The sequence below is a fragment of the Archocentrus centrarchus genome, chromosome 7, assembly GCF_007364275.1.
Source record: "Archocentrus centrarchus isolate MPI-CPG fArcCen1 chromosome 7, fArcCen1, whole genome shotgun sequence".
NCBI lineage: Eukaryota > Metazoa > Chordata > Actinopteri > Cichliformes > Cichlidae > Archocentrus > Archocentrus centrarchus.
Window position 1 is genome coordinate 7,271,444 of NC_044352.1, and position 71,818 is coordinate 7,343,261.

A 71,818-nucleotide genomic window follows, 5' to 3' on the forward strand; every position below is an offset into this window, starting at 1 on the left:
CAGCAACTGATCTTTTGAGGTATTCATAATTGGTTTTTGAGCTGATTTCTACTGATAAAAGAACAACATACAAAAATAGTAATAAAGTCAGTATAGCTAAAAATCATGCTATACTTTTAGCTATAGGGAGGAACTGTACAGCATAAAGTACATGAAGCCTCGTGTACTTTTGGGGCAGATCTATGAAAGCAGAATGACTGAGACACAACTTCAATTTCTGGAAAACACCCCCCTGCTCACATAATGATCTGTACTCGCATTTCTACAGTGCTCTTCTAGTCTTACAGACCGCTCACATGAGACTAAAAGTCACATTTTAAGCCCACTTCAAGCATTTTATCTACCTCACATCCACTGCCAATTTAGAAACACCAATTAGCCCAACATGCATGTTTTTGAGAGCATCTGTGGAGTAATCTCCACACAGAATGGCCCCTGCCAGGATTTGAACCAGGAACCTTCTAACCACCCCACCATCGTGCTGTCCAACCTTAAGTGTGTTATGACCTTAAACAGCAGAGCTTTGTATGAGCTTAGCACATTATTTTTGTCCACACATAGCTGAACTCATGCATAATTATTTATCTTCAGTAGTTCTACAGTTGCCTGAGAATATTTTGAAATGGGTTTAAAGTTGTTTTTTGCTTTGCTTTTGGATTAGGAACGTATTAACTGTGGAAAATATGCTGTTCATAAAAGCATTTAAAGATTTTTTTGGGAGTTAAACTGGTAGGTGACACATGGAAAAACCAGTGTGAGGCGTACTGGAAAGTACAGCTTGAAAGCACAGGTTTCTACAAAGATATTCCATAATCTAGTGTTTTCACAATTGTGGTGAAGATGGCTGTATAATCTTGACATAGGTTTTCAGTTTGGGCAAGATATGTAGACACGAGGCCGTTCAGTGGCACCTCGTACCCTATGAAGCGACTGCTCCCATCAGAAATGCTTTATCACAAGATGAAGATGATTGGTCAGAACAACTTTGTACTGATTGGTGTGATTCTTTGCTCTAAGGAAGGAGCGATACACCCAAAGCATGCACTCCACAGCATAGCAGAGCCATCAGAGGTCAGTGGCACCAGGTTTTTCTTTTAATTTGCCATCTGTTTGTATTATTATATGTGATTATGACTGTTGTGTTGTCAAAATTTAATAAACACAGAAATGTCATATTATCTTACATGGACAGTGTATTTAATATTATAAGGGTGAAGGCTGGTAAAATAGTCTACACATAGTACAACAGGGATTAAAAACAGTTATTCCTCATCTAAAAAATAATGATTATGTCTTGAAAACACATTGTTATTGGTACTAAATATAAAGTTCTCCATATGTGATGCAGGCTCCTAAATTAGATAATGTCAAAGGTGACATTGTACATCTATTTCCGGCACTGTGGCTTGTTGATGAGAACTGTAAAATCAGGAAACTCGAGGGAGGAAAGAAAAAAAACACTTGCTTAGGGGTGCCATGTCCTACCAATCACTCTCCCCTTCTAAAGGGGCTCCAATGGCACCTGAGGGGGAATCTCATGGCTGTCATCCCAGAAAGCCTGCCGCTCTGATGCCTGCTTACCATCTGCTCCCCATATGAGCAAAAACAGGCAATTGTCTCAGAGAAGGCACCTCAATCACGCTGCCATCAAACTATAGTTTAACATGTATTTCGGGCAGCTTTGGACATCATCCTGTTACAATCTGCAATGCTGGAAGTCCCTATTTTGCTTGTGGAGATAACAGTAAATGATTGTGTGTGCAGACAGTGTAGGTCGAGTGCGCTTGAAATGTATATCATATCCCTGCCCTGTCTCAGCATGGACTTGGCATCTGACAGTGAAAAAAGCAGAACAGTGGGGCCCTGTCAGTGTTACACTTCCTGTAAATAACCCCTTCATGCCTTTGGTTTTATCATTCTCTGCAAATGATTCCAAGCCCCTCCAGAGTGTACAAGAAATAGCATTATTTTATGGCATAGAAAAAGAAAGAGATAAAAAAGAGGAGCCAGAGAGAGAAAAAGGGAGATGGGGCTAAAAAAGGTCCTTCAGGGAACATGGTGTAAATGAAGTTCCAGGAATGACACAGCCGAGCAATGAGGCGTGGATGGAAAATATACGCTGCACATCATCGGATAGAGATGCCAGTGGAAATGGCTTCATTGAAGTGTCAGCCCTCATCCATCAATCAATCATCCGCAAGAAACAATAACGCTGTGGCGATGGGGCAGCTTTTATGGGGCTTACTCATGGGTATCGGAAACAGCACTTAAGTGTAGTTCTGACACTGGGAGAAAAACAGAGATGAGGTGCTCTGCTTATTCCACATGCAGGTAGAGCAGATAAGAGGGGAGGGAGGGTCTAAGTATACAGTGCCCCTGTGGCAGTGGAGCTTGGACAAAGGAGTTTTTATCTCCATAGCAGTGGAGAATTTTTTTCTTCTCTTTTGTATACGCACTTTGTCCTTACTATCAGAGTTATTTTGAATTTACTGAAACTAAAACAGTACTTAAGGCTCTACAGTCATGCTAGCGGCTCTCTGAAACTATATTTAATCCCGGTGGTGGCTCACAGTGACAATGATAACATTTTTAATTTTTAGCGGACATGTTCAACATCTTAGATTCCTGTGCTAACATGATAAATTTTACTCATGAGCACCAAACACAAAGAACATTAATCCCTATATTAATCCCTATAAATAGATATCTGTGAATGGAGATCGAGAATCCGGAGGCAAGGGACAAGATTTTTGATAGTGGAAGCTTTCTGGTTTCTGTTAGCAGCCTGACTGTAGTCTGGATTTTACCGACCAATTACATTAACAGGCTTTGCTTACATGCAGGGACATGGTCCATATATGGCAAGCAAAAGATGCAATCTCAAATCCATTGTCTAACTACAATATTTTTTAGTAGCCATTTTTTAAATTTATCTGCATGCAAAAACAATGACCAGCATACTTGAACTGAATATCCATTATCCACTACCTGCCTCTATCAGAAGTCCTAAAGCATCAGACCAGCTGATGTGTTTCCAGAAAGGTCAAAAACTTTGAGTGCAAATGAATCCCCACAGATCTTTGCATTCAAATATCCAACTTTACAGCAGAAATAAGCACATTTAAAGCCTGGTACAGAAAATGATTTTGGTCAGTGCTCAACTGCAGGTAAAGATGTAATTAAAGAAAGAGCAAACTACACTTTTATTACTGTAACTTAAAAAAAAACCTATACTAATCCTGTAACAATATAAATAAAAATACAGTGAAAAAAACAAAACAAAAAACTTTATTGTAATTTCATTTACAGCAAAAAATTATTGCTGCAAATTCATCTATAGTAACTTTACTGTAAATTCAATTACAGCAACATTTCTTTTGCTGCAAAATGAAGTTACTGTAATCACTTTTTACAGTAACTCATTGCCATCCAGCTGCCAGTAAATTACTGTCATGCAATTATTTGACACAAATGTGACTTGTGTGATTAATTATGGTAACAGCTCATCTAAGACATTTGTACTCCAGATTTGGTCAGTGAAATTCTAATGATCTTATTTGTATTAGTACTTAGCACTAATTAGTAGGCATCTGTGCCTGTGTGGTGAAAGCATACAGTCTATGGATGCACCTTACTGACTGACTTAGAATGTATTTAGGGCCACTGGAGCCCCAGATATGACCACTTGTGCCTCCAAAAATCATGCTGTTTGCCTGCCTTTAAAAAACAACGTGACATAAAGCCAGAATGCTAATGTTTAAACTTCTAAACAACCAATAGGCAATGTCACAGTAATTACATCCATCTTTTATATACAGTCTGTGTTCCCAGATTGGCGCTGTTGTTAATTTTGCAGGTATTTTTGCCCAAGTACTCCACAAATGTTGGCCTGCTGATGGCACTAGATCAAAAGTAAAGGGATCACTGAAGTCAGCAGGATTTAGGGGACCATGAATGTTTTCACAAAATCTGTTGTTAAAATGTTTCTGTCGGGGCTAAAACGGTCAATTCTCTGACATTGCCACCCACTAAGTGAGGTAAAGAAGATCTGTAAAAAAAAATCTGTTTTGCAAATTTCGGCTTCATTTCATCGCTCCTTTAGACAGCATATTTCTTGGTTTTAGTAAACAGGTGTTCGGTTCATCATGCTTGTAAGGTCATCTGCTTTAGTATTGCATGCAGGGCTACATCTAGCCAACAAAAATCCTCATCATTATTTTACTTATAAATAACATCAACAGACCACAGGCATTGAAAACAGAGCTCCCATTTTTCAAGCCTACATGTTCAGAAAATAAACAAAAATGCTAAATGGTCCAACAGTCGCTTTTCCTGTACGTGAGCCTTTTGATTTCCCCAACCCAACTCTCTTGATGGCTTCCCTGCAACATGAAACATGACACATCATCCATTATTCTGTACATGTGCCTTGCTATCTCAGCCCGCTCCATATGGCCCCTGTTGTCTCTAGACACCCAAATCCCTTTCCTTAGGCCAGGGGCTGTTTTTGTGGGAACCATTACATTGCTCCTCTTCCTCAGAGGAATGGGGTGACGATGATGAGCAATCACAGCAAGACCAGACTTTCAGCCTGAAATTCTGACAGGATACTCAACAATTGACCGTATCTGCTTTGTTGGCCCAATTGCTAATTCATGCAAGTTGACAATCTGGAGGCAACAATTATGAGTGATGAAAGGACTGAAAATAAGAGGAGAGAGCACTTAAGGGGGATAAAAACATGAAGTTGACTTTGCAAGAATGGAGAGAGGTAGGAAATCTGATAGCCAAACTACTCGAGAGAAAGAGGTTTAAATTGCTAAGCACATCCTCAGTCACAGATGAATGTATCCAAGTCTTAAACATCACCTCTTGTAAAGCCAAACACTCTGAACAGATGAATGAGGAGCAATGCAAGCATAAAATGCCATTTGTGTCTTGACTTGTGCAATAAAATGGCTGCTGTGGGAATCCTTATCACAAAAGCCTAATGTGATGAAAAAGGGCCTTGATAAGAAGACATGTTTTATGCCAAAGAATTATGAAAAAAAGCAATCCCAGGTGAATTTGCCTGAAACATGCGTATTTTCTTGGGTCTACATCTGTGCATAACTGGCAGAATCACGGTATTGCTGGATTAAATAATAGTCTATGCTCTAATCACTTCACCGAAATCTCTTTTCTATAACTAAACTGAGTGAATCATTGTGTTCTTAATCTATAACTGTTCCTCTGCTAAATTGTTTTATCAAAACAACATTATTTTAGGCCTTTAGACCTTTTTTTCATAACACTGCATCATCGCATCTTTAATTTAGACCATACAAAGGGCGCAGTATCATAAAAGGAAGCGGCGGCAAAAAAACATAAAAACATATGGAACGGTGAAGCCAGAAATTCTGGCAGAAAAGCTCAAACGTTTCTCGAGGGCTCCAAATCACAAAGAAACAATACAGAATAGGAAGTAAACAGGAGGAAAATTCAACATGTATCTCTGCCTATTAAAGGAGCTTTTGACATGAAAACCCTCACAGCATTCTGGACACGGGGATCGAGTGTAACGGGATGGATGTCATAAGCTGTTGTCGACTTGCGTTCTCTGCCAAGCGTTTGCACTAAGTTTGCCACAGTGTGAGGGAATATGAGGGTGATGCTAAGTGAAATGCTCATTTTGCGTTTGTGATTACCAAGGCCCATGGGCGATATGCACTAATGTGAGCTAATGCAATAGATTACACAGTGCTGGCCCAGGGGAACAGACAGCAAACAGATGTGGTCTACTCAAAAGGGGAGGAGGGGGGCAAAAAAAACAAAAAAAAAAAAAATCAAAGTTTAAAGTGTTCAATGTGCTGAAGATTGTCCCTTGCAATTTGTTGTTTACAGAATGAAAAGCAGAGATGGGTTTTGTCTGTCTTCTCCTTTTATAGGTGTGCAACACTAGTGTGCTGATGTCTCTGCAGAGGCAGAAGCTACTGCCTAACTTCTCTCAAACTCGAGCTTTATTTTATTATTTTTTTAGGGACCTGATGTTCAGGGAATATAATCCTGCTGCACTGCTGTTTGAAGCAGTCAATTACAATCGATATGTCACAGCAGGTGTGTTGTCTTTGACAACTAATGTGCAACACCTGTGTGACATCATCAATTATGGGTGTAGCCATACGCATGGCATACTTGTCCTCTGTTTAGCTTTAAACTCGACAGGTTTAAAGCTAAAGGAGTGCATGCATTTTTGTTCAATTATTTTGTTGTGTGTAACTGTTTAAAATGATACCATGTCATCTATATTGAGGACTTTTCAGGTTGAAGCCTTATATAATTATGTAATTGACACTATGAATATATGAATTCTATTTTCAGTCTAGTCAGGGGGTAAAATTTTATTAAAGGTACCTGCACTACAAAGGTGTTCTGCTCAGACTGAACCCGAATCTATAATCTTGACTTTGTAAATACTGCTCTCTAGTGGTCAATTTAGGTCATTGATTGAAAATGGGAGTATATGTGCCACACAATCTGCTGTCAAATACAAATATTAAACACATTTTTACCAGTGACAAATATTCCAATGAGATATTGTTTGCTTATGTTGTAATGGAGGTGTGTCATCAATACTTGCTACCTATATTTGGAGATTCTGGAAGAGCAATAGCCTGAAATGGTAATCGAGTTACTGAAATATTACAGTCCACTGATGATATAACTAGATGATGAGAACGTAAAGCAGTTATTACTGAATTCATCTTTGTCTGCGCTTTTCAGATCCAGAGGTAATCAGGTATTAAAGCTGTCACCGTAATTTTGTTTTTTCTGCACCTTATAAATTATTCTAAAACCCATTGTCCTCATATGGGGACATCCTTTAAAAATAGTTCCTATACTTATCAAGTCCAGCTGATCCCAAATAGCTAGGAGAAATTAAAAATGCATCCCAAAGAAGAGCTGCGGTCTCAGGGAGGTTAAGAAAGGCCAGCAGTTCTTTATGGCACAGCTTGAATAAAGTGCCCAAATACATGAGAATTTGCATATTTCTGAGAAAACCAAGAGTATTTCATTCATTTGAAAGCAAGTGCTGTACAACTTCCTCAGGCCTTACTCCAACGAACATCAAGTATTTCTAATCAAACTGCCCTACACCACATTTACAATTAAGCATCATTTTTGTTACTTTTTCAACATAAATACCTTCTTTGAAATTTGAAGAATAACTACAGCCAGCAGAAACTACTGGGGTTTGCTATTGCTATATCTATGAATGTTAAAAATGGGCTTATTATGTTAAGTAGTAAAAATTGCTGGCTCAATAAATGACTGCAAAGCTTCTCAGACTACATCTAAAATCGGTTTTCTGTTCAGGGGGCTGCGGGCCCATCGAAGAAGAGACAAATATTCAGTGTTCTTCGCCTCTCACTTTATTGTTGAAATGTGTCATCACAAATTGCAAAACAATACTTTACATAAGCACACAAGTAATGTGAGCACCAAACAAAAAGGAAATAAAGAGAAATAATTTAACCAAGGCTTTTCAGAATGGCAAAAATTATGCCAAACACTACCCAGCGTGTAAAATGTAATTAACCTGAGACTTTTTTTTTTTTGTTCAGCAGAGTTAATTGAAGCATCAATCAACATCGCTGCTTTTGTCATTTTTTTTTCTCCCCCAAACTGCACAATCGTGACACCTTAAAAGGCTCCTTGATGTCCAGGTGGCAGTGACTGCTGCCACCTGGACACAAGAAACACCTTCGAGACTTTGCATAGCGAAAGCAAACTCCTGAATGTGCAAGTGACTAAATGTGCAGTAATGGACTAGCACTGCAAGTCCATTTCATACACATCCAAAAACAAATAAATGCCACAAAAATTCGATACATTTTACAGCTGGCGGATGTGAGGCACCACTTAAGCACCTTTAAGTTTTTCAAGAAAGGAAAAAAAAAACAACCCCCCAAAACAACACTTTTTTTTTTCTGTGTTTAAAAATCATCTTGTAAATACTAAAGTTTATCAAATTAATCAACAAGCCAAATTGGGACACGGCTAATCAGTAGCAGTAGTTCAGTGTCACCAAATAAGCTTGTGTTTCTTGTGGCGTTTTACAGTTTACAAATGTCACGGGTCACATGTCTGTGACCCACAACTACTCCTCCTCCTCCTCATCAAAACACGGGTCTCTGGTCGAACTGGGTATTATAGGCTCAGCTAACATGATAGCTTCAACAGCTTTACAAAAAGAAGCCCTTAGAGCGCAACATGAGGTAGAACGCTTAAAACACACAGCAGGGCTCGCTACTGTGGCCTGTTTGTAAACAACTGGGCCGAAGCCATCAAGTTCTCCGACAGACCCCCCCCCCCCCCCCCCCCTCCTCCAGTGCAGCGGTTTAACAGAGCAGCATTTTTTTCTTTCCACATAGGTTTTTCTTAGGTTTTTAGCTTCACAGTTTTATGTAGAGATACTTTTATTCTATCCCACACACAACTTTTACAGCTAAGACAGATACTGGAATATTAGTGTGGGTCAAACACAGATTTATTAACAAAAAGAAATATCAGTGCACACCAATGGAATAATATATACAAATAAGAGATTATCTGCACCTCTCTGAAATCTTAACCCTGAAATGTCTATGTAACACAGATGTTTTTCTGTTGAAAAAAAAACAAAAACACATTAAATTAAGGGAGCATAGACACACTGTGAGCACACATTACCCCTCTTTCTAAATATGTACACTAAACAATGTTTCTAGAAGTTCTCCAAAAATAAGGCAGCAGCACTGTTTATGTCAAGGACAGAAAAAAACCCTTGAAATTCTCAATTATATCAAATTCAATGTTATTTTCAGAAATTCTTATCTGGCTTTTGTGTTTTTTTTCATGAAATTGATCAACCTTTAAGCACTTTTGTCAGTGCCCCCCCCACAGCGCTGGCTGGGGAACAGGCCTGAAATGTCTCTCCTCGGCAGGGTGGGCAGACTGGGCAAATGTTGGTACAGCATTGTTCTGCTCCCTGAGAAAAAAAACAAAAGCTAACATTAACTCTTAAAACTATGAGAATATGCAGATACAAAGTAGCCCGATTTTAATAAAAACATGAACATGTCACGTCACTGGAAGCAGCAAGCCTAATGCATACCTGCTCCTGGGTTGGCCAGTCCTGCATGACTGGGATTTACTGGATTGCTGTGGTAGAGAGATGCCAGGTCATGGGGTGGATAGGAGCGGAGAAGGTTCATCATGCTCCACTCAGATTCCAAACTGCCTCCAATAGCCATAGGTGGATTCTTTGCTGGAACCAAAATCTCAGGAGCCGTGGGTGGACCTGACATTTGCTTTGTAGGTTTCGCAGTTCTTTTAATAAACAGCCCGTTAGATCCATCTGCTGGCGGTCCTCTAAATGCAGCCTTCTCGACAGCCTCGGCTTCCCTGTTTATAGACACAGAGAACTTCAATCGCTTGCTGGATGGTTCACCGAAGTCCATCTGGGGGAGGCTTCCAAATCGGCTGGACAGGCACAGCCTAGCTGCATCTGAGTGCCAGAGGGCACCACTTCGTACTGGGTAGCTTCGATCACCAATGCCCACTCTGTCCATGACATACTTGTTGCCTGTGCTGGTTTTTCTCATGAGTTCTGTATACCTGGAGGACTCCTGACTGGGACGTGACTCAGTGCTCTGTCTGTAACGCTGCATCTCCTGGACATCTTGTATGGGGGGAAGGACAGGGGACGGCTTAGGAGCAGGAGGTGTGTTAACAGGCGTTTTTTCTTGAGGTTTTGCAGGTTGTGGGGGTGGAGACTTGGTTCGACGAGGGAATCTCCTCTCAAACATCGGAACTGGGGTAACATCTTTGCCATTGAGCGCAGGGGGGCAGCCTGTATGGCGACTTTCAGTTATATTCCTTCCAAACCCATTCTTTTTAGTAACGTGTGACTTGTCTTTGTGAGTCAGCTTTTTATGCATAATCAAAACCTCTGGGTAGATGGTTTTATAAGCACAAAATGAGCAGGCAGTTGGAACAATACCATTACTTGGCTCAGCACTGGCAGGTGTGGAGACGGAGACTTTTATGGACAGATTTAATGGGGCCTCACACTTCTCTTCTTGTGTCTCCTCCCATTTTTTCTTCAGGTTAACAGGTGCAGAGCACTTGCCGAGCGCATCGTCTTTCGGAGAGCAAGAAGGCGTTGCATTTGCTTGGACGAGTGTCTTGCCAAGCTTGCAATCTCCACTGTCCAGTCCACTCTCTGCTGGTCCACTGATGCACATTCTGGCTGCAGGCACACAGGATTTCTTTGGGGCAGGATTTTCAGCATCATTAACATTTTTTTTATCGCTAGGCGAGGGCACCGAAGGCACAGGTCTGCTGGGGATCTCCACGTAAGGCTTGTCCTTGTGGCGTCGATCCAGGTGATATTTTAGTGAAGTTTTCTGGGCTGCAGCGTACTCACAGTACGCACACTTGAATGGTTTCTCACCTGAAATAAATAGTTTTGCATAAATATAAGTCAGGGTTTAAGATCAGCTGAATATAATTGAGATCATTTATAATCCTAAGTTGGGAACTTACCTGTGTGAGTCCTCAAATGAACTGTGAGGTAGTAGCTTGATCTGAAGGATTTGCCACAGTAACTGCATTCTTTTGATCTGCCATTTGATCGATCAAATGCGTCTTCACCTTTAAGGAAAAAAACAAACAAACAAAACATTTAATGCAATACACAAAGGAAAGAATAAAAATGACAAAATGCATGTTATCATCCCTCCCTGCAGCAGAGGGAGCTCTTGGTAACAATTCATCACCGTTGAGTCTGATTGTATACAGACAAACAGACTTACCCAAACCCAAATTCTCCTCTAAGCCCTCCTCGGAGCCTTCCTCTGCATGTTCCAGTGAGCCTGCTCTTGAGAGCTTCCCATCAACAGAAGAGGTTGGACTTTCTTCACCCCCTCTCTCACGCTTGTGGACCCTGGAGTGGAGAACTAGCTGGTGATAGGTCCTGAAGTTTCTTTGACATTCCTCACAAGTGGTTGGCCTTTGTTTATCTTTATCTTTCTGAACTGGAGACCTTCGCTGTGGGTCTGGGATTTTTACAGCGGCCTTTTGCTGAGACCGGAGCTCTCTCCCAACTTCTTTCACAGCCTTGTCTCCTTGGCCCCCAGTCCAAATATTATTCAACTCCTCCTTCTCAGAGCCAGATTCGTCATTGTCCGTGCTGAATTCCTGGCCTACATCTTTTGTATTATTAGGCCCAATTGCAATCTTGCCCTTTGTAGCGAGCTGCCAGGCCTGATATGTGTTGACAGGATCTAGCTGGGGAATCCATTTTGATGATCTCACAGGTTTCAAATCCCTCCCTGGAGGGCGAGGCTGAAGGTTTAGGAACTGAAGAAACGTGTCCTGTTTGGCAGAGGGTTCATTAGCATCATTCATCTTCTCATTGTTTTTATCTTTTCCATGCTGTGTCTCTCGATTGTGTATTTTACTGTGTTCAACCAAACTATCGTGGTCAGGGAAGAAAAACCCACAAACCATGCACATTTCATAAGCAGTGACTATAGTCTCTGAAGGAGGCTCTTGGATGATACCGTTGACTGTAGCCGGGGTCTCTGGGTCTTGCTGGGCCTTGTTCTTTGCACTTGCTTTTGCATGCATCTTCACGTGGTTCTTGAGGAACCAGGGCTCTCTAAACCGACGCCCACAAACATCGCAACCGTAAGTAAAGTAGTCCTTGTGCTTTCTCATGTGGGCCTCCAGCTCGCTGGCATCTTGGGATATCTGACCACACAGGATACAGCTGTAAACCTTGTTTTTTTCAGCAGGAAGACTGCTTTGTTTGGCCCGGGGTCTCTCTCCTGGGATCCTGAATTCTGCTTCAACCCTAAGCACAGTCGGTTCAGAGAAAGTTGTGGGGTGCTGCGCTAACACGTGGGGGCCGAGATCATCCTGATGAGTGAAAGTTTCATCACAGAACATACAGTACAGCAGCGCACTTCCTTCAGGTTGCAGCACAGTCTTTTCTGGGTAGGTGGTGTGCGGTGTCATGCTAGAACCCAGCCCTGGGATGCATGCATCTTTACTAATAAGAATATCTTGGGCAAGCCCATCTGGGCTATTTACAAATGGCAGCAACGAATGAGTCGGCATTTTCCTGTGATCTTTTACAAGCTGTCCAGAATATTGGGAGCCTGAAAAGAAGGGAAGAATGTCTTTAGGCGTTGGTCAAAAAATTAAAAAAGGATCAGTTAGCAGAAACACCTAACTTATCATAAAATCAGTTTAAAATACACTACAGAGAGACTTGCCTTTCCTTACACTGAAACAGGAAATGTATCTTTTTTAGCAATCAACTACACAGACTAGTCATTTCCTCTAAGTGAAGGCCATTTCTGCTCACAGACATTATTTTTACTTAATTCTTAGAATTTATGTCTTAAGTTAGTATGCTTAATAGGATTAATATTAAAGTACAACACGCTTAATGGTTATCCTATAGAATTAAGTTTTATATATAAAGTACCAGTACTCTTTTGTACACTAATCCCATCTAAAAATTAGTGTTCAAATATAAACTATAATTCAATACAATCATGGATTACCTGAGCACCAGCAACATAAAAAGCAACACACCTGCAAAAGTCCAAGAATTTTAAGTTGTTAAACTATTTAAAAAAAACCAAAAAACTCCTCTTTTCCTCAAAAATCCCAGCATATCCTTCTCTTGAGGCACCAGTGACAAAGACACTGCGGTTTTCTCAGCATAGTGCTTTCAGCATGTATACTAAACTGCTTATATTGGGAAAGGCTCAAACCGCTTGGCTCCTTGATCGGTGGAGAAGTGGAAAAACTGGTTCAGCAAGGACAAAATGCTCAAGGCCCATACAAAATGCTAATGAAGCCTATGGCACCAGCAGTACCTAAAGCTGTCTGCTGTAGCATCACAGGCCCTCCTCCTTTTCACACCATCTTTAACTGTTACCTTTAAATCAAGCACTCAGTATTGTGTTACAATAAACAAAAATGATTAAAGGGGAAGTCCCAACTGTAGGTTTCAATTCATTCAAGCCGATGACAAATGGTTTTCTTTTCAGTTTTACGCAATACATACACATTATTTTTGAGTATATCAACGTTATTCATAATAGCCAATTTGCCTGCAATTAGTTTGCTGTGTGGTACTTTTTTGTTTGTTTTTTTGTCTTAGGCCAGGTGAGCACAGGAAACTCTTAATGACCCTGTGGGATTTTCTTAAGTACACACATGCTTCGGGAGGAAAGCGTTAACGTTAGCCACCTCGTTATTCAAGAAAGCAAAGCAAAGCTCCGGTTAGGACGTAGTTTCAGCCCCGCGGCGGTGCTCGAAGTTAACAGTTAAGAAGTCAAAGCTAACGTCAGTAAAGTCGGTGCATTTAACAGTGCGGCTATTACGTTTCTATATGTGCATCATAAGCCGAGCACGAGGACTTCGTTACTCATTTTGGAAACGCTCAGATCAATTATCGGTCTCATCCGCGCTGTTCATTGAGACTGACTGGATCTAAAAATCAATACATCCAAGCCAACAACCCCGTTCCGAGTGGCGACAACGTTTATTTCATGACAACACACTGCTACAATGAGAACATTATCGACCTGATTTTTTTTTTGTGTGTGTGTGTGTGTGTATACTTACGCTGTCCCCCTACGGTTTGCTTTCAACGCCCCTCTCAAAAGTTTACTCAGCGTAACTAAGTGGCACAACAACAACAGCAAAAGAAAAAACGCTTTAAACGATTTATTGCGAGCCACGACAACAGGCTGCGGTCAGTCTAACGACAGCGACGTTAGCAGACAACACTTTCTGCCGTCTCGACTTCGACCAAACTGCAGAAACTCACCAAACAATACCTACCAACTGAGAATTTCCGGATTAATAATGATACTGATACTACAAGCGACTCAATTCATTGAGCTCGGGAGTTTGCTCGAGTTGCTTCTTCATTTCACGGAACGCGCTGCCGCTGGTGGACACCTCACCTATTCAATTGTTTGAGTGTGAATCATATTTGTTCGACTTGGCGAGTCCTCCCTGCTGCAGCTGTTGAAATCCGAGGCGCGCTCTCTCAACTTTTTTTTTCTCAAGGGGAAGATGTAGCGCGTGCACGGCAGCCCCCCCCTCCCCCTCCCCAAAAACACACACACACACACACACATACAAAAAGAGCAGTCACGTGTTCACGTATAACCGAAAGGGATTAGTACACATAATCATCTTATCCAATACACGCCAATAAAAGATAAAGGGAATATTTGTATTTGATTGTTATAGCCTGCTAAGAGCTACTTACAAGTTGTCACATGTGAGACCCCCCCCCCCATTATTATATATATAAGCTGCCCCATTTGTGTTTAAAAATCACCAATATTACTGTTGTATTGGCTTACAGTGAAGTGCATTATTATAGGTTGTGTTTTGAGCAGTCATGCGTCTAAAGCTGCTTCCAGCTTACACAGAGTAAGAGTTATAGTGTGCTGAACATAACGCACTTTGATGTGTAATCCTGCTTCTTTTTTTTTTTTAAAGTTACCTAAAAGTGCAGCCAGTCAGCGCGTCACGCATCAGTTACCATGTGGAGAGGGGGGAGGGGTGCCTCAAACTTGTTGCAGTTACATGAGTTTTTTTTTTTTTCTTTTTCTTCTTTTGCAGAAGCAGGTTGGTTGAGTCATTAGAAATTTCAAGTTCTTCCTATTTGGCGACACAAAAGCTCACTTCTATATCCAATCTGAGCTGCTGCCACCCAAAGCCATACCTCTGACAAAGTCAGGAGGTGGCGCGTGTAAATGTGTGTTTGATACTCCAGAGAATGGAAGGAAAAGTCTTAACTTATGAGTCCATATTATAACACTGCCAATGATAATAGCAAATCACCAAACATTTAGGTCACTGTTGGATTGTGTAATCACCTAAGAATAATAGACTGGTATTTGTGAGATAAAGACCTTCACCTACAGTAGCCCCCACACCTTCATATGTAAAAACACCCCCTCCTCCACTCCACTCAAAGCAGAGACACTGACGACCACTTAATCAGTCAGTGAAGATATTCAGCTGTCCTCAGTGTACACTCATTATGCAGACCCACACTGCCTCCCCCCCCCTGAATGGCAGCAATGTCTGGAAGAAAACAAAACTTTATCAGTAACCACTCCCAGTTAAGAAACAGTGAACAAAGACTGGAGTACTGCGTTTGCCTAAGCTATGGCTCTCACATGAGCCGAGGCTTGGCTGTAAACACCCTGCTGTTTCACCTATACTAGAAGTTGCTGTTAAGCATTTGCTGCTATCAAACAGGCTGAACCAATGCAGCGCTCATAGTGTAATGAGAATACAGGCAGGTTTTTGAGCCTATCGAGCATACTTAATAAAATATTTGGCGCAGATAACAAATGTGATAACTGTGTACATTCCAAGGGTACGAGTGAATTGTATCTATTCCTCAAGCATTTCTTTTTATTTTGCCTTATTAAATGTTTAAAACTGAGTATATCCCATATGTGTTTTGCATTAGTAAAACTCACTTACATAATGCTGCCTACCCTCAGTTAAAACATTTTCCCCCCTTTGCAATGCTATGATTCACTTATAGGTACTTGTGCCCCCCCCATTACGAACAAGACTAGTATGTTAATCAAAGACACCACATGTGACACATCGAGGCCTCCCGGTCATTTCCTATTGTTCAGCAGCCACAAAGCCTCTGTGAAAAGTCTGCAGCAGCAGTGTCATTCCTCAGGATGATGAAATTGCCAAAAGATGTTGAAGCCAATCACAGGAAATGCCTTTTATCTGAAGGCAGTGGTGGTTTTTGTCTAATCCTACAAATATATCTTTAGCTGGGTGGAACTTTTATCACTGATTTATTATGATAATTTAAATAGCATTCATCATCTGCAGTGGCAATGACAGCAACAAGTGGCCAAGCATTGTTTACTTTTAGCTGATTTAATTAACTCTGTGCTATTGTGTGACATTATGCTAATAGACTTTTGTTTTTGAAGTCATTATCTCAGATAGTTTCTTTCTTAAAGCATTTAGCTAAAAGCAGTTAAATCTAATTAAAGGAGTGGTATCTGTGAACAACTGAATGCTTTAGAGAATTATGATGTGTGGGCAGACATTGTAGCAGGAGTCGGATCAATGACTTGGGGGGCTTGTTTTTTTTGTCTTGACGTATCAGGGGCAGCTGACCGCATTGTTCTCCTTCAGATTCTTTCATAATCCTGGTGTCGCTTCTGAAAGGCACTGATAATATGTAAGCGTCTTTATCACCCTTAGCCGAGGAACGTTTATTCACTTCTGCCAGCTGTTGTGCTCAGTTGATTGTAGGAGCTGCATCAGTGGCCAAACTGAAATTTTCAGAGTTCATTTTAGAAACAGTTCCCGTCTTTCCTGTGTAGAAACTGTAGAAACTGAGTGAAGGAAGCTTCTCTTTGTTCTGCTGCTAGTACCCTGCTGCCTGCATGACCCCTTTTGACATCATTCCCCCCCCCCCCCTTGACCTTTCTTTGTTCCACTTTGACCTCTCAATGAAGTACATAAATTACAGTTGCATATAGTAAACAAAAGACACAAAGGATATACAATATTTGCTGCTTAACTGTACAGGAGAATTATACCTACACGAACAAATTAGACAGTAATAGTGACAAATGTATTTGCAAACATGACAGTGTTTGGATAAATCCTGTGCTGTTCATTAAGTAATGTGTCTCTCTTGCTATGAGTTATAATGATGGGTGTCACATTGATCTCTTGAGATCTAATTATCTCTTCTATAAAAGTGGTAGGTTTTGATTACCACATCTAAAATTGAGACTGATTTGTTCCATTTATAAAACTAAGCAAAACCAGCCTAGCAGCCAGTACTTAGACCATTCATAATATTTGCATTTATTCCCAATTTTCTAGCAAGTTAAACACATAACATGTAAACAGTATCTTTTATTATCTCTGCTGCTGCAGTATTGTACAGTTGCTCTGTTTCTGCTGACTTGTGACAAGGTTTGATGTACAAGTACTGATACAGAAACTAAAGTATTTTGTCTCAGTGTATGCCCACTAAATGTTGTTCTTAAGCTGCCCGTTTATCTTCATGATGATAGTATAGAATAAAAGTATAAAAGCATAAAATAATTTTCCACTGATAAAACTGAAACAAACCAAAAAATGCACAAGCAAGCATCTGCATTACAAAAGCTCCCTAACAGATGTACGCATGTGTTGACCCTACAGGCACCACAAAGACATAATACATTTTGAGTTCCTGCTTGCTTTTTTCCTCATAGGTAAAACACTTCTGTTAGTTTGTCAAGGAATCAGAACCGGTTTTTCATTAGCACCCAGAATAGTTTTAACCTCACGTTTCCTCATAGAGCAAGCCTACGAGTATTACTAGCAAGCACTGCCGTGATGCACATTAGTGCTGACAGCAGGTCTCCTGTCAGGCCTCTCTTCCCACTATCCCCTTGTTTCACCCCCTCGGAGCTCGGTGCATTCACACAGTCACATGCATTGTCCTAGGATGAACTGCAGCAACATGGTGGCTGAGAAGATCTGCTGCAGTGTGTACAGTCTATGCATTGTTAAATGCACACTTAAAACTGTACATGCATTAATAAGCCTTTTAATTTGTTCCCGTACGTGATTGTGCAAAAAAAAAAAAAAGAAAAGGGAATGGCTCACCCTCATGACGTGCAATCACTTTCACAACTGTGTGGAAAAAAAGATTTCCTTCAACTCTCAATCCCAGAACACTGCGTGTAGGGACATGCAGCTGTTATCATCATCTTCACTGTTATTTTTCAAGCCTCTAAATGCAAAAAAGGCCGAATGTATTTCTGGATAACTGCACGCGGAAGTTTAAAACATCTGGAGCTGTTGGCACAGTCAGAAAGTTTGTCTTGATTTCCAGTTAAATTGTGTAAGAGCATTTTTAGTAATATAGGACAGACATGTCAGTAATTTTGCTATTTCTTCACTTCTGTCTCACTAAAACTCAGTCAAAATTCCTCACTACAAGAGTCATCAACACTACACTTTCTTTGCTAATGAAAACGAGCTCTTCACACATAAACAAAACTGCCTGCGAAGTCGTCACAGTGTATCTTAATTGAGACATTCCTCCGGGGAAAGGAGAGACAATGGAGCACATGTCTTAAGCTGTGCAAGCAGCAGTACCTCACTTTTTCTCCCTCAGTGCCATGGCAATTACTTTGATGCACAATTTAAAATGATCACACCTATTATAGACAGTAATACAAGAATAGTGTGCCTCATTGATAACAAAGGAGCAGTGTGAGTTATGCCTTCGGGGGGCTGCGACTCATCACTTAATGGTGGGTGAATAGTGGTTCTCAGACACTTCTATCTAAAACACATCCTTCCAGAGACTGCACACTGTGCTATCAATCATGGAAATTACATCATAAACGTAGAAGATGATTTGAGGTCTTCTTTTACCTGAAATATCAAATTCCTTAGATCTTATTTTACATCTTTTATCTCTAAGGTGTGCCTCACAGAAACCAATAGTCAGCAGTAGTGTCCAACAGCCATCTGCCTGCCAGTCACAGTTACAAATACGAGCTGTACTCAGGTCAGTTTGTTGGATAGCTGGCACTTATTTGTCAGGATTACAAATACACACAGATGGACGACAAATTAAAGGAAAACAACAAAAATGCCCAGTGGAGGGATGGAACACCATTCTTCCAAAACACATTCCCTCACTAGGTTCTTTGACCACGGCAGCGGGCACAGCTGTCTAACCCTCATTCAGCCGGGGAGAGAGAGCTGTGGACTGTGAGGGCCTCAGAATGCGATTTGCATTCTTTTACATGCTTGTGGCTGGAGGTGCCATCTTGGAAGAGGCCACTCCCAACAGAAACATTTCATCACAATAAAGGGTTAGGATTGCTCCTCACATTCTTATATTGATTTGCAGCGACTCTGCCTTTTATGGGGACACGTGGACCCAAAAGAACATGTTGCACTGCAGCCATGAGATTTTTTTGTTTGTATGAAGATGAGCAAGACTTCCAGTATTTGCCTCAACACCCAGCATGGGTGTAGACGCATATGCCGCACCTTTCCTGCAAACTTATATGCATGAAAATGGGTGCTATGTCATTGCTGGCACAAGAAAAATCATCTTTTATTTTATTTTTTGCCAGACTTGCTGGGTAGTTTTTTTTTTTTTTGTAAATTGCTGCAACATAGTTCATCTTGATAACATTTCTCATTGTTATTATAGCTCTCACACACAAACACACACACACACAGACAAACACACGCACGCACATGCACGTGCACGTGCACACACAAACAACAGAACAAAACAAAAAAAACCCCCCAAACAGACAGTTGGTGATTATATTTATTGTCTTCAGGATAGCTCACGTTTCACATACACGCTACATGACGACAAACAAAAGCATGACATTAATTGCACGTACGCCTAACATGGTTTACTGATACTAGAGGACTTTTGTTAGTTGACGTGACACAAAGTGCTAAAATCAAGATAAAAGCTTCTTGGTTGTGATTTATGAGTAATGCAGAGCGTACCACGAGGACACATTTGCACAGTGACACTATTTTTTTGCTACCTCCGATGCATTTCTTTGCATTTGTTTGAGTATTTACAATCAGTTCCCCAAAGATCAGTAGAGATTGTGATGTCCCGCGTAGGGATAGCTGTTCTGGCATGTATGTCTTTGTTTTAGTCTACTTGCACAGAGTTCAAAAATCTGTAAGCACACTCTGCTATGTAAACTTAAACGCTCCTTACACCAGCTCCATTAAGAGCATTTTTATGACTTATATCTATGTACTTCATATTAACCACTGCATTACCTGAACTGCATGAATTTTCTGGTGTGAAGTGTAAAAATAGAACCTATATGACATTGACTTTTAAAGATTTAACACAAAATAGTTGCTCAAAGCAAAGCATGACACTATATATTGCATAAGCCCAGTGTGTTAGATTGCCAAACAGAGAAGTCGCATTGACTGTCTGTAGAAAATGTTTCATGCTCTCATTGCTATACTTGTCAAGACATTTATGTGACAAAAATATATGTCTAAATAACCTTGGACCACTTTCCTTTATCCTTCAGATGACCTTACCTTTAATATCATGACTTTTAAGCAGTAACAAAAAAAGCAGTCAAAGTAGCAAAGAGGGTGATGAGAGACCGAAATAAAGACTCAGTACAGGTGAGAAGGAGGGAAGGAGACTGTACACGAAAACTTAAGGGTCGGTTCTGCTTCATTTGGCTTTCTCAGCGCCCGGAGCAGCGGTCAGCGGCTCTGTCTGGACTCCGGCATCTGTAGAGTGACGTTTCTGAGTCTGCAATTCGCAGGGAGAAAATGACACATTTTGTTGCAGTATCGAAAGGACATCTTTTTATTTAAAAATGTAACTTTTATTTGTATTTAATTTTAGTCTTTAGGTTTAATTGTGTTTTTAGTTGAGGGGAATGGGAAAAACTTTCTTCCACTGATATCAAATTTATTAAACTGTATTGCTTGGAATGTGGACTCTGACTACACTGAGAAAAAAAATTAAATTAGTTACATTTAAGTAACTGTGACTGTACTAAAACCAAACTGCATTTTCCAGATGTGTTACATCACTCTGCTTGGCTTTGAGCAAGGTAGGGCCTACACCTTGAGTGTCTGCTGCCATCTAGTGGAGATAACACAAAAATACTTTGCACCATTACCCTTCAGTTGGCCCTATATGGTGCAAAAATACTTTGCACCATATAGGGCCAACTGAAGGGTAATGAATTCTAAATATACAGTGCACATTTATAATGTCAACAATATCTGGGGAAAAGTAATTTTCTTCTTACCAGATTTTTAAAGAACAGCTGGATGGAATTCCTCTTTTCCAGTTTTTTGGGCATACTGGCTGCATCATCTCCAGCTTGGGAGGCCGCGGAGGCCGGTTTGTTATCTGCAGCTTGCTCTGATGTCTTGGATGCCACTTTAGGTTCCTCCTTGGTTTTAACTGCCTGAGCCGCCTCCGTTGCCACAGGTGGGGTCGGGGTCGCCTTCTTCGGCTCAGCAGCCTGAAAGTGTCGCGGCACATAATGAAGCATTCAATTATTCCAGTCCTAGACCAGCTGGGGATTCAGTGCCTGTTACACATACCAATGGCTTATATGCTTTACTCATTAAGTGCAGATGGACTTTGAGGTGGCATATGAAGTGGCATTAAGATGTACATCTGCTGTTAGGATACAACATCATGTGCAGCATTATGAGGGATGGTGACACACGCGCAAATATAACAGCAAATGGAGAAAAATGCTTTCCGGCAAAGAAATTGTTTAGAGCATGTTTTAATACCAGACGTAATTGATGAAATTACTCTGGTTAATAATTCATCTGTTTACAAGAGGCAATGCATTTCATGTATTTACCAGTCCAGTAGTTTTCCTGAGGAGCCGAACTCCACTTGTGGAGGCTGCCTGGACTTTTGTGGTCATGTGATCTAACAGTACCTCAAATTCACATTAACCTGTTACTTGCCGTTCTGTAATTTCACCACAGTTCATACCCAGACTTTTTCAGAGGTTTTAAGATCGTATAAAGATTTAAGTGTATAGTTCCTTACTTGGGGCTTGAACAAAGAAAGGAAGGATGATTTTGAGGCAGTTTTCTTTTCTTCCTGAGCAGGTGGCGGCGGTTCTGGCTTTGCAGCTGCCTCCAGGGTGCCAGCTTTTGAGGAATCCACCTTCTTTAACCAAAACAGCAAAGAGGGAAATGAGTATCATGAATATTTACCAAAAAAAAAAAAAAAAAAAAAAAATGAAAGGGATGCTTATTGATTAAGCCAACAGAGTGAGAACAGGAGCTTCCACCTGTGACATGAAAGAGGAAGTAAAGCAGGAAAAAAAGATATCTGTGATCAGAGCGGAGAGACGGCACATAATCATAATCAGTAAGGAAGCCCAAGATGTCATGCACATAGGACAAAATCTGGAAAAAGGAAGAATGAGGAAAAAAAAGATAAATCATTGTGTCAATATTCACTTAACATTTTGAACATTTCTACCTTTAAAGAAATTAGATTAGATTAGATTAAACTTTATTAATCCCTTTGTGAGGGTTCCATCAACAACCAACTGGTTAGACATTTCGGGAAAACGTTCATTATTGAACGACGTAAGAAAAGAAGAGTGCTACAACCCCAATATCTATCCATCAAATATCAAGCCACAGCCAATAAACAGAAGTGACTGAAAGCAACTAGCCGAGCCCTGACTGAGGCATTGTATACCACTTGTCTAAATATTAATATTAAAGAAATAAAAAAAAATAATAAAAATTGTGGCTTTATGCGCTAGTAGATAGATTTGGTGCAAGTCTGTTTCCTTGTACTCCCAATTTTTCTGCTAAAGCTAAGTCAGCCATCTCATTGCTGTGGCCTTACGTCTACTGTAAAGGTCAGATAATTATTGTTATCAATAATCTCACCTATTATTTTTTTTAAAAAAGGAGTAGATTTTCCAGAACATTAAACACCACTAATTTACCTCAGTTTCTACCACTGGCTGTGGTACGGCTTCCTTTACCTACAGAACAGGGAGAGTTATTTGTCATGTCATGAATTCAATGAGTTCATTTTTGCCACGATGGGAATTGTTTAATATGAACAGCCTGCATATGATAAAATTCTTTTACAAATTGATAAATTGCAAAGAGTAAACGTGACTGTTAACTGCACGAAATGTTATATGTGCTACAATAAAACTGCAGCAACATTATCTCAGAGGCGCCTGTAGAGTGAAGAAAATTAAGACTTAATATTCCTGAGCACTTCTTGCTCATTTACCTGCACAGCTACAGCAGGCTCTTCCACCTTTGCTGCTGCCTCCTGAGGTCCGACCTTATTTTGAATCTAAGCAAACAGAAATTCACCTTTACATATAAAAGCTGCTTTGGAAGTGGTTATGTGGCATAATCAGAGGGCCAGAAGACCATTACACTACCAAACCCCAACAATGAGAAGCTTCCTTCCATTTACCTGCACTTCTACAGCAGGCTCTGGTACCTCCACTCGTGTCTCCTGCAAAGTAAAACTGTTATTATATTCTGCACAGATTCAAACTGTGAGGAACATTTTAAACCCTGTAATTAACCATACAGCATGTTTGTTATGTAACACAGGCAAGCTGGTTTGTAATTACTCAGTCATCTCAAGCAAGGCCTCGTGTGAGGTAGATTCATATTCACATTAATAAAACGTTCCCTGATTAAGCAGACTCTAGTTTACATGCTTGTTTACCACTGGCTGTACCTCTACTTGTATAGCTGGCTGTGGCACGTGACTTATTGATTGTCTGCAGGACAGCGAAGAAATTCTCACTTTTGTTAAAGCCAGCGAGTCAAATATGAACCTCAAAACACACGAAAAGTTATATTTATGAAGTGCTCAATATGTTAACATGGCAGTGAATGATAACGTATATAAAGGGGTTAAATGAATAGTTCAAATGCATTAGAAGAGTCAGAAAAGATCACTGCACTGTGATGTAAGTGTGACCCCACAGCTCCTCTGGCATGTGTCATTAGATGGTGGAGAGGCAGCTTTTTGATTGTGAGCCACCGTGATAGGACCTGAGAGCATCTGGAAATATCTTTTATAGATATTACTTATTCAGTTAAATGTATTTTTATATGATTTTGTGTTATTTTGTTGTTTTAATCTGTTTTCCTCACTTAGGTTTTGTTTATTGATTGTTGTAAATGTGATTCTTTTTCAAAAAGTTTTATGTTTTTAATTTATTTTATCTCCCATGTATTCATTTTTTTTATTGCTCTTGTTTTATTCACCTACAGTTTGTAAACTTAAGTTGCAAATTTTATCCTCTTTTCATACATAATGTTTATGTGTTCATTTTTGTGCCATCCTGTTGTAATTCTGCAGGTTGAACGTGAAAGTTTGGGTTTGATGTGTTGGTCTGTGTTGACGTATGGGACAAAATCCAGCAGTTAGTTAGCTTAGCATAAAAGTTCAACTGCAAAGAAGAAAAAAATAAACACAAGGGATGATGAGCGATCTTCAAGTACGTTCGTGTCTAAATGTAGAGCCTTTATACGTGTGACCCATAGATGGAACATGTTTTGAGGATATTTCAGCTAAAACACTCCAAAATCCACCAAAATATGTATTTCTTTTTGTAAGTTAAAGCTCTGTTTGGGACTCAAATATTAGTTTAAAACATGCATTTGTTCATTTTACTTCTATAAAAGCTAAAATAAAAAAAAAGATCAGTTGTAGTTATTTGCTGTAACTCTTTCTCTGGCCGGCAGCTAGATGTAATCACTTCCTGTCAAGCTCCCTTTCTCCCTGCTTCCACTCCTTACGCTAAAGCTCAGATAATCACCTTCTATTTTTAGCTTTATGTATTATGCAAAGACACCAGAATCTTCTTGTCTAATTCTTAGCAAATAGGAGAACCTGTTCCTCCTGAGAGAACAGGTTTCAGCAGAGGAATGATGCTACTTCACAAAACTTCCCATTAGGAAACGGTAAATTACAAGTTTCTGCCGCCTCAGGACGAATGAGCTCTCTTTCAGTTAGTAACTGATGAGCCATGGTCAGTTTGAGAATGGGATATTTTACTGTACCACTGCTGCAGTCTTGAACAAGGCTTTGACTCCACTTGCTGAAGCACCCTTGCCTTTGGAGGTCTTGACTCCTAGCAATACCTCAAATTCACATACAGCATGTTTCACACTGTGTTCCACTCTAACATGCAGCGAATGTGTGCACGAATAGCCATTCCTTAAAATAGCGACTGAATCTCATAAACTGCAGTTAAAGCTGTTTGTTTACCTTCTGGCGGAATAATTTGCTCAGAGTATCTTTGGCTGATTTTCCTTTTGAGGACTGAGGCTCCTTTGCAGCAGCTTTAGGTTCTTCTTTCGCCGACGGCTTCACAGGTTTGGCAGTTGGTTCTCCTTTGATTTCCATTTTTGGTGGTTCTGGAGGTGGGGGCGGCGGGACAGACATTCCTTTGGGTGCTGCAGGCGGTTCAGATATTTGTGCAATCTATTGAAGAAAGAAAGGGGATATTAAAGGAATGGTTTACAATGGAAAACCACTAGAATCTCTCTACACAACCCACTTTTATGTCACAGCAGTTTTGTCTGATATGATATCAGCAACAGCATTTCATTCCAGTTTCACACAGGAAGAATGCATTGCTCTGTAAAATTAGCAAATAAAGAGCCATATCTGGAATGCAAATGGACCTAACATGTGTAGAAGTTATATAAATTTAATGTGAAGTGCAAGATGGGCTATGAAACTCAAAACTCATGGGCTATATGCTCACAGTAGTGGTTGCTGCTGGTTGGGTCTCCTTCTGGGGCTATTTTGCAACAGAAAAGAAAGCAGTTAGATAAATGTTAAACTGAAGCAAACAAAGGGTGCAAAAGAATTAAAAAAAAAAAAAAAAAAAGCTTATGTACATGTCCTGGAAAAACAAACTGCCATTTAAAAATAATCATTCAGGAATACCCTTAGTTCAAGCAACAGAAACAGAACAGAAAAGGGTGTGACAGCAACTTGCCGCCGCATACCCCAAACTTTAAGACGTCTGTATTAGACAATCACAGATATGGTATGATAATAAGCAGCAGAGAGTGAGTGATGTTAAATTAAAATGAACCTCTGTTCACCTGATCTTTTGCGGCATCAGGAGTAGCTGTTTCCTTTTTGGATGTTTTAGTAGGGGCCACCTGTGCAACAAAAGGAACAAAAATGACCTGTCTTTAATTTTTGTTTTGAAATCCACAAAAAAACCACAAGAGAAAAAAAAAAAAAGTGAACTGTGTGAGCGCCGTGGAGCATGATGGTGTTATGTGTGTGTGTGTGTGTGCCAGTGAAGCAGGGCAAAAAAGCAACGTGTCAGAGGATGCAGTTGATAAAACAGAAAAATTATTATTTGGATAAAACAGAAGCCTTTCATGAATGCAGACATAGGCCTTTATGGTAAGCTGACTGAGGCCCACAGAGGTCCCTGACAGAGCACATACAGTACATGCGCTGTCATTGTGACAGCCATTGTGCTCCGGAGATGGCGTAGGCCTGCCCTCGCTCTATCTTCACAAATCTCGACTTCCAACCGCACAGGCCTCCCTTGTGAGCTCACACTATGGGATGAACAATAGGCCATCACATTCCCGCATGTTCAAAGACTTGATTAGCATGGGGCCAGGGCAGTGGTAACTCTTTAAAACGGCATGAATCCAAAAGACAGCATGATGAAGAGGAAATACAATAGCTGCTTGTTGTGAGTTTTCCATCTGGCGCTGTCATGATGGCAGATTTTTGCTCTGGATACCTTAAATGCCACATAGAGTAATATCTCCTCCACATATCACTACACAGAATTAAGAGGATTCACAAATACACTCAAAATAATGCAGCATTTTTAAATGTAAATGCTGAATGATCAGAAAAATTAGCAAACATCCCAGTCTGAGTGAGGCATAGTTAGATGTCAGATTAACTTGATTTTTGAAAAAATAAAAATAAAAAGATCAACAGATAAAGAGATAAAGGATTTGTTCTTTTGCTTTTCATGATGCCGAACAGTCTAATTTGACATGAAACTGTTAGAAATAACAAGACTATAAAAAAACCCCAACTTAAATTCCCAAATGATGGCACTTACTAGGGTTTTGAAGAAGTTCATAACTGAATTCTCTTCTGGATTTCCCTTCTCTTGGCTTTCCACGGGCTCACTGTTTCCGTTGTCAGTTTCAGGAACTTTGGCTTCCTCTGGTCTGGAGACTGGAGTCACACTCTCTGGCTCCGTTAGTGATTCAGGCTCTTGCTTTAGGTTAGCTGGGTCCTATACACCATCACAAAGAATTAGCCTTTGAGAATTATGTTAGAGCAGCGGAGCTGATATGTAAGCAGTGAGTGTCTTAATCGCAGCATTGAGACGGCAGCACAATTCCAACCATGCCTCTGCCTACTCGGGGCATTGTCAACAATCACTCTTTTATTAATGTGTGTGTCCCACCCCTCACTCATTGATATTCAACAATGTGTGAGAGTTATGCCCTGAGAAATGTCAGGAAAATCAAATACCTTGCTGTGCCCCGTATGGTGTGCGTCTATAAAATATCTGAAGTGAACCGATGTCAGTTTTAAGATCAATTTTTAGTGAATTTATTTATACATTTTTTGCTTTCCGTCTGGCAATACTGATTTATTATTTTGGCCTCATTTATTATTCCTTTGCAATTTTAAAGGGGACCTGTTGTGCTTTTCCATACTTCCTTTTCCATGCCCTTTCAGATTTTCTGTCATGAGCACCTGATTAAATGTTGCCAAAGGTTCAAATAAGGAGGTCAGCATCTATGAAGGTAATTATGAGCCAAAAGCACTTGATTTCAGACAGGTTTTTGACACTCTTGGTTCTATATGTTGTCCCTCAGTTAGGAAACCCTTAATATGGACACCTCAGTCACACAGGTGTGAGCACAGACCTTTTATTTATGAGGGGCAGCCAATCAGAAGAAAGAAGGATTAAATCAGAGGAAAGAGATTAAGAAAGTTTGCCTCAGTAGATGAACTGAGGAACTGCATTAAGGAGCCATATAATGAAATTAAGGAATACAAATATAGAGTGCATAATGAGCACAAAATGTCCCCTTTAAGTAAGTATTATTTGTCACTAAGCACAATAATATTACTCAAATCATTAATTTGAATCTTTGAATTAATATTTCAGTGTCTGATTCTTCAATTTATTGGAAGGTTTGTTGCATTTACAATTTTTTTTAAAACAGTGTCAGCCTTTGTTGACCTACAAACACAAATAATTGCACAGTCAGTTTCAATTATTATCACATACTACATGCATGCATCGCACAGGAGATCCTAATGAGGTAGATAAAAACAATGTTAGGTAAGTTTCATTAACACAATTGATGTTGACAGTAACACTGAAGACTGGTGAAACGATCGTTAAACCAGCAGGTAGGTGTTTCCAGCAGCTAAAGCTGACTGAAACCTGAGAGGTAAACATTCAATGTTTGAACTTCTGCCTGAGTTGCCTTCAGGAGAGTCTGTGCTTCACATGTTGAGTCTGTCTGGTTTGCGCTGCTTCTCGTGCTTCTCTTCAGTATTGCTCTCTGCAGAGAGACGTATTCAACTTCTTCCGGCCTGAAAGTGCTCTTGTACACTTTTGTACATTTTGCCACAGGCTCATTAAATGGCAGTTTAAGAATATTCTGAATGCTCCTCAATAGCAGCAAAATCATCACCAATGACATTTTTATTTCTAGGATTACAGATTTTTATTTGTTGGTCAGTCTTTCCCCAGCTATTCAGAAAAAAAAACAAAAAAAAACCATGGTTAGATTTTTCAGATTCAGTCCCAAGCCTCACATATAAATCACACATGACAGCATCTATCCTCGATCAGCATTCTCCTGGGTGGTTTCGGCTCAGGTAGTATTCTCAGTGAATTCTTGTTAGACTGAAACACAAGGCTCCGAATCTTCTGTGGTGTCCTTCAGTTGTTAGTTCCTCAGCATTTCTGAAAAACAAGCTCCAACAACTCAGTCTTGCGTGTTCTTCGCCTCACTGGTAGCATCTTCGTAATAAGGGCTTGGGTTCTCTTCTGCAGTTTCCTCTGAGATTACAGGGGTTTGTTCAGGTGTGTGACGGCTTTAAGCATCTTTAGATACTTCACTTTTTCCCTCTTCTCTGTCGCTTTCTTCCGCAGGTTTTTCAGAACTTGCAGCCTCTTCCTCTCCTTTAGCAGATGATTCTCGGACAGCTGCGTCTTCCTCAGCACCGCCTGCCGCTGTTTTAGCTTCATCTGAGAAAACCTCGTCATTCATTTCTCCAGAAACTGGCTCATCTGAAGGGGAAAGACTTTCTCCTCGCTCTCCAGAGAGGGGCACAAAAACTGTCGCTATAATTTCCTCTTCTTTCACTATGCTGTTGTTATCCAGTTCAGGCTCCTGAGGATCGGTAGCTCTGGGTTCAAATTCTTGAGCCAGTAGATCAATTGCTGCCTCTGGTATTTCTTCAAGTGTTTCTGGTTCCATCTCAGTTATCATACCTTCTTCAACCTCAGCATTGTATTCAGTAATAATGATCTCGGGAATAAACTGTGGCTTGATTTTAATCACTTGAGATTTTAAAATAACTTCAGGCACCTCTGTATGTATGTATTCAGAAGGAGCTTCCACAATATTCGATTCTGCTTTGGGGCAACTATCGCACTCTTCTGCTGACTCATTGGTGGTTACGGGGCTGATATTTTCTTGCTCACTTATTGGTGGCACATCTTCAACTGCAGCAGCATCATCAGGAGGGACTTCCTCATGATCTGGTTCCGCCTTAAATAGATTTTCAGTCTGAAAAGGGAAAGCAGCTTCTTTTACAGGTTTGTCTTTATTTGCAGCTGCTGAGTTTGGCTTCTCGTGAACAACCTCAGAGATTGTTTCCGTCACTCCAGTCACCGCCTCTTTGTCTAGGGAGGTAATGTCATTTGCTTCCCCGGCCTCAGGAGTGACAGCATTAGACTCAGGTTCAGCGGTTTCAATCAGCACTACATCAGCTGACTTGTCTCCAGCTCCTTTGCTGTTGTCTTCAGTAATTGCTTTACCTACTCCCAGCTCTGACGCAAGCACAGCGCAGTCAGAGGCAACTGCCAAAACTGCTTCAACACAACTTGCCACCGCTTTTGGAATGGTGAAAGTGAACTCCTTTGACAGATATTTCTCTCTCTTTTGTCCCTCTGACACAGTGTCATCATTTGAGTTGGAGTTCTCAGGCCCCAAATTTTCTGCAGCTTCCACCGGCTCTGCTCCAAACTTTGAGGTTTCATCTTTTAAAGGGTCTCTAACGACCTCCTCGGCTTTGACAGCGGCGCGTTCACTCAGTGAATCTTCCTCAGTTGTCGCTGTCTCCATCAGTTCCTCTGCAGTGTTGGCGGTCGCGACGTCACCTTCATCCATTTGTGTTGAAATATCTGCTTCAAGTTTTTGCTCTATTTGCATTGACAGTTCAACTTTTCCAGGTTTATTTCCTTCCTGATGATCAGTGTGAACCACAGTGGCAGCGTCTTCTTCATTTGAATCCTAAATTATGAAAATCAATATACAGCTTGTGTTTATTTCCGGGAAACAGATGATAACTGCGTGGTTGACTGAGTCATCAGAAATGAGGTTCATGTAGTATAACAGGTGTAAATACTAACATTGTGAATCCTTTTTTATTTGTTTTTGTTTGTTTGCATATATTGTTATTGTTAAATTGCATGGTGTATTGGATTAAGTTACATTGCAGAGATATTGGGTGGCACTAAAAATATATATACTGTGACAGCCCCATCTCAGTGCTCTCTGAATTTTGTGTCATGTCTGCATCACTGAGGCCCACGCCCACTAATCTTTGTCAAAGACAAATAACTTGTGACATGTATACTTTCTGTTTTATTAAAAAAGGTTGTATGTTGTGGGCTTTACGCGAATGTTACTCAAACAGAAAATGCAAATGCACTCCTACTTACTCCGGTCTGAGTGGCACACTAATGTTAGTTGCAGAATAACAGAACAACACATTTGGTGTTTTGACTCAAAACGCATCACAGCGTCTATGCTCGTTCTAATAAAGGAAGATGGGTGGCTCAATTATTATTATTTTTTTGTTTTTTAACAAAGTATTGCATGCAAGTATTGCGTCTTCTCTGTTTATTATTATTGTCGTTGTTTTTGAGCAGCAACGGAGCTCTATGAGACAACGTGATCTATCTAAAGTACGGTTAACAGGGTCAAATTAGCCATAGCTAGATTTGTCATAATGTATCCATTTTTAAACCTAAGCTAAAGACTTTTTTCACATTGCTTTTAACTGACATGCCACCACTACTATTAATTTTTTTTAACTGCACTGCATGCATTATACATACCTGCAGACATTCTTGCATATATTAGAAAATCCCTTTAAATTGCCTCCCTGTGCTAAATATGCTATGCAAAGTAACTTGCCTCGCCTCGTCTCTTCACAAGTTTATTGACAAATCAAAAACACAACTAGACTCATCTGATAAGAATAAACAGAAAAGGTGCCTTCACCTGCTGTGGATCAGTGGGAGGAACACTTACATCTGTTTGATCTTCACTCGGAGTCTCCTTTCCTTTTTCTTCAGCATTCTCGACTTCACCTTTTTTCTTTTTGAATAGTTTGCCGAAATTACGACGACCTTTTTCTCCTTTGCTTTTCTTGATCTCTTCCTTCTGGACGTTGGTGTCGGGGGTTTCCGAAACGGTCTCAGAACCATCAGGCTGACACTCTGCTTCGACTGTCGCAGTTGGTTCTATTGCCAAGTTTAAAGAGTGGACCTCACCATTTTGGCAGACTGTAGTTTCACTCTTACCTGAAGAAAAAAAAGTGACAGAATAAACAAAATGACAGGTACACGCAATCTTGAAATACAGGAATGAAACTGTTATTGATCCCAGACTGACTGGAAATTGCTAAGTGTTGAACGCACCTGCTTTATGTTCTTTATTTGATTCTTTGTATGATTAAAAGTGCTGCTGATTGGCACTTTAACCCCTTAAAGGTCCTTTTTGTAATTACCATCTGCAGATTTTAATTAACCTTTTCACCACCAGGGAGCAGCATTTTACCTGTGGGTGTGTTGAGATGTTTTCACACATGTGCTGCTTTTGTTTTTTAGTTACTTTGTTTCCTCAAGATACTTTCCCTTTTGCCAGGCTGTCATTGTAAATAAAAACAAATTACTTGCTTTGTTAAACAGAGGTTACATGGACTTATTGTGCCACCTTGTGGTACAAATTGTTATTACATTAAAATGCAGCCCAGCCCTAATTTCTGTCACGGTCCTTGGGTCATTTTTGGGTCATTTCCTTATTCATTTTGGGTTTTGAGAAATGGTTTATGTTCCTAATTTCTGTTAATAGCACTTTGTGCCTTGATATTACAGTTATTATTGAGTTTGTTACCCTGCCTCCTCAGTGTTATCCATGTATTGTCAAGTCTCCATCTGTGATGTTCCCCCTGTTAGTCTATGTGTTTATACATCACTCTGCATTTAATCATTGGTTATTATTCACCCTTGGCTCTCCTCCACAGCATGTCTTTTGTCCTGCCTCCCTGAGCCTGGTTCTGCCGGAGGTTTCATCCTTTTAAAAGGGAGTTTTTCCTTCCCACTGTCTCCAAGTGCTGCTCATAGGGGGTCGTTTTGACTCTTGGGTTTTCCCTGTAATTATTTTATAGTCTTTACCTTACAGTATAAAGCACCTTGAGGTGATTGTTTGATTTGGTGCCATATAAATAAAGTTGAATTGAACTGAATTGAATTGCCTGTTTTATTTTTGGTCGCTTCTGCCCCATGTGTGTACTGTTCAGCTTTACTTTGCACGGTCTTTTTTCCCCAGTGAGTTTCAGCTGTGTTCCCAGGTGTTTCCTCTCTGCCTCAGTCACCACTATGTGTATTTACACATGGTGTCTTCCTCTTTGTCTTCGTCAGAGTGTCTGTTTCCCTCGCCCCGGTGTCTCATATCAACCTATCCTGTTACATTCCTTAGTGTTTCCTGTGCCTCCGTTCCCTTTTCCTTACGTAATAGTTTACTTTTCTTTTGGTCTTTGTTTCATTGGATTTGTGTTTTGCTTCATGAACATTTTGCTTAATAAATGACTCGCCTTCTGTTTAATCTCACCTGCCTTGCTTTCTGCATTCTTGGTCCTGTATTCCTCACACTCCACAGGGTCAACTCAATTTGTAGATGCGGACAAATTCCATTTCAGTTGATATCTCTTCAACACATTTTGAACTGAGGTGTATCACAGTCACAGCATTAGTTAATTTAGGAACTATTAATTAATTGTTATGTTTAAAAGTATTTTTAAACACATTAAATGCCTTTAGGAACACAAAAAGACTCAACAAAGTATTCTTCAAGGCCAGTAATGTTTTGGGTGTGGCGCTTGACCCTGACAGTGGTGGCAGAAAGGAGAATGCTGTTGAAGTGGCAGACAATCCTTCACACCCTGTCCATATCACCATTGTCATATCTTGAATATACTGTATATAGTACTGTTAAATTTAGAATCTTTATTTAACATATTGTACCTTGAAAGGAGTGCCATATTTTTAAATATAGGCTTCATATTTTTCTAGCTCCATATTTATTTTTTAATTGAGCATCTGTAACAAATGACTTTCTTCCCTGGGATCAATAAAGTATTCTGATTCTGAAGCTATTCCTTGAAACTGTCTTGACAAACGTCCCCAAAATAAGTCAGTAACAGCTGCTATAGGTCAAAATGAACTCCTTTGGGCTCTATGGATGAATTTTGAAACATAATGAGTATCATTTAGTTTTAAAAACATCAAACACTGACAATTTTACTTCAACATTATAAAAAAAACATGCAAATAATAGCCATAAAAGTCAGCAGCAGTGATGTTACTGAAGCTGTTCAAAAATAATGTGCTGAAAATTTACATGTCAGTGGCAGAATGTTATTTCGCACATCAACATTAGTCGGTAAGTGTCATGGGAATCCCACGGTATTTTTTGTTATTGTGAAGACACAAACCGCCACACCTTGACAAGTCAAATACTTGCGCCCTGTCAATTCCTGAGACAACGCCTGCAGTTTACAGTGGAGGACTCAGACATCGTGCAACTGGGAGTCACTGTGTTTGCAGAGCATTGAGAGTCCCGAGGACTAATCATTACTAATCAACATGGAAAAACAGTTAGCTTTTCTCTGTGAAAGACAAACATAAAATATAACAATATAAAACAAGATATTGTAAAAGACATCAGTCTGACAGTAACAAAAAGTTCATCCTTCTGTATGATTGCTTGTGTGACACCACCACTGTAGGTCATTATCATGGATTACTTGCATGTTATTATCTTAAGAGAAATAAAAATAAATAAGTAAATAAAACTCACCACCGATCTCCAGTCCACCAGGTGTGATTTCTACAGAGATGCCATTCACTGTTCCATTTTCATGCTTTTCAGGAATCGTTCCATTCTGTGAAGAAAATAATAACGAATAATGTCAGTGATGCACTTTGTAGTTTACAAGGTGGGTTATATTTTAAGAGAAGCACAGATTTTCTCTGCACTTGTCACCAGTGCATGCTAGAATTTTGGAGAGTGTGCAGCTTGTGATTGATGCTCACATCATTTTAAAAATGTACAGCTTTTAGCGTGTCAGGTCCGCTGTGTAATTTGCATTGTTTTACCTGGTCTAGCTGTTCTTTGCTGATGGACTGTTCGTTTCCCATCTTTTCACTGGTCAGGACTTACAGGTTGAAATAGAATGAAATGAAACAAAGATGATATGCAAATAATGGTTAGCATCTAGGCTTTTGCAATAAAAAATTTTACTATTGTCTTAACTTCAGTGAAATGTCTTACCCTGTCGCTTGATTTCCTCCTTTAGAAAACAGCGTCTACCTGAGATGGACCCGCTCCTCTTGCTCAGTTATGTATGTAGACAGTTGTTAACTGGCTACTTTATGTGTGTTTTAAAATGGGTGGGTCTGTTCTCGAGTTAGCAGTTGGATTTCCTCAGCAAAAATAGCTCGCTGTTCGCCCAGTGGAGTATTGATGCTCTTTAGGAAAAAGATATGATTAACTCATGGTAATCTCCTTCTGGCAGCCTGAAAATACCCTGACAAGATCATAATGAGGTGACACTTTATCCAAGCCCACTGTGATAAGGCGGTCCAACACAGTTTTGTTGACCAATGTGGCAGAGACCTAACAGGATGTATATTAAGGATATTGTTCTGGCATGTATCCACGCTGACAGAACTAAAAGAACTCTGTTTGCACTGGTTAATTTGATTTGAAGAGAAAACTTTAAGCATTTTACACAGATTTTTTTTTTTAAATGATTCACTTTATTGATAAAAATGAATCTAATCACACGTATGTGTTGCAACATATCTGTTGAGCTCTTTTGGTATTTGTTTTTTTTTTTTTTTTTTGTTCGTCAAGGCTGACAAAGAGCTCTGTGATAAAAATATGTCAAAATTTCTGTCTTTAAGGGTTTCCACACAATGATAGTCAGATAGTCTTGTCTGTTTACCACTCAGGGATCGAAGATGAACTCATCTTTTTCTTTGTTGGTTTTGTCAGTAACTGGGTCATGATAATGCTGACAAAGGTTTTGGGTTTTTTTTCTATTTGACTTCTGGAAGAAGTCAAATGTTAAACAAACCAGCATCTCTTTATATAAGTCAATCAAAGTATGTGAATGTGTTTTATCACAAACAAGCATGCTTTAAAAAAAAAAAAAAATGAAAACAATGGCTCGACTGTATCCTATAGACTGCGCACTGAGGTGGGAGTTGGATTCCCCTGTTTGGAGTGTGCATGTATGACTTCATGCAAAGCCTGCAGCTGAGGGGCCTCGAGCAAACTCTTCACAATGTACCAGCCCACTAGTTTTCCTAGTGGCACATCCAGACTTGATAGACTCTTGATTCTCAGACTGTAAAAATGACATATTTGTATTTTTTCAGCTCAGATGGTGCTACAAACTACAAATAGTGTGTTATAAGTGAGTCTAAATCAACTTGGATTAATGGTGTGCTAGCCTTACAGTGTATTCATTAAATATTTGAATTTGGGTGCAGTACTGTGTGCTATACAAATATTTACAGAACAGCAGTTCCGGTTGATACAATAACTAGTTTGCCATATTGTAAGCACATTTATACATTTATTGAGATAATTACTTGTTACAATAGACCAAAATGACTGAAAAAAAATATTTAAAATACATTTAAATTTAGTTTTTAGATGTAAGTGTAGGGGAGAATGTGTTGCCACATATCTGGCTTTATTTAACTGAACTTGAAATAAAGTAAGCAAACAAATCACACACACGAAAGCTCAAAAAAGAAAAAAAAAAACAATTTGTAAGAATAAAATATATTTTGTTGTCAACGCGTAGGTTCAAACTCTAGATGGGTCCCCGATAGGGGGCAGTGTGGGGATATTTATTCCGCTGAGCGACAGGCGAAGAAGCGAAGATGGCAGCGACCATGAAATCATCCGTGGTAAGGGAAATGTTTCTTTGTAAAGCTCCATTAGTGTTTCGCATTTGAGTTACTGCCTCGCTGTCTTAACCAGACATGCAAGAAGAAAGTGGCGTTGTGTAGGTCTGCGGGTAAGAAGCCACAATGCCTCGTGGTGGTGGTGGTATTGGAAAGCGGCGTCACACCCTCGTGCAGCTGCCGTAAAGCGACAGCTGGCTAAATTAGCTCGATTTACGCTGTGATTATGTAGCCGTTATTCCCGAGAGCCTAAAAGCTGTATGGTGAAACCAACCAGGACAATAACCGAACGAGGGCTGTGATAGCTGCAGGTGATGGGAAGAACGCTACTTAGCAAACATAATAAAAGTCGGCCTTTTGTTAACTGGCTAAGTTAAGCGACGAATGCTGCTGTATCTTAACTTCTTATATTAAAGAGAAATAGATTTGCAGTGTCTGTACCAGAGAACGATTGGTACCCTGCTCGGTCTTATTAAAATGATATTTGAATATTGTTGACCGACCAGCAGCACATTAGGGTCACCACATCACAGCAAACTTGGATGTGGAGCAAAGGGTTTGTTTGTGCGGGACAATGTGGACCATTGGCTGTATTTAAACTGCTGTAAATTACATCTTTGGCCTATAATATGTGGAACATGACAAACATTTAATTAATGATATCAAGTCATTTTGAGCCAGAAACAACATTCCTGTCACAAGGTAGAAGCTGCAATCTTTTTTTGGCAAAATTACTTTTATTTTACATTCCACGGTATTTTGCATGTCACGGAGGGGACAATGAAACTTATAATTGCTGTATCATTTGTAGTAATAAAGGTTAATAGACTATTTATAAGGGAGAACACCCCAACACCTATATGTACAAGAAGTTTCAGGACAGTGTACCAATTATATTAGAATATATTCAGGTTTCAGTGGCGTGTCATGGAGGGCACCAAGAATATCAAAAATTATGAGATGCACAAGTTATTACATATTCCCATGAGATGAGTTAGAAATTTCAATTTACAGTTACATTATTTTACTAATATGTTAATACATTAATCTTATACATTAATTACTTTTATTCAATGTGGGCATACCTTTTGCTAATAACACTTTTATACTTTTTTTACACTTACTTTAGTAATGCTTAAATTACAAAGCTTTTACTTATCATTTAGCAGTTTTAAAGTCTGTTATTTCCCTTGTTTGAGTGCTTTTTAAAACCACAGCATAGAGGCTACAAATTCAAACTACTATGCAACCTTTCAACACACCTTTAACCTAAATATCTAAAATGCTATGATGTAGCCTAAAATGGACACTTGCTGCTTATCCAACACTTTTTGGCCTTGACTGTTTGCTATTTTATCAGATTAAGGTGCCGTGGCTGCCAGATTTTGGGAAGTATGCAAATACCAATAAATATTGATACTAATCAATTGCCATTGCTCATCATTCTCATGTAATAAAGCTAACGTTACCTCCATCACCTCAAAGTCCCTGTACAGTATTATCCTAATGTTACAACCTGCTTATGTACACTTTCTCGCTCACTCTGTCCCTCTGTTTCCCTTTCAAAAGCCTGCATCTCTGGCTGCTCCTCTCCCTGTCCGCTGCTGCTGTTTTCACCTACAGCCTGCCGTTGCTGGAGCATTGCTGTTACAGAGGCTACAGCAGCAAACACGTCTGTGATCTTTACACATTTTGTAGCATCTATAGTGACACTCTTCTATTTCTTTGCACGTAACTTATCCGCACCCCCTTTCTGCCGCTTTGGTTTCTCCATGTTGCCTCTCCTTTAAGACACGCGCTCAACACTGAAACTAGCGGGAGTTACAGTTGAACTTTCACATCATGTCTAATGCTTGGGCTGACAAAGCAAAATCAAGCTAGTCATTTGGTTGCTGAGGAATGGGTGAAAGGGTGGTGAAAGACAGACAGTGATATTGAATTTTGCCTGTGATGGGCCCCTCTGTCTTGTTGTGGACAGGAACCTTTGTTTTTGGAGTGGCACATATTTGTTTAGCATCTTACACCTGAAAATGCCTTTTTAATATAAATCGTTTTATAAAACTGTATAAATTTGTATATAAGTTTTTAAGTTTAAGTTGTAAAACATTCATTAAACATGTTTGTGGTTTTCACAGAAAAAAAAAATCAAACTTTTTTTCCTACAATGTTATTACAGTATGTCAAAATGGGGAAAAGTGTGATTGTGCTGAAAGCAGTGATATCAAACACGACCTGTAAAAAAATGTCTTTTTAAAGACCAAGATGGCTGCTGAAATTCCAACAAATATAAAATCAAAGTTCTATAAAGATATTTGAAGTGGCCAAAAAGGACTGATGATTGATGATACTTGAGATACAATAACACAGTCATAAAGATACTTGCAAAACAGGCCATTTCTTAATTTTATAAATAAGCCCTTCATAAATGCTGTTTACCAATATAAGCAAAGATATTACACATCAAAAATGCAGAGAAACATCGTGAATCACTTCTTAGCAGACGATCACTTTCAGCTGTTGTTCTTTGGGTTGAGCAGTTGGAACATTTCTTTTAAGCCACACTTGACAACTCTTGTATTGGAGGATGTCACTTGGGTACAAGCAGGTTTGACCTCCGTGAGAATGAACAAAAGTTAATAAGGGGCTGACTCGTCTGTCCACGATCTCAACAGGTTGGTCTGGTCAGAACCGATGGCTCAGTCCTAAATGAATCCACTGTCCACTAGGTGGTAGTTGTCCACTTGTTTATTTAACAGCAGTCTTAATCCACGAATATACATCCATACAGTGATTGTGAAGAGTGAGGAGTAAGATGGAGTGACATTGGCTGATTTGATGCTGGTTGAGGGTAATACTGATACTCTGTAATCCTCAACATGTAATGGACCACGGCTGAGTAGATGGTCTTTTATAAAACTTAAAAAATTTATTAATCCCCCAAAAGGAAATTGCAGTGTTGCAGCAGCAAAATCATACACACAACCATACAAAACACACTAGGGCTGCAACTGACGATTACTTTCATAATCGATTAATCAATCGATAAATAGGATTAAAAAAAAAAAAAAATTCCACCTCTTTACTTAGAAATGGAATATTTGGACTTATAGCAAATAAGCACAAAAACAGGTTGCTTCTTGAATTCTCAGAAATGGAACATTTCATCTGTGATGTAATGCCAGGAAACCCCAAGGCAGCTTCATACCTGTCCATATATCAACAGTGAGTTTGTGATAATTGCAGTCTTCATGTCCTTGAAAGTCTATTCATATTTTCTCTCCATGAGCTTTGTAAAATGTGTCCTTGAGTGAAGTGTAACCTGGATTAAAGGTGCAGATCGCTTCAGTGAAGCGTTTGTCTTCCACCATCGACAGAGGCCTCGTGTCAGTGATGATTATGTTGAGGATGATTTCAGTCAGGACAGCTGCTCGCTGTGGTGTGCGTGTCTTTCCCATCATGAAACCTGTCACTTTTTTTTTTTTTTTTTTTTTTTTTTAAGGAATGAGATACAGTATCTTTATAGCACAATAAGTTGTGCGACACAACAAATTGATAATGAAATTTGTTGCCAACACTTTGAATCATCGATTTTTGGACATTTGTTGTTGTAGCCCTAAAACGCACCACAAATAACTTTTCTTTCTTTTAGTTTTCACCGTATTGGCAGTTTTCTTCACATCTAATGGCTAAAAGCCAGCCTTGAGGAAACCCATGTGAGGTTAATAAATGGCAGATTTGGAACAACATTAACTTTGGAAAATATACTGCTGACTGATACTTGAAACTCTAAGTGTAATGAATTGACAGTTCTGTCAAAGCAGTGCAAATAGGATTATCATGAACTAAAAACTCAATTCTTTTTTTTTCCATCCATCCATCCACACATCCTGTTAAGGGTTACAGGGGGGCTGAGGTCTATCCCAGCTGTCATAGGGCAAGAGGCAGGGTACACCCTGTACAGGTCGCCAGTCTGTTGCAGGTCTAACACAGAGAGACAGACAACCATTCACACCTATGGGGAATTTAGTGACCAATTAACCTAACCTAATACTGCATGTTTTTGGACTGTGGGAGGAAACCCACACAGACATGGGGCACATACACACATAAAGGCCTGGGCCAAGGTGGAATCAAACCCAGACCTTCTAACTGTGAGGCAGTAGTGCCAACCACCACGCCACCGTGCTCAATTCTTCTTTTCATTTTTTTGCAGGCAGTTGAAGATGTGAACGTCACTTTTGAAGACCAGCAGAAGATCAATAAATTTGCAAGGAACACGAGTCGGATGACGGAGCTCAAAAATGAGATCTTGGAAAAAAAAGTGAGTACCAGTGGGATGGGATTAAGTAAAATGACTAGTTCTTATATAGTGCTTTTCTACTCTAGTTGAACACTCAAAGCACTTTATACAACACGTTTGCATTTATCCATTCATACAAGCACTTCCTTTTAAAGATAAGTGGTTTCTATCTAACATCCACACACACTGATACTCTGACAGTTGCATCAGAGAGCAACTTTGGGTTCAGTATCTTGTCCAAGGATACTTTAGCATGCAGAACCACCAGGAATCAAACCACCAACCTTCCGATTAGTAGACGACTTGCTCTACCTCCTGAGCCAACTCCACCTCAGGATTTAGAGTGTGAAATGACATTGAAACTGGATCATCTACTTGCAGTGGCAAAACACCCCCCCTTTTTTGGTTTTTAAAAAAACTGTCTAGATGGATGGGTGGACGGATATTCTATGTACCCACTTTCCTACTGCTTGTCTGGGTCATGGGGGCAGCAGTTTGAGCAGATGCCCAAACCTCCCTCTCCCCAGCCACCTCCTTCAGCTCTTTTGGGAGGGGATTCAGAGGCATTTCCAAGCCAGTCAAGAGATGTAATCTCTGCAGCATGTCCTGGGGTCTTCTCCCATTTGGATATGCCTGACTTGCTTCACCTAGGAGGTATGCGGGAGGCATCCTAATCAGATGCCTAAACCAGCTCCTTCTGATCAGCAGGGCAGCAGCTGTACTTGGTCCCTCCTGAATGACTGAGCTCCTCAACCCATCTCTAAAGCTGAACCCAGAAACCCTTATGAGGAAGCTCATTTCTGCTGTCTGTATCTGATCTTATTATAGGTGAGGTTGAGAACATAGATTGACCAGCTTCACCTTGACACACAGCTCTGTCTTTGTCAGATGCCTTGACCCCTGCAATCCTCCCCTGCCACCCTACACTGAAGGGTGTTAGATTAATGTTTAAATTGCACAAGAAGTCCTTCAGCTGTTACAGAATGGAGTCATTCAGGATTTTGTAGAAACCTTAGTAAGCCAGTTGTATAATTTCCTTTGACTTAATTAATTGCAGCATCGTGGCATGCAGAAAATGGTTTCTGATAGACAGAACTTTATTTATATCTATATAACTTTATTTATATCAGTGGCTGCTGTTACACCTGAATTTACCCTTTGCAGGACAATAAAGGCTGTTTCTTTTTCTTCTTATTTTTGTGCTGCTCAGCCTCAAATGCTGTGCCGCTTCCAGAGAAAAATGTGTGTGAAAGTCTGGCTTGCACCAAATTCTCATATTGAGTAAGAAGCTGCTCTCTCATAAGGTGTGGTCATTTGTGACCTTCTTATTTTAAGATAATTTAGACCATCAAGCTAATTGAATGTTTACTGAATCAGTCCATTAGTGATTTCATGGAAACCCCATTATTTATTTATTTATTTTTAAATGTTATTTAACAAACTCAAATCCATTTTTAAAAAAATTTTAAATAACACATTAAACAAACGATCTTGAACTGTGACACAAACTAATCGTGCACTGTGGCCTGGTTGGCAATTCATCTCCTAAATTTCCAAGGTTGATTTGGTACCAGCTCGTACTAATTAACTGTGCATGTCTTTGTGCAGAAAACACTTCAGAACTTGCAGGATGCCAGCGACGACCTAATGCTGTTTGATGACAGCTCTCTATTTATCCCTTATCAAATCGGTGATGTCTTTATAAATCACTCCCAGGACGAAACACAAGAGATGCTGGAGTCTGCAAAGGTAAGTGTAATGCACAGGGTGTCTTTCTCACTATCCTGTAAGATTCTCAAATCTGGCATTTACTGATGTTTTAGGAAACAGTGGTGTTTATTGATTGGTATTTATATTCTCAAATCAGAACGTCTGTGAACCAAAGATTTGTCCCGGTCATGTCATTCCTTTGCAGTGTTAATTTTGACAGCAAATTTTGATTTAGTTTTAGTCATAGTCTTTTGACGAAAATGTAATTTAGTTTTAATCATAATTTAGTCATCTGAATAGTTTGTTTTAGTCAACAAAATTATCGTAAGAATATAGTCGACTAAATCTACAGTCGATTTAGTCGACTAAAATATAAAGGGTGTAAAATGTAAATGCTTTTTCTTCAGTTCCCTTGAATTAGTTATTATACACACTTACACAAAATTAAACATTTATTAAAAGTTATGGAATATTATTAATAATATTAACATTAGCGTTTCACCTGCTTCCCACACACCTGATCATTAACACCACCTTACTGAGATAATACGAGCGTTTTACAGCAGGACTCGCTCTGAAAGGTACAGGGCAGTGTTCAGGACTAAGATTAGGAAAGGCTAATCCACCGCGGTGTGGAGATTTTCTCTAAACACAAACTCTAAACTGGGAAAAACACTTTACCCTGCATGACATTAAAATGCTTACCTTTGCATGGAGATTTGGGTGACTGGTTTGCCGATGTCGTTTAAGATTTGTCGTGTTTTTACCCGAGATAGTCCCCCCACATGGTTTACACATCGTTTTGTTTGTCACAACGTCAGAGGACAAATGTGTCCATACATCGGCTCTTCTCTTTCTCCCTGCTGACATTGTTTAGGTAACTTAGTTCTATCGGAAGTAAAGACAAATCACAGGCTGGTTTGGTCTTCCCGGGTTTAGAGCAAATGTATGCAGCTGTGCGCTTGATTGGATGTTTTCCTAACTTGTTACAAAATGACAAAAATTCTGATTGGATATCATCCCCGCCAAGCATTTTTGTCTCGTTTTCATTCGTTGACGAAAGTGTCAATTAATTTTTGTCATTGTTTTTATTTAGTTATCGTCTTGATATCGTCATGAAAAAAAAGGGTCGTTGACGAAAACTATGACGAAAATTTTTCGTCATTGAAATTAACGCTGTTCCTTTGTAATTCAGCTTGTCAGAACTGAAGGACAGCGCAGTCCCAAAATGTTCTGGAAAAGTGAATTTCACCTGTTTTTTTCTTTTTTGTTTTTTTTTCTGCCCCTGTTCAGTCGCTGTTGTAAAGTTGTCTAAAATAAACTTTTTTTTTTTTTTTTAATAAATAAACCGTGTTGGTGTTCTAAGTTGGAAATATTATAGCACGCACAAAATTCAGAACTCATCTAAACAGACTTGATGAGCACAGTTTGACAAATGTGGTTGTTGTGTACTTTTATAATTACTTTGAGAAGTGCATGGACACACAGTGCTAAATGCCTGTTCATTTATACCTACTGCTTACTAGCTGTGAATCACAATTACAAAAACATGTCATGTGTTTTTCAGATGTGAACAACTTGTTCCTAAAATGGGCAGCAGCTTTTTGTTGGTTAGACTAATAAATGCTTCATAAATCAATGGGGAAGTTTAGTTTAGTTTTTTTTTTTTTTTTTTTTGATCATTGAGAATTGAATTATACTTGTGCATTCCTGCAGTTATCTCCTAATATATAATTGACAAATGGAATGCTTTTATGTCAAATTGAGCTTATTTTTAGAAATGTTCCATTGCTGAAATGCACCCGTTCCACTGGGTACATTATTTTAACAGTCTATTGTCATCCTGGTGCTCAGTCCAAAAAAGCTGTCATTGTTATCGGTGTCTGTCAAGCATTCATAATTCAGTTCCTTTTTTAAAGATTCTTGTTCACAAAAGTCCAAGTTTAAGTCTAAATTTGAGCTTGCCGAGCATTTTTGGTGCACCTGCTACAGCAATGCCAGTGCTCTGGCTGCTGCATGAGAGACACGGCCGACTTCAGCCAAGAGAGACTTTAGATTAGACCCCATTCTCCTTTCTGCAACTTCCATTATGTCTCCATTTGTCCTTGTGGTGTTGCTGCTGCTTCGTCACAATAGCACATACTACACAGCCCTGAACTGATTGATTGAAAGAAGCCTGCTGCAGACCTTGAATGACAAATGTGTTGAAGATGGCTCAGTCATTATATCAGCAGATTATATTTTAATGTGCATTTATATCAGTCATTTTAGATTATTTCTTGCCTAAAATGATCTCCCCTAGTGTTCAGAATGTGCTTTTGATGACACAAATGGAGTCATTTGGTAAAATTGGTTTAGGAAATGTCTTATGTCTGTTGCTTGCCTCTTGTGGGGAAATTGAACTGTCTGTCCTGTAATTGGAGTTCTTGTGTTCTGTAATCAGGAAACACTGGAGCAAGAGGTTCAAGACCTTGAGAAACAAGTGTCAGCGATACAGCAAGTGTTGGGTGATCTGAAGGTGCAGCTTTATGCCAAGTTTGGTAACAACATTAACCTGGAGGCAGATGAAAGCTGAGCAGTGAAGGGGACTTTGACAGTTGACCCCAGTACGGACTTTTCCACAGAGCTCCTGTATCAGATTCACAACATGCCAAAAAGACATCCACGTCAATGGCTTCAGTTTGGTTGCTTTGTTTATTCACGCTGACGTGTCTGCAGTTTAGTTTTGAGAAACGTGTTCACAAGGTCGACAAAATAAAGGTTTTGCAATTAAATAAATGCAGTTCATTTCTAATGTATTTCGAGTGGTCTCATATTTAATTGTTTTCACTGAACAAACTGAATTAAAAATTTGCTAGAAATTAAAATATTACAAAGCTGTCTGTTTTCTTTTAACAAAGTCTGAAATGCAACACAGGAATCGGCGTAATTTGAAGTCTTATTTGTTTATTGTTGCTGTCAAAGGTTGGACAAAACATTTCTGACACATCAGTGTACTCATCAATCATTAAGCTTTAGGGTACACAGATGTGTACTCTTTGGAAAGTTTTGACATCATTCTCATCAATCATTAAAAATCTCAACAGAATGAATCAAAGTTTGGTCTTTTTACAAAAACAATAAATAGATGTTTTCAGCCAGTGAAGCTTCACTGTGACACACAAAGGCCGAGTTAGTGCACAAAATGAGATGGCTGCTTTAAAACGTCGCCATACTGCTCAGATGTAATTTAAAATATGGGGCTGAAGATGTAAAACTGCCATGAAATCCATGAAACTTGCTTGATTTCAGAGGGTGGTCATTTTTGAAAAGGTAAAGGGAAATAGCCACTCAGACTAGCTGATGAGAGGTTTGACAAATTATCAGACTAAGAAGAGTGTACTAGTGCAGTTTTAAAAAATGTATTTGTCAGGGGGGAGTATAGTGTCCAGTTCAAACTAAAATGCACTGCATTGATCTGTAACAATTCAGCAGAATTAAAAGATGAATTATGTTGTCTTTAATGTCCTGCCTCTATTTTAATCCTCCACATACAGTGTTCTGGATGGTTGGTGGTTCTCACAAATAACAATGCACAAACCTCATTAAATTGTGCCCTCAAGTGTGGCCTGCATGAGCTAATAAAATATCTGGGAACAAAAAAAAGGGAAAAGAAGTAGAGAGCTTGAAGTTATAGCAGACACCTCTGGAGAATCAAGATCGCAATTAACAAGTTTCCCCTCCCTGTAGGGTTCCTGCTGAACATTCATAGCTATGATTAAGAGGAACACTGCCCACACAGGCTTGTCTTTATGCACAGCTTGTTAAACCTCCGGCTCAGAGGAACACGCATGGAAATGAGTGGAGTTATTTCCCCGATGGCCTTGTTTACTCAGTCTCTGCCCCCTCGGCCCCCCACATCTGTTCATTTTTACCTGTCTGTTCATTCCCTTGCTTCCTCTCAAATGACGCACATGTTGATATTTATCAACCATACAGCTGGATTGATGGCTTTTAAAGCGGCGTGATTTCCAGTGAACAATAAAATTAGGTTGGATATAGTCTGCCAGAACCTTAAGATTCATTCGTGTTTAGATACAATTACCGTTGGCTGAATTATGTTGTTTAATTCATTGAACACTGCAAATCTATTGGATTTTATTGAGACGTCCAGTCATTTCTTTTATTTGGAGGAACACAATCAGAAGTTCTGACCTAAAATACGGCACATAGATGTGGCATTCTCTGCTTCCTTTGATTTAAAGTAACAGCAAGAACATACCAGTGGGTGTCTCTGCAGCCCCAATAATTTCAGTGAGCTCATATCTGTAAGTGGAATCAAGATGAGCTTTCTGAGGTCCCTGGATATGGCTGCACTTTGCAAATATACGTCCAAGCATGTTCACGTCATTCTTCCTGCTGAAGAATTATGAATGAGATGTAGGAAAAAAAAAAAACCAGCAGTATGATTTACCAACATGAAGCAATTGCATCTATCACATATACCACAAACAGTCTGATTACATCTCTACCTACCTGCTTTCTTTAAAAAAAAAAAGACTTGTTTGAGCAGTTTAACCATTAGCTGGTATCTCTTGCTCTTCCACGAAGAGTTTGTGCACACTTTATTTCATTTTCTGCGCTGCTGCTACAGTGAAAAATTGTGTTTGCTCATTGTCTCTGTATGTTAGCCTAAATGTCAGGAGAGTCAACCCAGACGGCTTGAAAAATCCATAGCAGCTACAGCCATTCTTCATCACTTACAGCTGTTCTGTCTCAGCCAGCTTTTATTCATTACAAGGGGGAGCAATCCAGCACCTCTCGAAAGCACAATGCAGCGTGCTACTTGTCAAATGGCAGGCAGTTCAATAATGCAATATTACATGAATTTGCAAAATTGAAAACCCTGCAGTACAGCGTGTCATTATTTTGCTGTTGGTATTTGCATACAGGTCTGTTTATTTTTCTCGCTCTCTCTTTTAAAAGACTGGAATTATTTTCTTGTTATTCTGTGACAATCCACAGCAAAGAGTGACGGGAAAGAGAGCAAGATAGCATGAAAAAAAAATGTCTGGTCAGAGCTGATAGGCAAAAAATATTTGGTTTGCAGAGGTGTTACAAGGATATATTTTTAGAGCACATATGGAAAATTTGGGTGGGCAAAAAAGTTGCTCTTCCTAAATAAGGTTTGTAAACAGGGCTGTGGTTTTGAGACATTCATAGTAATCTTGCTGGAGGCATGCAAAAGGAATAAAATGATTGCATCCATTTTTTTACAGGGGGCTGCAAGGCTATTCATGTAAAACTGAGGCTTTTATGATGACCTAGAGAAGCAAAAAAGTTTAGGTTTGGATCTTTAATGAGCTACGACAGAGTCGAGCAGCAATGCCTGTATGATGAACAATGGCATTTCTGCCTGGGATAGAACTACATTAATATGTAACATGTTAATGATTGAATGATTGAAAGTTGGTCGTGGGGGAGTAGGGGGGGCTGCGTGAATGAAAGGGAGAATGACAAAATGGCACTGAGATTTAAAGCAAGGGCAACAGTGACAGATTGGCTCACAGAATGCAGAATAGAAGGTTATTGGATTGATGACAACAGAATCGAGTTTGACAGCGTGGGAAAGCGGAAGTAATAAAAAATATAGAGCAGCCTTAAAAGCCCAAACACCCAGGAATTCAGGCAGATGAGAGAGCAGGTCTTTCTTACTGAAGCTATGCAAAAGCCTAATTTGTAAGAAGAAAAATAATAAAACACATACACACCATGCTGTTCATCTAACCCTGTCTGCATGTGTAAAGAAGTGTTGTGCTTTGGCCATTTGTTAAGGAGCATTTACTGAGGACACCAATATGGGCAATATGAAAGCAGTGCACTTCTTGTGACCAAAGGCAAAAGAATTCAGAAAAATATTAACCGAAGAACCTAAAAAGACTCAGTTTCCTTCTCTCCAAACTTCCCGTTTCACATGGTGGCCCAGAAGTGTAACTTTCATAGGAAAAAATGCAGAATGTGATGCTGTGTAAAATGTAAATTAAAAACAGAATGCAATACTACTATCTTTTAAATACACTGTATTCACAATAGAACATAAAAAAAAAATCAAATATTTAAACTGAAAATCCTAATTTAAAGAAACAAAATAAGGTCATTTTGAATTTAATGACAGCGGGATGTCTCAAAAATGTTGGGAAAGGGTCATGTTTACCACTGTGTAGCATCCCCTCGTCTTTTAACAACAGTCTATAAACGGCAGGGAACCGAGGAGACCGGTTTTTGGACTTTTGGGAGAGGAAAGTTCTAAAATTCTAGTCTGATATAGGATTCTAGCTGCACACTTCAATTCAATTCAGTTTTTTATTTATGTAGCACCAAAGCACAACAGTCGCCTCAAAGCAGATTATACTGTAAGGTAAAGACCCTAAAACAAGTACAGAGAAAACGCCAACAATCAGACCCACTACGAGCAAGCACTTGGTGACGTGTGAAGAACTCCCTTTTAATGGGAAGAAGCCTCTGGCAGAGCCAGGCTCAGGGAGGGACAGCCATCCACTCAAAAGCTCAAAGGACTTCTTTGAGCAGTCTTTCAGGAGTGGGGTCTAATAGACACATTGATGGTTTGGAGAAAGTAACTATTGACATTAACTCTGTGGGATGGTTATGTTTTTTTTTCTCAAATGTTTACAATTTTATTTGTAAAGAAATTCATGAAGTTTCTAGGCACAGTTAAAGGAATACTCGGCTCAACGGAGCTCTGACTCTTTGTCAGCCTGGCTACAAGAAACCTGGGTTTGTTCTTATTTTCTTCAATCAGTGATGAATATTAAGATGCCCTGGCTATACAGAGGGCTTTTTAATAGAGCAACAAACTCTTTTTCCAGGCTAAATGAAGAGGTTCTAAATTAGTGAGATCCCATTTCCTCTCCAGCTTACGGGTTAACTACTTAAAACTGTGCAGTTGTGAGTTATACCAGGGAGTCAAGCACTTCTGATTTGGGGCTTTCTTTTTTAGAGGAGCCACAGTTGTACACAGTGAGTGGAGCTACTGATGAGATAATCAACCTCACTGGGAGCAGAGTTTAGGTAGCTGCTCTGCACTGTGTTGGCACATGGCACTGAAGAGGATAATAATGGAGGAATTATATCCTTAAACTTAGTTACAGCATTTTCATAAAGGCTTCTACTGTGATAAAATTTATTCCCCATTGCTGTATAATACATGATTGTAAATGTAAATGTTTTTAAGAAATGATCAGACAAAAGAGGGTTTTCAGGGAAGGCTGTTCAGTTTCTGAGTGATATGTCAGAACAAGATCCAGAGTGTGATTAAAGTGGTGGGTGGGCTCACCACTTACATTTCAAGAGAAGTCAATAGTCTAATAATAGATTAAATGCAGTGCTGAGGCTGTCATTTTCAGCATCTACATGGATGATAAAATCACCCACTATAATTATTCTATTTGAACTGAGCAGTAAATCAGATAAAAAGCCTGTTGTTCAGGATGCTAATGTAAATGTCTATGGTTGGGTCCCCCTTGGTGTTGCAGCAAGGGGCGGGGGGAGCGGGTGGGTGGGCTCGTACGAAGGGATGCAAAACACAGCAACAGCAGGGGGTTTCAGGTTTCCGGTCTATCTCCAAAACTCTTAAAAAGTTGCCGACGTCACCAGAAAAAGTCGCTAAATTTGTTGCTAGTCACTTTTTTTGGAAAAAAAAAAAAAAGTCGCTACAGGGGTCTGAAAAGCCGCTAAATCTAGCGACAAAGTCGCTAAGTTGGCAACACTGTGGCCCGTTGTTCCTCTTAGTTTGATCCACTTTTCTTTCTTTTTTTCTCCTCTTTTTAGCTTTGTTTTAGAAAGTGAAAATACTTCAGCATGAAATGTTAACAAAACATTTGTGAATCACAGAAGTCAAAGTTTTTGTGAAGAAAGCGCCATCTCTTGGTGACACTCTGCAATTTAGGGAAAAGGGTGTGGTCATGCTGGGAAGAAGGAGAGGGACTTCCACCCGGCTGGCTTCATTTGTATATTTTTTTTCTTTATGAATTTTTATGCTTGAATTGTTTATTCCTGATTTTTTGTTTGTTTTTTGGTGGTCTGGGAGCAGGCATTGTCTATATGGGGATGGGGATTTGGGGGGATGACAGCTGCAGAGAGGCATGTAAGACTACAACTCTGGTTCCTGGTCTGAACCCTGGGTAGTCACATTTTGGGTGGTTTAATAAATGTGGGCAGATTTCTAGAAATGAGAGATGCTCCATCCAAAGTTGGATGGATGTTGTCTTGTTTTTTGGACACCACTCAGACAGCTAGATATTCAAATATGCAGCTAAACATGTCACTCTTGGTATGACTGGGGAGGGGCCCAGAGAAAACTACAGTCTGTCATTGTTTTAGCCTGGAGATCACAGCTAGCCAATATTGATTTTCAGCCTTGTCTATTACGCACAGAGATTTCTCCAGATTCCTGGAATATTTGGATGATACTATGTACTGAGATAGTCAGTCCAATTTTATGTTGAAAAACATTTTTCTGAAATTGTTCCACAATTGTAGACAGTTTGCAGATTGCTAAACCTCTATCCATCTTCTGAAAAACTTTTTATAGGCAATCGTGTTACTGACCTGTTGCCAATTTTAACCTAATTAGTTGCAAAATGTTTCTCGAGCTGTTTCTTTTCAGTACGACTCACTTTTACTAACTTTTTTGAGCTGTATTGCCATCAAATTCAAAACGATTCAAAATATTTTTCTAAAAATGTTATATTTTCTCTGTTTACACATTTGGTGAGTTTTCTGTGTTCTACTATGGATAAAATATGAGTTTATGAGATTTGCAAATCATTGCATTCTGCTTTTATTTACATTTTAAATAGCATCTCAGCTGTTTGGGGGGTTGTATACTTTTAATAGAAGAATTGATGTAGTTTGATTTTTTTAGTGACAATGAGTTCTCTTGAGAGAATTCATTGTCACCACTCAAATATGCTGCTTCTCATTAGGATTTTTACACTTCACCCAGAGAAGTGAAGCATAAATTTCAGGAAAGTTTGAATACAGCAGAAAAGGGTTGCATTAATTTGGAAGACATGGATGTCATAGGCTGTGGATTTATATGTGACCATAACAGCAACAACAGGTTTGCTATCTTGCGTTCAAAATATCTTTATTAGAACAGCAGTCCTCACATTTGCTTGTTAGGTGCATGCAGCATTAATGACAGGTTTTAAAGACAGTGTGGGACAGTCTGCTTGACAATCACATTTTGCAGCAAAAAAATTGACAATGAGAGAAAAAACAGATATAGACAAAGTTTACCTTTTGCATATATAATTTGCAGTTGAAAAAATGTTTTATATATAAAACATTGTAATAATAAAATGAAGGCATTAATGTTGTTTTCTTCCAGTTCTGACAAATGATCATTTTTACTGTATTTAAAAAAATGAAAATAAAATGTGAGCTTGTATAAAAGCTGTTTGATGATGGGATTAATGGGAAGCGAAATAGCCTCTCTTAAAAGGCACTGGTGTGAACTCTAAAGAATAGCAAAAATTGTTATAATTTAATTATAGGTTCATTAGATGGGATCAAGATTTCTGTAAGAGGGTGATTTTTATCTCAAACAAACCACCATTAGACACGCCTGAAGTTATTAGTTCCTCAGTTGGAGCCGAAATGATTTTTTAATCAATCTGCTGTTTAATCACAGCTAATTTGAAGACTTGATGCTTTGCTCTTCTTATTGCTCAAATGTGGCTGATTTTGGCCTGTTTGGACATTTGAAGATTGGAGCCTAAAGCAATAGCAGTAGTCATTTTATAGGCCAAACAATTAATCGATTAATCAAAATAATTATTAAGCAAATAAATCAAAAGTGAAAACAGTAATAAGTTGCAGCCTCGGTCTTACACCGTTCTGCCATCGCTGTGTTCCAGTTGAGTAGATTGGAAAGCCCAACTGAATTTCTGAATGATGGGACAGGATATGAGGGCCCTTAGCCTTGACAGCTGCAGTGCAATGCATTATGAGAGAATGTCAAGTAAGCTATATCATGGGGATTAAGAAAGGGAGGCCTAAAAAGCACAAAGCAAGATTGAGTGCAGTGACGAGACCTTGTGTCAGGGGCCGTGAGAGGCACAGTCCAGGGATGGACCTGTGTCAACAAATGTCACAGATCATTTAGGAGGCAGCAGTAGAGCACACAAACTGTAGATGGCATGGCAACTTTTTGTGAGACTTTAAAGACTAATTAATTTGATGATAATGAATTCCTTCACTTCCTGTGGACAGGGACTCTGGATTGTGTTGTGTGTGGAGGCTGAGCACTATGTTGGGATATCTTCTGTCATTCATTTCATTACTGTCTGTCAAGATGATCAGCCGAGACAATAACGGCGCAATTCCACTGCGGCGGCTTATGAATCATCTGAATGATGAAGACAAGTGTGTGTGCGTGGACTGATCCCTCTGTGAGCACTTGTGTGTATGTGTGTGTGTGTGTGTGTGTGTGTGTGTGTGTGTGTGTGTGTGTGTGTGTGTGCGCGTGTGTGTGTGTGTGTGTGTGTGTGTGTGTGTGTGTGGCATCAGTGCAGCAATCAGGAGTTATAAGTGCTTCGAAAACAAATTGGTGTCTCAGAGCCAACATCCAGTGGTTTATTTAAAGATTTGTTTATCTTTCATTTATGAATTGCTGAATTGGAAATTAAAACTTTCACCCATGTATTACCCAGCCTCCGCCTAGAATGCCTAAAATGTGGGGGAGTTTAAGGCTGTAACTTTCCATCAGTTATCTGCTTTAATCAGAGGCCCCTAATATGCGGAGAATATTACTTCAGAAATGCATTTCCATATCCACCATGGAAAAATAGACCAATAACTTACCATATGAAAGACAGTAGAATGACTCCAAATATATCAATGAATATCATTACCTAGGATTTTTTTTTGTCAGTTACATAGCAAAGACCTTGAAGAAACTGACACATCCAAGCTTCAGGGAAATAGCTTGAAGTGCACAAAAATAAAAAAAAAAGAATGTTAAGAAGGAATGGACTATTTAAAACCTATCAAAGATTTGCCTCTTAAAGGGATTTTACAGAGCCATTACATTTAAACTATGGTGATTTTTTTTAATCCTTGTTATATGCGGCAACCTGTCCTACATGTACCTCACCTCTAACTCTATAAAAGCCGGGATTCTTGTCACAGTACTTAACAGTTGGTTGCTAGTGGATCTCTGCTTGCATCTTTCTGTTGAATTTACCACACCATCATATGTCAATCAACATATCCTTGACTCTGATTGGTAGTTGCTTCAATTACTTGCATCAAAATTGAAAAAGGTTTAACTCCAGATCCCCACACTTCACAACGCTTACAGTTATTTTACCTTTGTTACATCAAGTCATTGTATGATCTGTGTGGGTGCCCCTTAAATTGGATAAGTGGTTAAGTCACAGTAAAAGTGGTCTGGCTTAAGGGAATGCAATCTGGGGTTTGTCTACCACTTTGGTCTACACTGACCCACTACAACAAATACTGGATGGGTTGCTGTGAGAGTTTATTCAGAAATTCAAGGTTCCCACAAGATAAAGTAAATTGACCTCAGTAGTCATTTTAACATTTACTCTAATGTCTGTAAATGGATACCTGGACATAAAAATGCAGAATCTGTGAACAAAGAACAAGGTTATTGGTTTTGAGTTTTTTGGTAAATGTAGCTTTTGGCCTTTTGTCCACATATAAAAAGCATTTTGGGTCACTGAAAATGGAGGTTTTGAAAAACTTCTTCCAAGGTTAAGGTTTTCAGAAAATCAATTTCTGCATTTGCATGTGAGCAGGGAAAATTAAGATTTTTTTTTGTTGCTATGTCAAAAGTGCGCACCTTTATCTCCCTTTTTTTGATATCAGACTGCTTGCAGTGTTTGTAAGTTTCTGATTAGCCAACATTTCTATATGCTTAGAAATACAGGGGTTGGACAATGAAACTGAAACACCTGGTTTTAGACCACAATAATTTATTAGTATGGTGTAGGGCCTCCTTTTGCGGCCAATACAGCGTCAATTCGTCTTGGGAATGACATATACAAGTCCTGCACAGTGGTCAGAGGGATTTTAAGCCATTCTTCTTGCAGGATAGTGGCCAGGTCACGACGTGATGCTGGTGGAGGAAAACGTTTCCTGACTCGCTCCTCCAAAACACCCCAAAGTGGCTCAATAATATTTAGATCTGGTGACTGTGCAGGCCATGGGAGATGTTCAACTTCACTTTCATGTTCATCAAACCAATCTTTCACCAGTCTTGCTGTGTGTATTGGTGCATTGTCATCCTGATACACGGCACCGTCTTCAGGATATAATGTTTGAACCATTGGATGCACATGGTCTTCCAGAATGGTTCGGTAGTCCTTGGCAGTGATGCGCCCATCTAGCACAAGTATTGGGCCAAGGGAATGCCATGATATGGCAGCCGAAACCATCACTAATCCACCCCCATGCTTCACTCTGGGCATGCAACAGTCTGGGTGGTAAGCTTCTTTGGGGCTTCTCCACACCGTAACTCTCCCGGATGTGGGGAAAACAGTAAAGGTGGACTCATCAGAGAACAATACATGTTTCACATTGTCCACAGCCCAAGATTTGCGCTCCTTGCACCATTGAAACTGACGTTTGGCATTGGCACGAGTGACCAAAGGTTTGGCTATAGCAGCCCGGCCGTGTATATTGACCCTGTGGAGCTCCCGACGGACAGTTTTGGTGGAAACAGGAGAGTTGAGGTGCACATTTAATTCTGCCGTGATTTGGGCAGCCCTGGTTTTATGTTTTTTGGATACAATCCGGGTTAGCAGCCGAACATCCCTTTCAGACAGCTTCCTCTTGCGTCCACAGTTAATCCTGTTGGATGTGGTTCGTCCTTCTTGGTGGTATGATGACATTACCCTGGATACCGTGGCTCTTGATACATCACAAAGACTTGCTGTCTTGGTCACAGATGCGCAAGACGTGCACCAACAATTTGTCCTCTTTTGAACTCTGGTATGTCACCCATAATGTTGTGTGCATTGTAATATTTTGAGCAAAACTGTGCTCTTACCCTGCTAATTGAACCTTCACACTCTGCTCTTACTGGTGCGATGTGCAATTAATGAAGACTGGCCACCAGGCTGGTCCAATTTAGCCATGAAACCTCCCACACTGAAATGACAGGTGTTTCAGTTTCATTGTCCAACCCCTGTATATCACGACCTTTTGTTTTGGCATGCTTGACATAACTTGATGTTATTTGTGTTTCCATGTGGACAGGGATGTCTTTCAAAACAAAAGCAGAAAATATGAGTTTTTTAAACATACCATGTACATGTGGACATGGTATTGACTTTTAATATTCGAATAGGCTTTTGGGTACATTCATGAAAACAGTCCACGTGGAAAGACAGAGGGATTGCGTTTGCCGAAATGAAATCTCTCTCATTTGATGACGATTTAGATTTTTAAAATGTTTCAGCATCTTTAAATTGGCACATGGCACCAAAGGTTTTGAATTGGGGTCAGCAGGCTAACCAATGGGTTCGGAGATTGCCTCCATGTGCCACCATGAAGTAGACATTTTTGTCTAAATGAGTTGTCTTGACAACAATTGGATAGATATGATCTTTCTAAAATATCTCTACTATCTGCTAGATGAGTTGATGCAAAACCTCATGCAATTATTCCCTTTTCAGACAATGATGGGGTCAGGGTGCAAATGTTTGCTTCTCAGTGAAATATTTTAGTAAGTCTGCATAACATTAAACTAAAGTCAAAGATAAACTAGTGCGGTAAACATTATACCTGTTAAAAATCTGTACATTAGCATCATTAGCACAGCCACTGCTGTGGCTCAGATAGCTGGCAGTGTGTCTGCAGGAATCCTGCTAATAAGGTATTAGAGTCATATTTTAATTTTAAGCACACGTACCACAGGGCACCACAATCTTGGTGGTTAAGCCCCACCTTATGCTGAGCTGATGACCGGTGGACAGCTACAGCAGACTGACTGCAGCCTCCGTGCCTTCCACAATATTACTCTAATGGCTTTTACTGAAGAAAGATGAATGCTTCAAATATACTCCAGGAAGATTTTCCCCAAGTACACATTTAAACCAATGATCCTTCAGTCATATTAGTGTTGCACTGACTCAGCTCTACTGTCACCTAATTAGTTTCAATTTATGGTACTACAACAGCACAAAATATTCTTATAGCCTTGCTTTAGGGTAATACGTCTGTGATTTCTGTAATTGCTCCTGTATTCATCTTTTCACAGTTCTTTGAAATATATAAATAGCTTAATTACTGAAAATGAAAGAAGGAAAACAAAGATGAATCACTTTATTATATACATATAAAAAATCTGTGTCTTCATTGTGGACAAGTAATAAAAGTTGTATTATTATATTCATCTGTATCACAGAATTCCATTATGAATCCCATAGACTAAACCCTCATTCATGTGGTTTATAAATTCCATTATAAATCCTGACACTGTGATATTTGTGGGTGTTGTTCACCTTGATCCTGCTGCAGAATCTCTTCTATTAACACCTCAGTAGGTGCTGTGCTGTATTTTCACTTCACTTTTGGTTTCAACACATCAGTTGGCTCCAACTGGCAAATGTAATGCTGACGTGTGCCAGTAAGCTAATGTCATCCTGCCAGTAAATTGTCTATTGAATACATTCAATTAGGCCACTCGACCAGCTCAGAGGAGAATACCATCAAAAAGGGATGCATAATATTGTAGCACAATTAAGTCTAGCCTCTGTGTAAGTGGTTGAATTGGATGGTGCTCAGTGGTTAAAAACAAAAACAATCTGGATTGTGTCGTTTCATCGCACAAATGTCCAGCATGTAGGGCACTCGTGGGTGAACAGCATTTTTGTGGATACTAACAGTAACATTTGTAAAGGTAACATTTGTCAAGTAGATGAGTTTCAGTGTCGTAGAATACTGAATGTAGGTTGAAATGCCCATGCTGTAATTAATAACATCAAATTCACTGTTAAATGTGACACCTTAACACTTTAATACAAAAGACACAGGAAACACAAAAAATAGTTTTATTGTTTAAGCTGCTGCGCGCTCTTGTAATGCTATTTTTCTATAAAAGCATCACTGCTTTGTTTTGTTGTGTTTTGTTTTTAATCTTATGCAAATACACAAGGATACACAAGGATGCATTGGATACAAATACATTTATGGATTATTATGGATTATTAATGAGGATAATTATCATGCTAATCCACTGTTTGTGACCACTGGGACATGGTCTGTTTTATCAAAGGCTTAGAGATTTTGAAGTATGAAAGAATCTGCAATAAATGGTCAAACTTCATCTTAGGTCTTAGGTTTAAATGAAATTAGTAAAACTGTTTAACATGAGAATTAAACATGTTGAATGAAGTAAAAGTAAAGCAAAAACAAAAAGTAAAGAAATCACAAACAAAACAGACAAAACATTATAAACATGAATCCACCCATTTTCTTAACAATTCAAAGCAAAGCGCAGGGTACACATGGGCAGGGTGCCACACAATCACACCTTCAGACAATTTATAATCGTGACATTACTTAACATGCATGTCTTTGGGCTGTTGGAGGAAGTCATAGAGAACCCACACAGACAGAGGGAGAACATGAAAACTATACACAGAGAGGCCCAAGCTAGACAGCGGGTTCAAAACCCAGAACCTTCTTGTTGTGGGGTGACATTGCTGACAGCTTCACCATTCAATCCTTATTTTTTAAAATGAACTCACTTAGGCCGTTCTCTCATCCTATAGCACGAAAACTGAAAGCTGCCTCATCAATGTTTTGGTCCTGCACTTTAGAAGGCTCGAAGGCCCGAGAGCGCGACTAGTTTTATGGGTTGTAAGGACGTCAGTGTAAAAACCACGGCGTTCTATGACTTCAGTATGTTCAACATTAAAATGTGGTTGTGCCTTCTATGTGTCACACTACTGCTATCAGTGTAACACAGGCTGTAGCACATCTCTGACAGGAGATACATTTTTTCTTCCCCTTTTTTGCTCTTTGCTCTCTTCTGGTTATTCTGGCCAGGTGGCATTTTTAGTGCCTTTTTTTAAAGAATATAATCTTTGATAAGAGAGAACGAAAAGATTAAAGCCTTATTCACTGTGGGCAATCCTTCAACTTGTGTTTTTGTCATGAAGATATTTCACACTAATTCAGACAGTGACATACAGTTTGACATTTAAATGTTTTATAAGAGTAATGGTGCTACCCAGACTAATAAACTGTGAAAAGAAAGTTGTGGCATAGAGAATATTGGAATTCAGTATTTATCACTGTCCACAGATCAGATACACATGCTTCCTTGGTTGGAGATCTGGTACAGGATAACAGCCCCAAACCCAAACTGTATGATTGTAAATGATTGTAAATGCTGATAATTTATCAGCATTATCTACCAAAGGTAAAAGTATGTTAGTAAGACTTCTCTCTGTAGAGAAAAAAAAAATATGCACATAACAATAGTCTCTATCCTTGACACTGCTGTGAATAGATAGACAAAAGCCAATTTACTGTCTTCTAGTTCCTACTATTCTACACTGAGATTTTCTTTTTCTTTTTTTGTCAGTATGAGGTCAGGCAGGATTTCACCTCCATTTTGTTGTTAAAAGATATCTTCTTTAAAGACGTTATCTTTGCAGCTGAAAGCTTCTTAGGCAGGATGTGTTTTAGCAGTTGTAAAATTAATAATTTTGTTGCATGGAGAGTTCTCTCTTCAGCACTGGTCTCTAGCAGCTGTTTGGTCTCTAATACTGTGCTGTAGTTTGATCAGATGATCACCCAAACCATGGTGATGTAACGGCCTTTAACATGTTACTGTCACCATCTGACCAGTTGTCGATTAAAGTAGACAACGTTTAAATACGGAGAAGCACTGTTTGCTTTACTGTTGGGAAAATTCAGCACCCTCAACACTCGTGCCTCTAACAAATTAAATGCGTAGTAAATTTAACAAAGTTACATCATTTCTGAGCACACAAAAAGCAAATCATTTAATGTTGTATCCATAAATCTTCCCAAATTTCTTATCAAGCTTATTTTTAAACTTTCTTCTTGTTAAAGCTTCTTCTTCACCCCCTTCTCTCCTGCTGTTATTAAAGCTACGTGAACTAACCGTAACCCCTCAACACCCTCAAGGTCTAACTTCTCCTTTCGAGCAGAGACATTTGACCTTTATGGAAAATTGTGTTTACTGAAGGTCACTAAAAAACATAAATATTGAATAATCAACAGTATTTCACTTCAGCTCTCTATATTACAGTGTTGTGATAAAAAAAAAAAAAAAGAACCAAAACCCTGAGCATGCTTTATAATGATGTAAGATGTAAAGACAAATAGTATGCAATGAGGTAACATATGCTGAATCTAAGATTTTTTTTGTTTATTTATATATATATATATATATATATATATATATATATATATATATATATATATATATATATATATATATATATATATAGTGTATCACAAAAGTGAGTACACCCCTCACACTCCTGCAGATATTTAAGTATATCTTTTCATGGGACAACACTGACAAAATGACACTTTGACACAATGAAATGTATTCTATGTGCAGCTTATATAACAGTGTAATTTATTCTTCCCTCAAAATAACTCAATATACAGCCATTAATGTCTAAACCAGCGGAAACAAAAGTGAGTACACCCCTAAGAGACTACACTCGTAAATGTCCAAATTGAGCACTGCTTGTCATTTCCCCTCCAAAATGTCATGTGACTCGTTAGTGTTACTAGGTCTCAGGTGTGCATAGGGAGCAGGTGTGTTCAGTTTTGTAGTACAGCTCTCACACTCTCTCGTACTGGTCACTGAAAGTTCCAACATGGCGCCTCATGGCAAAGAACTCTCTGAGGATCCTAAAAGACGAATTGTTGCTCTACATGAAGACTGTTATATAAGCTGCACACAGAATACTTTTCATTGTGTCAAAGTGTCATTTTGTCAGTGTTGTCCCATGAAAAGATATACTTAAATATATGAAGACATGTGAGGGGTGTACTCACTTTTGTGATACACTGTATATATTCCCCACTTGCCCTGCAGGCATTCTTTGTCCTCCTCGAAGCTTGGGCCATCAGAGGCCTGGGAGCTTGAGGGTCCTGCACAGTATCTTAGCTGTTCCTAGGACTGCACTCTTCTGGACAGAGATCTCCCAGTTTGGGGGGGGGGGGAGTCACTGTCCCAAGTATTCAGGGGACTACTGTTACCTTCACCTCCCACATCCTCTCTAGCTCCTCTCTCAACCCTTGGAATTTATCGAGCTTCTCATGTTCCTTCTTCTTGATGTTACTGTCACTTGGTATTGCTATATCCACGACTACAGCCTTCCTCCCCTGTTTGTCCACCACTACTATGTTAGTTAGCAATCACCTGTTTGTCTGTCTGTATCTGGAAGTCCCACAGTATCTTAGCCTTAGTCATTCTCAACCACCCTTGGGGGCATATCCCATTTTGACCTTGCGATTTCCAGGCTACATTCAGCACAGATGTTCCTGTATACTATGTCGGCCACTTGGTTATGGCGTTCCATGTATGCCCTGCCTGCTAGCATCTTGCACCGCATCGCTGCACAGTCTGCACCTGGGGTCTTGCCTTGTGTGGTAGACTCCAGCCTCTATCGATCTTGTGCTCAGAGCTTGTTCCAGGATCCATGTGTGCGGCATCAAGTCATAGGCTTTCTTGTAATCAATCCAGGCAGTGCACAGGTTGGTCAGTCTGGTCTTACAGTCTTGATTAACTGCTCTATCTACCAGTAGCTGGTGTTTTGCTCCCCTGGTATCTCTGCCATTTCATTTCTGGGCCCCATTCATGTATTGTACCACATGCCTGCTCATCTCAGCTGCTATCATGATAACCCTAACCCTAATCCCGGTGAAAACCTGAGACTAATTAGGTAACTGGTTACATGATGGGCTATAAAAGGAGCATCCCAAAGAGGCTGGTTCTTTTAGAAGTAAAGATGGGGAAGGGCTCATCACTCTATAAAAGACAATGTAGGCAAATAGTTTCAGCAATTTAAGAAGAAATTAGGGATTTCATCGTGTGCAGAGAATCCCTAGAAAACTATCACAAAGCCATGATTTTTAACCCTCTGCAATAAAAGCCAACACAATTCTTTAGTGCAAATCACAGCACAGGAGCAGAAAGACCTTTGAAAACCATCATCTGATGCTGCAAATAAAATTCAAACATAAATAAAAACAAAATTCAAGATTCAAGCAGTATTCCTCCTGGAAATCAGTGACAGGGCATCCTCAGGGCCTAAGAGAAGAGGGACCATCATCATACTGGCTAAAATCCAGTATCTGTACTGGTATGGAGGTCTGTTCGTGCATCTCATGTGGTTATTTGGCAGATCTGTTAATGCTGAATGGTAACATATGCTGCCATCCAGATGAGGTTTTTTTTTCAGGGAGGACATTGCTTATTTCAGCAAGGAAATACCAAACTATATTATGTATGTATCACAAATGCATACCCCCCAAGTTAAAAAGTCTGGGTGCCAAACACCAGCCTGTCACCCGTTGAAAACATTTTTTTTGTTACATTATGAAGGAAAAATATGTTGTAAGGTAAAGACCCTACAATAATTACAGAGAAAACCCAACAGTCAAAATGACCCCCTATAAGCAAGCACTTGGCAACTCTAAATATGCAACTCAGGGGTAAACATACCCTCATATGTCCCAACTTTTATGAAACATCTTGCTGGTATCATATTAAATAAGTACAGATATTTTAAAACAAGGTTTAAAGATGCAGTCATGTCAAAAAGAAAGTTTCCACAGAACTCTGTGCAGTCCTGTGAAAAACTAGGTACACACTACGATTCAGTAGCGTGTCGAACCACTTTTAGCTTCAATAACTTGAAGTAATCATTTTCTGTGTGACTTTATCAGCCTGTCACATCACTGTGGAGGAATTTTGGCCCACTCTACTTTACAGCGTTGCTTCACTTCACTGAGGTTTGTTGGCATTCATTTATGCACAGCTCTCTTAAGGTCACGCCACAGCATTTCAATCAGGTTGAGGTCTGGACTTTGACTGGGCCCTTACAACACCTTCATTCTTGCCTTTTTCAGCCATTCTATTCTAGATTTGCTGCTGTGCTTGAGATCATTGTCCTGTTGCATGATCCAATTTTGGCCAAGCTTTAGCAGTCGAACAGATGGCCTCACATTTGACTGTAGAATACTTTGGTATACAGAGGGGTTCATAGTCGACTCAGTGACTGCAAGGTGCCCACAGGGGCGTACTACGAAGTGAGATTAATGGCATGTGGAGCCATGTCAAGCTTGAAGTCCAAGTTTTTTGTATTACAAAAGTGGCTCTCTTTTTACCTGGCTAAATCGCCATGGTAACTTATGCTGAACACATAACCAGAGGGAGTGGGTTTTATTTGGACACCTTGCTAAGCTGTACCTTAATAACATCATGAATGAAGCTTGGTTCTAGTCTGCTGCTATGTGTCTTTTATACTGTTGGAATTGCAGCTACTAGAACACAGAAATCAATAAAATTATTTTCACTTTGATCTGTGACAAACTAAAATGGCTCCTTTATTAGGCTATGGGGCAGTAACTTTTAATGCTTAAATGTTTCCAGTTTAAAGTTTCAGAGCTCTAATGTGTAGCTGTCACTTTAGAAATAAACATTACAACTCAGAGTGCACTCAGCATTAAAATAATTAACTTGAATTAAAATGTTTATTTTACTGCTGTGTGTGCTAAATCACTGGATTAATGAATTTCTGCAGCATTAATCTCTTGTCTTATTTGCAACATGGTTGCATTTTACTGTTCATCTGGTAACATCTCTGATCGGAGTAGGCGGCACTCACAGGCATCATTTTGTGCAGAAGACATGTCACATGACGCATGAAACTCCTGTTGAAACTTGATAACCACTGCTGTGATACCCATTATCTCCAACTAGGGTTTGAGGTTTTGTCAAGGCAGGTAAAGCAAAGAAAGTCTGGCTGTGTTAAACTTCCTTTGTAGTATGTTTAGATACTATTAAAAGCAAAGCTGTCACTGGTTCCCATCATTTTTAAGTGTTTGCACAGTTAAAGATGCTATAAATCTATGCCTGGAAAACCACTTGTTGGACAGGTAATTCAAATGCAAAGTAGCGTTTCTACATTTCCACATTTACTCAAAGTGTTCTTACAGTAAACACTGAGGACAGCTACACTGTCAACATTGCTCAGTGGTGGACATACTGTTATAAATATTGTAACACACTTATATGAATTCCCCACATGCTCAGCTGATGTAAAGCTCTCTTTTGGCCTTACCGCAGCACTATTCTGCAAATATTTGATGAAAGTACAAAAGGAGTGGAATGTGGGCACATCTGACTGTTTACAATGGTGCTATGAGGATGCTACTGTGTATGGTAAGATTTATCCAGCAAGTCATTTATCAACATAAGGTAAGGCAGCAGGAAGGAACCTTATAAATACATTTATGTTCAGACAAGGTGGTGAATTTTCCTAGGCTCACGTAAAGGCACCTGTGCATTTAAAAAGAGACATTATTAAGGCTGATTATGATAATGAATAATGATTGAAGGGGGGCCCATGGCCTCACATGCATAAAGTGACACATGCATGTTTCATTCCCACAAAAAAGGCTGGAATTTCAGGAGCTGAAGGGAGATTGCGCACTCTTACCAATGCTGCAGGTATTTTGGATGCAGTGTGAATTTGCAACACAGTAACCGGATTTTGTTTTGTCAAGAATTTAATTTCATCCATCACAGCCCAAAATATATATGCCAGTGTGTTATGCTTGTAGTTAAAGACCAATTACTCCACAAGCATTCAGATCAACCCAAATCATTACCATATCTGTACTTATTATTAAATTCTTATTTTGAATGCCACAAAGCTCATACTCTACATAAACTACAGAAATCTTTCTGGGACTTCACCTCTACATTTGACCACTTTGTTAAGAATTGTTTGGCGCCTGGATCTTGGATCCAGGATTGTTGAGTTTTCAAGATATTTTTTGTTTTGTTTTGTTTTTTTTTTGGGGGGGGGGGGGGGGGGGGGGGGTGTCTCCTACTTTGTATGGTTTAAATGAGTTTTTTCCCTTCGTGTTCCCTCAGTCTTCTCATTGTCAAGTTCACATGTGTAGGTCTGTTAACAGTCACATCCTGTTTCACTTTGGCCGCCCTTTGCATTGTGTACTTTGTATTCAGTTTTGCATCCCCTTGTCTCGTTAGTGTGTTTCAGCTCACCTGTTCTCCCCGGCTGTTTCCACTTTCCTCATTACCTCTTATGCATTTATTGTCTGTGTCTCCCTCTAGTTGTGTGGATTATTTGCAGAGAGCTTTTGTTATTTCTGGCTGATGCCCTGCCCGAGCATTTTGTTGTGTTTTTCTTTATGGAAAACTTTAGCAACTGGGGTCCTATTTCTGCCTGCCACACAGCATTCATGAGGGTTTTGCTTATGGTTAACTGCGGGATTGTATTTAGTGGAATGTGTGGTTTGTTCATGTGTACAAAATCTAAGCTATTGTGCATCATAAAGTTCAAAATGTATGCATGTGTACATTTTTTTTTTGTTTTGCCTGTAAGTACATTTGTGATATGTTTCCTACACCCCATTTTGCAGATGATGCCACAGATATATGCAAGACCAAAAGTCTGCATATGCAGTTTTTATTCAAATGACTGCAGTTGCAAACTCTCCTAATTAGAGTTCTCAGTGTCTAGAAAGTCTCTTATTTTGTACCCACTGTTACAGAAATGCCCTTATACACCCAATTCCATATGGACATTTGAAAATACCTTTACAGCTCTCAGACAAGGCTACAGTAAGTAGTCCCATCAAAAAGGTTGATGACAGCGCCTGAAGGACTGTCATTAATGCAACCACTGACTTTACAGCAATGCTCTTCATACTGTGCCACAAATTAACCACATGTGGCCTATCTGTAAGTTATTGTGGACATATCTGTCATTGCTATTAACAATCAGAAGGATTAGCAGTTATTTTTTATCTGTTCGAAAGAATGGCTGACAACTAAAGGTGACAGAACATTTACATTTCTGTCAGACCCTGAAGCCACAGAATGAACAAATGAGTAAAATCAGAGCAGCTGAGTCAGTGACCTCTTTATAAGACATACTTTTATTCCTGATTTTACTTGATTTTACTTCTTTACTTTTATTATTATTTTTTTTCCCCATTGTCTGAGTCTGAGTGATTTTTCTGGTTAAATTCAGGGTTACACACACACACACACACACACGTATATATATATGTGTGTGTGTGTGTGTGTGTGTGTGTGTGTGTGTGTAGTGATAGATGTAGCAATACTAAGCAACATCAGGAAGAAGGAACACGAGAACCTCGAGAAACACCAAGGGCTGATAGAAGAGCTAGAGAAGATGTGGAAGGTGAAGGTAACAGTGGGGCAGTGACCCCCAAAATGGGGAGTGGCTCCAGCAGATTCCAGGAACAACATCTGAGATCCATGTCCAGAAGAGCGCAGTCCTGGGAGCAGCTAAGATACTGCACAGGGCCCTCAAGCTCCCAGGCCTCTGCTAGAGGACCCGAGCTTGGAGGACAAACAAAAACCGCCTGCAGGGAATTTTAATTTTAATTCTCTGCTTAAATGTTTTGTGCTAAACTGTATTATTCTGTCTTTTCTTGGTTAATACTTTCTGAAGTGCTTTGGGTTTTTCCTGTAAAGCACTTTGTGCTCTATAATTAATGATTATTATTGTTATTATTTCATAGGCCATTTATTCAAACGGCCTTTATAAAATATTTTAGGGTTTGTGATAAAATACAAAGACCTTTTAAAACAGTGAGAGCAAGGCTAAGAAATTTAGTCATTAATGATCATATTTTATAAGTTGATGATTTCTGTGTAGTTTGCAAAAATAAAAATTGCTTACACAAACAATGACACTGGAAAACAACATCAGTAATGTTCATTTTTTTTTCTTTTTTAAAAATCTCACCTGCACCTGTCTCTGTAGAAAACATGTAGTACAACTGTAGCACACCTAATCTCAGGTATATATATATATATATATATATATATATATATATATATATATATATATATATATATATATATATATATATATATATATATATATATATATATATATATGGGTTACACATGTTTCTCTTTCATAAGTGAGTAAAGCATTAGTTGGGAACTAACTTTTAAGCAACATTTGTACTGGCTGATGCATCACCTATTTCCAGGATACCTGATGACTGGCTCAGCTGTGCAGTAACTATGTCATGGTCCTGGTTCTTATGCCCAGTGTTTTGAGTTTAATGCAGATTTTGCTGTTTGTATTCTTCCTTTGTTTCAGTTTTTGTTTTTGTATTTTGTTTCTGTTTGAGGGTTTTTCTCAGTGTGCTTGCCTCCCCTGTCTTAGTCTGTGTTTCTATTCCCTGTTTTCACCCTTCCTGTTTTATTTTGATAGTGTCTTTGGTCCTTGTGCTGTGTGTTTAGTTTTGCTTCCTTTGTTCTTCCCTCCCAGCTGTTTCCCAGTGTCTCATTACCTGGTGTGTATTTATTGCCTGTTTTCTCGTCAGCAGGTCCTCTCGTGGTCGTGTGTTTCTCTGCTTGTCTGTCCCAGTTTCTGCCTAAAGTTTCTGGATTACCTGTTCTGGTTCTGTCCCGTGGAGGTTTAGTTTATAAGTTCAACAATAAAGCCTTTAAGTTACGTCTGTCTGCTGAGTACTGTGTTTGGGTCCAAACCATGCCTGCCACACTGCCCCTCATGACAAACTAATCATATTAATTCAGGTCCAGGACTTCACAGCCTGAAGTGGTTTCTGTACTTATAATCAAGCTCATCACACTCTTAGATCTGATGCGTCTCATCCTGGGAAAGATACAACACTATTACCTTGTCCGTCTTTCTGCCACTTTGGAAAGCCACAAGGTGAGCGTCCTGCAGCGGCTTTGATGTTCTCGTCTTCCCAAGGTCCCAGCTAAGTGATCCGTCCTCTGCTGAGCTGCTTGTGCTTTCATTCACTGCGTGTAAGTTTTTGTTTCCTTGGCAAAACCTGTAAACTAACTGAAACTTCTTGTTTTTGTTGTTTTGTTTTTACTTGGTTCAGCTTTGCTGCGCTGCTTTTGTGGTAAGCGTGCAGGCCTGTTAAATGGTTTCTGCATGCTGGCTGCTCAATTTGCTATTATGCAACTGAATCTCTGCATCATTATTCAGAATCTATTGTCTATGCCATCATTAGAAGTCCAAACAGCGCTTAAACAAAATTTTCCTGGGTTTATTTGGCAAGTGCATGCCTTATGGCCAGTGCACACAGTCATAAATGTAGAAGTAGTTTTGGCCATATTTCCCCCTCATGGTGTGGGAGGTTTTCCCCTGGCTCCAGCATGCTATTCACTCTAATTACCATCTTTTTTGTTTTTGTTGTTATCCTAGTCTAATAGAATCCATATCTGTGTCCCTGTGTGACCTTCAAAAACTAAAACCGATATATATATTTTCTAATAAACCAATCCCAGATAAACAACAGAAACTCAGGTCGTACTTTATCACTTCCTCTTTTTCACCCCACTCCTGCTCATCAGCAGCTGAGAATCAAACAAACATGAAAATGATCAGCGTTGCATTCACAACAGGACTTCAATTTATCTCAGTTTCATCTCAATCTAATGAATAATTTAGCCGGTTTAAGAGAGGAGAGGAGGCATGACTCGCATGAAAACATAATCTAGGTATTTTAGTGGTAAAATGTCTCGTTTAAGGACATGCATGTTAAAAGCATGCCAGAGGTTTATCGGAGTAATTAAGTGAAATTGCAACATATTTGTTTCTGATCCATTTCTCATAGAAAAGGTGGGTCACATTTGGTGGGCAGCATGGTGGTGCAGTGGCTAACAGTACTGCCTCCCAGCAAAAAGGTTCTGTGCTCACCTGGGGCCTTTCTGTGTGGAGCCTAAATATTCTTCCCATGCCTGCATGGTCCCACATTCCCCCAGCATCCACAACAGGTTATTTCTAAATTGGCCGTAGGTGTGAATGTGAGCATGCATGCCTGTCTGTCATCGTGTCCTTGGTGTAAGCTGGGATAGGCTTAACCCCATCACGACCCTAGCTGGATAATCAATTAAGAAATTGGTGGTAAAACTGAGATGCATTTAGTTTAGAATATTTACCTGAGGCCATCCAGCATGTTTGCTGAGCTACTTCTCAATCAATAAATCAAACTAAATTTATTTACACAGCAGATTTCATGGAAATGGTTTACATCTGACTGAAAGATGCACAAGACAGTGAATATTGACTGGGAAACGTAATACGCACCAAGATACCTCCTTTTCATTGTCATGCATCTCCTAAAATGCAAATAAAAATAATGAAAATCCAAAGATATGCATCAGAGAAGATGATGTGATAAAACTCACTTAAAACAAAAATTTACTGAAATGCAAATCTAAGGATTGAGAAAATGAACTGTTTGAATATAAACCATAAAAGACAAGTAAAAAAATAAATAAATTACTAAGAAAAAAAGGATTACAGTGAAGGGGTAAGATGTTTATGAAGGAAATGAAATGAGCACAACAGCAGCGATCCCTTGAAATTATGAGAACTTTTGAAAACCTGTTCTTCGATGAGAAGGGGCTTGAGTTCCTGTGAAAGTGTTGCACAGACTCATATTGGTGGATCACAGAAGCTCTGTTATTTTTGGAGCTTCTTACGTGCTCCCTGCCAATGCTTATTAAACAGGAAGCAATAATTTTGTTTCGGGGTTAGATCTCAGAATCCTTGTCGCTGCGGGAACTCAGTCGAACTTTTTAACCATTGCTATGCATGGCAATTTTCTTGATCCCTAACTGAAATTCCAGCCTACGTGGGACTTTTAATGCATGCATAATGTTTCCAAAATAAAGAAAATGTCAATAAGTATCTTTACAGTGCATAATAGCAGTATCTTTTGTAGCTGTTTAAAACCTTGCGATGAGTGTGCAGATCTAAAGATATTCCTGGTGCTTTGCAACAGTCTCTGAATATGAACAGACTGACCTCATTTGAGGGTTTGGGTTGGTGTTTTCTGCATTACCATGGGAATGCAATTCTATTTCATTCTGACATATATTTATCTGTGAATTGTACATTTGTAAACCGCACCGTCTAATCTGTGTTTCTGAACTGGCAGTGTGGCTACTGTGAAGGTCTCTGTTGAGCAGATTGGATGTTGCATGAAAAGAATTGTTGCACCATGTAAACCAATGAATATTTTACATGTTTGGAGAAAAATGAAACAGTTTTCCTTCAAAGTAAAAATTACCTTTTTTCCCTCCCCCCCGTGTAGGATCATTCTTTGGAAGAAATGTCAGGAATTTTCAAACCATGAACATCATGTCCACACAGACAGAACTATCTGATATTGAAACATATTTGTATGAAAACATTGTCTTTGCCAAACACTTCTTGCTGCTGGGGTGGGGAGTGGCTGTTAACCTCATTTGTTTTCAGTGAGCTCGTCTCTCTCTCTCTCTGGGTGTTTTTAAGTGTGATATTTTCAAAGTCTTTGAAGAAAGACAACCTAGATATTTTTTTTTCTTTCAGTCCAATTTGTGTGATAGCAGAATCTGAATGGGGTGCTGAGAATACCAGCCATATGTTGACAACACTGCAGAGAACTTATAAGATTTTAAAAGGTATTGAAATTTGTCCATCATATGAAACGTGTGTCTGTGAACACTTATTTTGCATCTTTAGAATTAGTATTACATTTAAGAAAAGTGATCGGATGCAGTTGTCCACAAAGCTGGACTATCAACAAAGACAGGAAACTGCAGGGGCAGACACCGTCAGTTCACTGCATGTGCCTTGATTGATTTGATCAATTGCTAATTTGCAACTCTTGAGTACAGTATCAGCTATGCAGATCTTTCATTATAAGTTAAAGGGATAGTTTGACAGTTTGGAAATCATGCTTATTTGCTTTCTTGCAGAGAATTTAATTAGACTTCCTGTTCAAACAGCAGCCAAATGAAGTTCCTGCACGTATCTGCCTATAAAGTAACATCTTGTTTTTACAATATCCTCTGTGAACCATACAAATGAGATGCACTTTATTCATTTCCGAGTTTTAAAAGTTATGGTTGGCTCATTTTTTAACTTTGGGCAGAGTAAGGCTAACTGTTTCTCGATTTTTAGTTTTTATGCTAAGCAAATCTGAACAACTCCTGTTTCCTGCCTCACAGTTGACGCACAGATAAGAGAGCGGTATCTTCTTATCTAACTCTTGGCAACATAGCAAATAAATATATATTACAAAATTCCAAATAATTCAGTTAAAGGGCACCTATTACACTGTGAACCAAAAGCTCAGGCTTAAGGCTGCTCAGTTTGGGACAGTCTTATCACCCCTTGGCTCTGTATGAAGTTACTGTCAGCAGACCTTACTAATATGGAAGGAACGGTGGTGAACCAGTGACGGGGTCATGGGTGGCCAAGGCTCACTGATGCACGTGGGGAGCGAAGACTGGCCCGTGTGATCCAATCCAACATATGAGCTACTGTAGCTCAAATTGCCCCAAAAAAATCTGGTTGTGATAGAATGTTGTTAGAATACACAGTGCATCACTGCAGACCCTGAATGCACAGTGCATACACAGCTCCATATGCTGCATAGCTTCAGTCCAGTTAGGGTGGACCACAGAGCAATGAGAGAAGGTGGCCTGGTCTGATGAATCACGTTTTCTTTTACATGATGTGGATGGCCAGGTGCGTGTGCCTCACTAACCTAGGGAAACACCTGGCACCGGGATACACTATGGGAAGAAGGCAAGCTGGTGGAAGCAGTGTGATGCTTTCTGCTGGGAAACCTTGGATCCTGCCACCCATGTGGATGCTACTGTGACACATTCCACCTGCCTAAGAATTGTTGCAGACCATGTACACACTTTTCATGGAAATGGTATTCCCTGATGGCTATGGCCTCTTTCAGCCCTGCCCTAAAGCAAAATGGTTCAAGAATGGTTTGAGGAGCACGAGTTTGATGTGTTGACTTAGCCTCCAAATTCCACAGATCTCAATCCAATCGAGCATCTGTGGGACGTGCTTTGCAAATAAGTCCCATCCATGGAGGCCCCACCTCACAACTTACAGGACTTCAAGGTTCTGTTGCCAACATCTTGGTGCCAGGTACCACAGCACATCTTAAGGGGTCCATGCCTCGATCCTCAGCCAGGGCTGGGTTTAAGAGCAAGAAGAGGTCCAAAAAAGGTTGGTCAGTGTATTTTTTCACTCTTGCTGAGTGGAAGAGATTTTATTCACAAATAGTATCTTTCTGCTGTCTCCATGGTTTTAGTGATTCAAGCGTGATCTTAACTTGCTAATGAAGTGTATGAAATGTATGGTCACAATGTATGAAACTCAAAGTAGGTTTGCACAAAGCAGGGTTTGGAAAAATGCAGTGATACCAAGTAACAAAGTGCCTTTTTCAAAAAGTGAAATGCGCAGTAGGATCTTTTTTCTGTATGTTAATCTGCTTTGCTTTTGATCATTTCAGTACATAGGTAACTGCTTCTTCTTAATTTTCTACTTTTTTGTAT

At 39.5% G+C, this 71,818-nt stretch overlaps 3 protein-coding genes across 14 annotated transcripts; 1 reads left to right on the forward strand and 2 right to left on the reverse strand.

Moving 5' to 3' along the window:
• Window positions 1-8,366: 8,366 nt before the first annotated feature.
• znf217 (zinc finger protein 217) lies at window positions 8,367-14,141 on the reverse strand. Of its 4 annotated transcripts, none has more exons than XM_030732685.1 (5): window positions 14,016-14,141; window positions 10,839-12,188; window positions 10,570-10,677; window positions 9,137-10,477; window positions 8,367-9,010 (listed from the first exon to the last, which is right to left on the reverse strand). In XM_030732685.1, the coding sequence occupies exons 2-5, from the start codon at window positions 12,145-12,147 to the stop codon at window positions 8,895-8,897; spliced, it is 2,874 nt and encodes a 957-aa protein (XP_030588545.1). In that variant the 5' UTR covers window positions 12,148-12,188; window positions 14,016-14,141; the 3' UTR covers window positions 8,367-8,894. The 4 variants fall into 4 exon arrangements, with proteins under 4 accessions (XP_030588545.1, XP_030588544.1, XP_030588546.1 ...); XM_030732684.1 differs by having other exon boundaries at window positions 13,891-14,104; XM_030732686.1 differs by lacking the exon at window positions 14,016-14,141 and adding an exon at window positions 13,672-13,843.
• A 5,255-nt stretch (window positions 14,142-19,396) lies between these two features.
• On the reverse strand, window positions 19,397-34,684 carry bcas1 (brain enriched myelin associated protein 1). Of its 9 annotated transcripts, XM_030733595.1 has the most exons (16): window positions 34,504-34,650; window positions 34,329-34,387; window positions 34,030-34,114; window positions 31,201-31,472; window positions 26,742-26,921; window positions 25,744-25,803; window positions 25,398-25,433; window positions 24,896-25,111; window positions 24,688-24,768; window positions 23,081-23,122; window positions 22,889-22,954; window positions 22,590-22,628; window positions 21,668-21,790; window positions 21,474-21,554; window positions 20,901-21,119; window positions 19,397-20,392 (listed from the first exon to the last, which is right to left on the reverse strand). In XM_030733595.1, the coding sequence occupies exons 2-16, from the start codon at window positions 34,368-34,370 to the stop codon at window positions 20,312-20,314; spliced, it is 1,623 nt and encodes a 540-aa protein (XP_030589455.1). In that variant the 5' UTR covers window positions 34,371-34,387; window positions 34,504-34,650; the 3' UTR covers window positions 19,397-20,311. The 9 variants fall into 9 exon arrangements, with proteins under 9 accessions (XP_030589455.1, XP_030589458.1, XP_030589457.1 ...); XM_030733598.1 differs by lacking the exon at window positions 21,474-21,554 and having other exon boundaries at window positions 34,504-34,652; XM_030733597.1 differs by lacking the exon at window positions 24,688-24,768.
• A 1,408-nt stretch (window positions 34,685-36,092) lies between these two features.
• Window positions 36,093-44,960, forward strand: pfdn4 (prefoldin subunit 4). Its single transcript, XM_030733888.1, has 4 exons — window positions 36,093-36,155; window positions 40,366-40,473; window positions 42,061-42,201; window positions 44,606-44,960. The coding sequence occupies exons 1-4, from the start codon at window positions 36,129-36,131 to the stop codon at window positions 44,735-44,737; spliced, it is 408 nt and encodes a 135-aa protein (XP_030589748.1). The 5' UTR covers window positions 36,093-36,128; the 3' UTR covers window positions 44,738-44,960.
• Window positions 44,961-71,818: the final 26,858 nt, after the last annotated feature.

Excerpts from the sequence above, each read along its gene's own strand:
- znf217 (XM_030732685.1), bottom strand. The coding sequence starts at position 12,147 with ATGCCGACTCATTCGTTGCTGCCATTTGTAAATAGCCCAGATGGGCTT. Across the intron at positions 10,678-10,838 it reads AGAGGAGAATTTGGGTTTGG|GTGAAGACGCATTTGATCGA; the intron begins GTAAGTCTGTTT and ends TTTTCCTTAAAG. Across the intron at positions 10,478-10,569 it reads TCATTTGAGGACTCACACAG|GTGAGAAACCATTCAAGTGT; the intron begins GTAAGTTCCCAA and ends TATTTATTTCAG.
- bcas1 (XM_030733594.1), bottom strand. The coding sequence starts at position 34,370 with ATGGGAAACGAACAGTCCATCAGCAAAGAACAGCTAGACCAG. Across the intron at positions 31,473-34,029 it reads TGGTGGACTGGAGATCGGTG|GTAAGAGTGAAACTACAGTC; the intron begins GTGAGTTTTATT and ends TTTTTTCTTCAG. Across the intron at positions 30,175-31,200 it reads CGAGTGAAGATCAAACAGAT|GATTCAAATGAAGAAGACGC; the intron begins GTAAGTGTTCCT and ends TTCATAATTTAG.
- pfdn4 (XM_030733888.1), top strand. The coding sequence starts at position 36,129 with ATGGCAGCGACCATGAAATCATCCGTG. Across the intron at positions 36,156-40,365 it reads CGACCATGAAATCATCCGTG|GCAGTTGAAGATGTGAACGT; the intron begins GTAAGGGAAATG and ends ATTTTTTTGCAG. Across the intron at positions 40,474-42,060 it reads ATGAGATCTTGGAAAAAAAA|AAAACACTTCAGAACTTGCA; the intron begins GTGAGTACCAGT and ends GTCTTTGTGCAG.